Consider the following 72,089-nt stretch of genomic DNA (forward strand, 5'->3'; position numbering starts at 1 on the left):
ATATGTGTTATGCAGTTAACCAGCTTAGTCAAGTGATGGTTAGGCCTACCAAGCTGTATTGAAAGGCGAAAAATCATGTATTGAGATACCACAGAGGCACTACTCATTTTGGGTTATGGTACAAAATCGATGCAGATTGGATGACGGATCCATCTGGAAGGAAGAGCATATGAGGAGGGATATTTAGTATTGGGTCAGCTGCAGTTTCTTCGTACAGCAGGAAACAAAGATCAGTTGCACCCAGTTCGGTAGAGGCAAAGTACATGGCTACAAGTCAAGAAGCATGTGAGGCTATCTGGATGAGGAAGATCCTGGTTGGTTTTCTTGGTTAGTAGATGGATCCGACAGTAATTTATTGTGATAATCATAGTTGTATCAAACTCTTTAAAAATCCAGTTTTTCATGATCGGTCAACGCATATAGATATACGGTATCATCATCTCAGAGATTGTGTATTGAGGTGAATCATGTTGTTAGATTACGTTCCCACGAAGGATCAAGATGTTGATATCCTGACGAAGGCATTGCCAAGATGTAAGTTCAAGTTTCACAGGGACAGGATTGGAGTAGTGGATAATCCCTTTCTTGTTGAGAGGGAGTGTTGAGAAATGGAAACAAGAAAGTCCAGTTTAATTTCTCCTTGAATTAAATTGTGAATTAAAATAGAGTTATTTTTTCATAGCAATTTGAAAATAATTAGTTAAGTTTAATTAACTTCTTTAATTTAGGAAATTCGAATTGGAAGTCTTTTAGAAGACATGTATATGTTCTCCCTATCTTATCGAAGTTCAGGATGAGTTATGAATGATTTGTAATTAGTTAACTCAGTTTATTGAGTTAAGTCCAATTAAATTAGTTCCACGGTTTTAGGAACTAATAGTGAGTAAATAGTCAGTTGGGATACTAATGACCTAATTAGTGATACTCTAGTTAACTAAAGATTCCACCATAAAAAACACATCCATGTTGATTCTGAGAAAAACCCAGTTGAGACTAGAGTGTAGCGGCATTGTACTATTTGTTTTATATTTTTCTGAGTTGTGCTCATAGTGCATGCATTCAGGAACTCATCCTTGAGGAATTGCCTTATTTTTAGAGGCTTTATTTCCCTTTAAATACAAGCTATCCTTCATAGGAATTACACATTGGAATAGAGACTTGGAGAGCTTGTGAACAGGCTAAGCATTGGCCTTTAGCTTGCTTATGAGTTGGAGATTGAATTTGCTGAGTTTTGGGATTGTCCTAGAGAGAACAAGCATTGTAATTTCGTCTTGATTTTCCGGATTAATACAAAACAAATAGTGGGGTTTTGAGCTGTGGCTTTCCTAGGATATTTATTGTGTTATGTGCCTTTGATTATCTTTCTCTATTGATTATTGTTTGCTCAATTTTTATGGGATTCTATTGTAAAGAGTAGAAGTAGATTCTTGTCTCTTCTTTTAGTATATTACATGAGTTTGTGAACCTATGGGATTTTCTACATGCTCATGTTTTAAACTATTTTAGACAATTGCATATTGTACATTGTTTTGTATACGTTTTGGGGCACTCGACTTATGTCAGATTATATATTATGTGTCTTGTGCATCTTTAACTCTTAGTTAATGCTCTACTATTTATATGAACTAGACATACATGTGAAATATTTCCTATGTAAGATATGTTGCTTAGTTGTTTTATGGACATGGCTAGATGTGATCCTTGTCTTGGTAAGTTCTTAAGTGGGACAAGTTGAGCTTGGACATGAGTGTCCTAAGATGAGTTATAGGTAGTTCTTAGGTGAAAAAGGCACAATCTACTTTTAGTAGGTGCAATTGTCAAATTGTTGCGGTTGAAGCAAGATAATGTCACATGAACTGCAATAGCTAAGGACTTGATTGGGTTCCCAAGTCGTGAAAAAATGTAAGGCTAGTTGTGAGGGCATGAGTGCCAATGTGTACTAGGGAATGCTAACATGTGCTAGATAGTTCGAAGGCATGTCAAATATGCTAAGATGTGTCAAGTGTTAAGGCATGCCAAGATGTGCAAGGGTGTGACAATACATGCTAGGGACTAACAAGGAAACAAAAAGGTGAATAATAATAATAGTGAAATTACTAAATTTAACTATGAGAATAATAATAATAGAACACTCAGGTATATATATGATAATAATGATGACATAAATAATATTAATAATATTAATAATCTTATTAGTAATAATAATAATAATAATAATACTAATAATAATTATAATACCAATAATAATAATGATGGTGTTTCCAATTTTAAAAATAATATTAACCATCCTAATAATAAAGTAGTTAATTTATCCAGTTTTTCTTTTCCTCCTCCGGTCTTCAATCTTTTGGAGAGGGGATTGAATTTTTCCCTTGCTCCCAAAAAGATTCTGGTGGCTGATATTATGTGTGACATTGAATTTGGGATTAAAGGCTTACTAAATAATATTAAAGATATTATTTGACAAGACTGCACTGTTATTCTTAGAAAAGCAAAGCCCCCTAAGAATAACATCAGCAAAGATGAGTTCAAAGCCCTAAAATCCCTGAATAGGAACCAAGACATCGTTGTTTTAAAAGCTGACAAAGGTGGGGTTGTCGTTATCCTTGATAAGGAAGATTATCAGGAGAAGATGTTGGATCATCTGACCAATAGTGGAAGCTATAGAAAACTTGACAAGAATCCCTTGAAAAAGATATCTAAGATGGTCACTCTTGCTATTAAGTCCAGCAACATTGTTGGCTCCTTTATCCATAAGCTGATTGAGAGTAGCCCTATCACTCCTATTATCTATGGGCTTCCCAAAATTGATAAAGAAGGAGTCCCCCTTAGACCCATTTTCAACACCATTGGTGGGCCTACCTTCCTTTCAGCTAAATATTTAGCCATGAAGCTGAAGCCCATGGTGGGGTGGATGGAGTCCTTTGTTAAAGACTCCTCTTCTTTTCTTAGAGAGTTAAAGGATCTGAGATTTGAACCAGGTGACAATCTTGTCAGTGTTGATGTTGTTTCCCTGTACACTAGCATCCAAATTAAGGAAGCCCTAGATGTCATATTTCATCTTACTGATCTACCTCACCTCTACTTTTTTTTGTTTTCAAGGTGTGTTCTATGAAAAAACCTATGCGGTGGCCATGGGTTCCCCCCTGTCCCCTATCGTTGCTAACCTATTCATGGAAGATTTTTAATCCAAGGCTTTATCCTCAACTTTATTTAAACCTAAGCTTTGGAAAAGATTTGTTGATGACACCTGCACCATATCGCAGCACAAGCTTTATAAATTAGATCTCTTTTTCTAACATCTCAATAATCAATCTAATTCCATTAAATTTACGATGGAGCGTGAATTCGATGCTTGCGTTCCTTTTCTTGATGTCCTCAATTCTAGGAAAGTTGATGGATCTTTCTCCCATGAGGTGTATCAAAAAAAGACTCATACTAAGCAATATCTTCATGCCAATTCCCACCATTTCCCTTCTCAGAAGATTGGTCTTCTTAGCACGTTAGCCACTCGTACTCTAAGAATTTCTGATGACGACCACTTTTTTAAAGAAAAGTCCCATCTCCTTAAGGTTTTTGTCCAAAACGGTTATAGTAGGCAGCAGGGTATCAAAGCTTTCCTCAAAGCGAGTAAGGGTCCCTAGGTCAAGAAAGAACCAATTGATCGTAGTTCAGGGGTCCACCTCCCCTTCATCTAAGGGACGACAGACAAGATTGTGAGAATCCTAAAAAGGCATAATATTCCCTCGACCTTTAGACCCCTCAACACCATTAAAAGCTCCCTAAAATCTGTCAAAGACAAGGTGAACCCTATGGATATGAAAGGTGTTTATATCATTGTTGGGTCCCTATACTACTAGTGCAACCCCTTATTGTTATTATTACAAACCCATTATCATATTGTTATGCCCATGTAGTCCCCATATTCTTATTATTGTGCCCCATAGAAGCCCACTATTGTTATTATTGTGCCCTTAAATTATTATTGTTAAGTCGACTCTGATTATATTACAACCCCTTAGACTCCTACATATAGAAAGGAGGTCTTGACATTTGTATCATCCAATAATTGTTCATTTTTGTAATGTAAAGGAGGTTTTCCCCTCGAAGAGGTTGAATTCTAAGGCATTCATCTATCTTTTCTATCTTTTTGTGAGCTGGTTTCATAACATTTGGTATCAGAGCTTTGGATTCTAGGGTTTCGCTACTCCAAATAGGTCATCGTGGCATTTTCAATATAACTGTTTTTTTGCAATATTTCAGAAGCTTAAAAAATACCCATTTGATCTGAAATCACACTAAATCTCCCATCCAAATTTTAGAGCTTGCCTCATGGCGATATGATCTAAGGAAGTTGGGGTTTTTGCAAGCTCCAGAATTTCATCTAAAACAGGCCATCGTGGAAGTTTCGCTATAACATGTTTGCTACGAAGTTTCATAAGCTGGAAACAAACCTATTTTAGAAGAAAGCGGAGAGAACCTCAAGTCTGAATTTTATATCTTGTCTCACTATATTTTCATATATATGATCTGAGGAAGTTAGGGTGTTCTGAGACTCCCAAATTACATCTTAAACAAGTGACCTTGTGAAAATCGTCATAACTTTTGCTCTGGGCATCAGATTGAAATTTCGTAAGAAGTTACAGAAAGAGGACAGACTATAGTTTCCTATTTATATTTGTTAGATCCGAAGGTCAAATTAGTGACACGTGGCACTGCATACAAGTTCACTCTTTTGAAAAGGTATATAATCAGGTCATCTTGGGAGATTGTGCATAACTCTTTCTTGGAGAATCCAATTTCGATCACACTGGTGGCATTGGAAAGAGGACGTAGAGGGATACTGTAGGTTGTGATTTCAGAACTGGAGAATTCCAAATTACAGAGTTACAGTCGTTTTAATTTCGAGCTCCTAGAATCAAGAAAAGACAATATGAGGAAGTTTGATGGCAAGGATCCGGTAATTGGATACTACAGATGGAGCAATATTTTGATCTACATGAAGTGAAACTATTACAAAAGGTATGTATTGCATCTTCATATTTAGAATCGGATGAATTTTTATGGTATAAAGGGTTGTGTTCTCATAAAGCACTTGTCACTTGGCCAATTTTCACGGAAGAAATGATAGCACATTATGAGGATACAAAGAGTAACACCTTCTTTAGCCAATTGATCAATCTCAAAAAAAAGGGTTCAATGGCAGAGCACATTGAGGATTTCAAAAAATTGAATATAAGGGTAAATGATATTCCAGAGAAGAAAAGGATTGATGTCTTCATAGGGACTTTAAAGGATAGCATTCAACATGAGGTTCATCTTTGGGAACCTGATTCATTGGAGACGGCATTCAGGTTAGAAAGAAAAATTGAAAGTGAAATTATGGAAAAAAGGAATCCTACCACTCATGAATATTATTATGGAAGTGTTTTTTCTCCTAGCCTTCCACAACCTACAAGGTTTACACGACAAAAATTGGAAGAAAAAAGAGAAAAAGGGCTTTGTTACAATTGTGATAGAAAATACATTAAAGGCCATAAGTGTGCTGAGAAGAAATTATTTTACATAGATTATGAAGACGAGGAAGAAAAGGATCAAGAAACATCAAAAGAAGAGGATATACACTAGGAACCAACCCCAAAGAAAGAAGAAATGAATCCGACCATATCTTGTAAAACATTGGCAATAATTACCACTACTCAAACTCTCAAGATAGAAGGACATATCAAGAAGAAGAAGGTTCAAGATGTGAAAGATCACATCGAGAAAGAAGAAATGAATCTGAACATATATTTTAGTGCATTGGCCAGAATTAATACTCCTCAAACTATCGATATAGAAGGAAATATCAAGAAGAAAAATTTCAAGAAGTGAAAGATGACATCAAGCATCAAGAAATGAATCTGACCATATCTTATAATGCATTGGAAGAAATTACCACTCCTCAAACTATCAAGATAGAAGTGCATATCAAGAAGAAAAAGGTAATAATGTTGATTGATTCGGGCAGTACCCATAATTTTATTCATTGTAAGATAGCCAACGAATTGAATTGCTTCCTATATCTAGCACCAGAGTGTCAAGTGATGGTTTCAAGTGGAGGAACCATAAATTTCTCTGGAAAGTGCCATAATATCATGCTATCCATGGGAGAATATGTATTGAATATCCCAATGCTTTCCATTATAATGGGTGGTGTTGATGTTTTACTAGGAGTCCAATGGCTACAATCTTTGGGTACGATAGCTTTTAATTTTCAAGAACTTTTCTTGAAATTTTTTTGGGAAGGAAAGGAAGTTGAATTGAGGGGTATCAAAGGGAAACCGGGAAATATAATCAGCTCTAATAGCATGACAAATATTGTAAATGAAGAACAATGGGGTGTAATTACACAATTATGTTCACTAGAGGATCCCACATTTAAATCATGTATTTCTCTAGATCTCCAAAATGTTTTGGAAAATCATTCCAAGGTATTTGAGACTCCCAAAGGCCTCCCACCTATTTGTGATCATGATCATGATATTCATTTGATTCGAGGATGTTTTCCTCCAAACATCAGGCCTTATAGATATCAATATTCCCAAAAGAGTGGGAACTCATTCAAAAGTTGCAGAATATCCCAGTTCAAACAATATTGCAAGAACTTGACAAAGAATGAAAAGTCATATTGGAACCTGAAGTAGTTACAGAACAGAGAATCGACAGCTACGAAATAGATAAATTTCAGAGTATATCATCAAGTGGAAGAACTTACCTGTTGAAGATTCCACATGGGAGAAAAAGAATTTATACAGAAGCATCAAGAACTACTCAAGCGTTGAGGACAACACTTTTTGAAGGAGAGGAGCATGTTAGGTCCCTATACTACTAGTGTAACCCCTTATCGTTATTAGTACAACCCCATTATTATATTGTTATGCCCATGTAGTCCCCATATTGTTATTATTGTGCCCCATAGAGGCCCACTATTGTTATTGTTGTGCCCTTAGATTATTATTGTTATCTCGGCTCTGATTATATTATGACCCCTTAGACACCTATATATAGAAAGGAGGTCTTTTCATTTGTATCATCCAAGAATTGTTCATTTGTGTAATGTAAAGGAGGTTTCCCCCTCGAAGAGGCTTAATTCTAAGGCGTTCATCTATCTTTTCTATCTTTTTGTGAGTTGGTTTCATAACAATCATCCTATGTTCCTATGGAACCTCATACATTGGTGAAACTAGTCGTTCTATTAACCAGAGGATTAAGGAACATGCCGTTGATATCAAGCACGGGAAGACCAAATCTTTGTCTTTAGCCGAACATGCAGAGAAGACCAAGCATCATATATGCATTGAGGAGGCTAAGGTTATCGCTAAGATTCCTCATTTTCATCATCGTAAGTTTAGGGAAGCCATTGAAATTGAGAGGTCTTCCACTAATATTAATAGGGATGATAGTTGAAAAATTAGTAGCTACTGGATTCCCGCCCTCTCTTCTTAGTTTTTCTCCATCTGTGTCTAGACCCTTTGTCCTAATATTAGTTTTTTATATTAGTATTTTAATAATATTAATATAAATAATTAATATTATTATTAAGTATTATTAATAGTATTATTAATATTAATAATACTATTAATATTAATATTAATACTAAATATTAGTTTAATAATAATAAGATGAAGATTTGGTCATATTAATAATAGTATTAATATTAATATTAATACTAAATGTTAATATTAATATCAATAATACTAATAATACTAATAATAATACTTATTAATATTAGTATTAGTATTATGAATATTAGTATTATTAATATTAATATTAGTATTTAGTAATACAAAAATTTAATATCTATTATTAAAAAAAATAAAAAAATAGAGAGAGAGAGAGAGAGAGATTAATAAAATAATAATAATAGTCGCTTTATAAATTAAATAAATATTATTAATACAATCATTGAGATAATGAGATAATATATTAATAAGATAAATATAAATAGTTTCAAGTATAACCATTCTATTGATTTTAGTACCCAATGATTTGGAGTGAGCAAAGAACGAAGAGCGATCAGCTAGGGTTATAGAGAGTTGCAGAGTTCGTTTCTAATGGAGGGCGGCAGAGGAGGGAGATCTACTCCCTCCTACAAGGACGCCATAGCCAGTAGAGGTAAAACACCACTAGTGAATAGCAAAGGTTTTGCGGAGGAAAGGAAAAGGGAACAAGAGACACAAAACAAAAGGGACCTTGCAAACCAAAAGCAAAGATCACTCCTAGAGTAATATTAAATAATCCTCCTCTACAAGCGCACAGGAAACACATGGGGACTTACACTATCATCTATAAATTCATGGGATTATGGCCCACTAAAAAATATTTACAGATGTGGATCAAGTATCACAGGAAATCCAAAGGAAGCATTGACCTACATCTTAGGTCAAAGGGATTCTTCAAAGTGGTGTTCTCAAACATCGAAGATAAAGACAGAATATTCGAAGGAGGACCCTACTTTTATGCAGCAATTGGTCTCTATATGCGGCCTTGGTTGATGAACTTTGTTCCAGAGTGGGAGACTTTCACATCAGTACCAGTCTGGGTAAGGCTTTATTCTCTACCTCTTGATTATTGGCAAAATGAATCGCTAACTACCATTGGCAATAAACTAGATCGTTTTGTCAAAGTTTCTGAAGCCACAAGAAGAGGGAAATATACCTCCTTTGCAAGGATATGTGTGGAAATGGATCTATCAGGAGCTCTTCCAGATGAAGTTATCTTGGAAGTTTTTGATGAGGAGTGGGTGCAGACAGTGGACTATGAGCATATCCCATTCAGATGTCGTAGATGCCATGAACATGGACATTTGTTCAGAGACTGCCCTCTCAGTAAAGCAGACAACAAAAGTAAACCTAATACAATGAAGGACACAGAGAGCTTTCATAAAGTGGCAAGTAGAGGAAAAGGAGGAAAAAAAGGTCCAAAGCAACAACATAATGAGGGGCAGAAGGTCAGTCAGAACAAGTTTCAAGTGCTGGAAGAGAATGAAGAAATTATGAAAGGAAACCAATCTTAGGAGGAAGGTCCTAATGAAAAAGAGAAAGAAGAAGACAACAACCAAACACAAGATATTGTTTATCAGAAAGAGACGATGATGAGTGAAACAGAGCTGGAGATGGACCAACAAATGACCCAGAGCGAAATAGATTTGGAAGATCATGAACTACATGAAATTCTTGATAAGGAAAACTTAGATCTGGAAGGATTCTTGATGCATCGAACCACGGGAGGAATTGATTCATTACCTCAAGAAGAATGCAACAAAATACAACAGTTGTTTTTATGGAAAACTCAGGAAAGAGGGTTGGATAAAGGAAAAAACATTAACAAGCAGGATCACAAAGGTGTGAAAACTATGAAATCAACTCCAGGATTAGCTACTAGAAATCCAGGAAAGAAGTGGGGCTAGAAAAAGTAGAATGAGCTCTTGTTGGAGTGTGGAAAGCTAATGATAGATTCGGGTAAGATGAAAGACCTAACTAGTTACTCGTTATCAAATCTTTAATTATGAAGTTCATATCTTGGAATATCAGAGGTCTAGGTAGTAAAAGAAAACAAAGAATGCTTAGTAACAGAATGAAACTAGCAATGTTGGATATAATCTTCATCCAGGAAACGAAATGCTCCATTCAAAGATTAAAAAAAATCCATAGAAAATGGCTTAATAGATTTGAGTTTCTAGAAGTTAAAGTAGAGAACACAACGGGGGGCATTCTCACTCTTTGGAACCCCCAAAAATTTAGCATAATAGATGTGGAGGAATCAAGAAATTATTTATCAGTAATTGTTCAACCAATGGGGGTTTCAGATACCTTCCTGGTCACAAATGTTTATGGTCCTCAAAGAATAGATGATAAACTTAGATTTCTAGACTCCCTTGTGAATCTTAGGAGCAGACATGAAGGAATACCTTGGGTCATGGGAGGAGATTTTAACATGATTAAATCTCTTTTGGAAAAAAAAGGAGGTACTAGATTGCTAAGTAAAGACTCCTTAGTGTTCCAAACCTTCACAGATAATATGAAACTGGTTGACTCAGAAATGCACAATGGCCTTTTTACTTGGAACAACAAAAGAGGAGGTGAGGCACAGGTCGCCTCCAAGTTAGACAGATTTATGATCTCAGAGGAGCTTATGCTCATAGATAGAGAAATAATAGCTATAGTTCTCCCCTTTGGAGGCTCAGATCACTTGCCGATTCAATTAGAAATCAAGGGGATCGATTCTCCCAGGAATAGACCTTTCATATTTGAGAATATTTGGCTCTCCCACCCAGACTTCATCAGCAACATTGAGAAATGGTGGTCCGAAGATTTGCAGATTCAGGGCACAAATATGTTCCTCCTACATAAAAGACTAAAGCACATTAAACTTAGACTCAAAGAATGGAACAAGAAGGATTTTGGTAACATTTTTGTGGACAAAAAATCAGTGGAAACCAAATTACAGGAACTCAACCAGGCATTGATCACAGATGGTTTTGATAAATTCGAGAGTGAGCAAGTTGACAAACGCCATCAAGAATGGGAGAAATTATGCAAACAAGAAGAAATATTTTGGAGACAAAAGTCTAGAGTTCAATGGCTCAATGAAGGTGAATGTAATACTAGATTTTTCCATAGATCCACCATGGATAATAGAGCTCACAATAGAATCTCTTCAATATTGAATGAGGATGGGGAGCTTCAAATATCTAATAAGAATATCAAAGTTGTGTTGGTATATCATTTCAGAAGCATCACTAAGGAAAACAATTCAGACAGAGAGCAATTCATCAAGGAATTATAAGACATATCCCTAAGATGGTGTCTATAGAGGACAATTCTAACGTAAATAGACCAGCAGCCGAAGAGGAAGTCAATGAGGTTCTCAAAGATATGCAGAATGGCAAAGCTCCAAGACCGGATGGTTTCAATGTAGATTTTTTTAAGTTCTGCTGAAGTATTATCAAACAAGGTATTCTGAATGTTGTGGAGGATTCCAGAAGAAACAAGACTATTCTAAAAGCCCTCAACACCTCCTTCATTTCCCTGATCCCCAAACAGGATTTAGCGCTGACTATTGATAAGTATAGACCCATTGCTTTATGTAATGTGGTATACAAAATTATATCCAAGGTATTGGCTAGCAGACTCAAACCTCTACTTCCTTCTTTAATTTCAGAGGAACAATCTAGGTATGTGGAAGGTAGAGGAATCCTAAATAACATTATTCAAGCCCATGAAGTGGTTCACACACTAACGAGCAAGAGGCAGGCTAGACTAATCATGCAATTGGATATTGCCAAAGCGTATCACAAGGTGAATTGGATTTATATCAAGAAGGTCCTTACTACTTTTGGGTTCGATCACAACTAGGTCAAATGGGTTATGGCTCTGATAACTTCTTCCAGCTTTTTGATTTTGGTGAATGGCTCGCACTCAAAGATCTTTACTCCTTCTAGAGGCCTCATGAAGGGAGACCCACTCTCTCCCTTTCTCTTTATCCTTGTGATGGAAGGACTGGATAGGTCCATTAAACAGGCCAAGGTCTTGGGCAAGATTAAGGGCCTTCAATTAACAGAGAACGGTCAGGCACTGATTCACCAACAATTTGTGGATGACACCATGCTGCAAGGAATTCCCACAGTCAAAGAAGCTTTAGCTTACAAACAAATCCTGAATGAACAATGTAAAATTTGAAACGGAAACTGATATTGTTATCCGTTTCGTAGAGATAGCAAAAAAGTGACCTGATTTTGAAAATGGGTGATGTAGAACGCACATGTTTTTTTTAGAGCATAGTTTTTGGCACTTTAAATAACCGATACGATTACCCGTTTCGTAGAGGTAGTAAAAATGTGACCCGATTTTGAAAAGTGGTGATGCAGAATACAATACTTATTTTTAGGAGTATATTTTTGACAATTTAAATATTCTTATGTATCAAATATAAATATTTGTTTTTAAATTTTAGTGATTTTTATGCTGATTTTGAAACGTGTTGATGCAACCAGCTAACATTTTTTTTTAGAGGACTTATTTTTCACACTTTAAAATTTATTATGTCCATTTTTTTTTTAATTATGATTACTTAACGAATTTTTAAGTCGTTTTATTTTTATTTTTTTAAATGTTGATTACTTCAAGAAACTCATAAAAATATATATATAAAAAAAAGATCAAAAAAAAAATGTTAATAAAAAAAATTATCTTATAAACCATAAAAGAATTTGGAAAAAAAAAACAACATAATTTAATATATATATATATATATATATATATATATATATATATATAAGTCAAAATAGAAAAAATAAAAAAAACATTAACAAAAACAAGAAAAATAAATAAATAAAACAAACTAGATTAAAAAAAAAAATAGAAAATTAACAAAAATAAAAATAAAAAACTAGTAAAATTAACATTAAAAACATTTTAAAAAAACCAAAAAATATAGAAATTTTAAAAATATATCTCTTTTAAAATAAAAAAAATAAAATTAAAAAACATGTATTTAAAATTAAAAATTAAATTTTTAAAGAATCATATTCTTTTTTACTATAGATTTTTCGGCGTAAATCACATGGCATTTCATTTGTCGATGCGTTTCGAACCAACTAGTGTGGTTCATCGTCAGGACAAGTTGAATGAACAGATCTTGCTTTGCGTATTAAATAGATAAAGCAGAACCTCCAACGGGTAAATCCCATGACCAGGTAACGGCTAAACAAACAACGGTTAGATTTGCCCGATAAACGATTAGTTTGGACAGGAATAGGGGTAAAATTTATTTATTTATTTTTTTTAAATAAGTTAATTCTGCTAGTTATATTTTTAATAAAATCAAAGTAAATGGACCAATTTTATAAGTTTATAATTATAAATATATATTAAAATAAATTAATTAATTAATTTAAAATTAGTAGTAAGTTAACAAAGCTATTAAATATAAATATTAGAGTAATTGACAGTTAGTTGTAAACATTATTAAATAATTCAATAGCTAGTTAACTTTTTCTAAAATAAATAAATAATTAATTAATTATCAAATAAATTAATTATAAATTCATAGTTATTTATAAAATATGTTAAATATATAATTAATAGAGTAATATAAAGGTTGTAATGAATATTTTAATAAATAAAATTAATTCATAGTTTATTTAAGGCTTAAAAATAGTAAATAATGATAGATTAAATTCAAGATAGTATTTATAAAAGATATTAAACATATAATTAATAGAGTAATATAAAAAACAAAGTTGACTAAACTTATTTTTTTATTTAAAAAAAAAAAATTAAAAGTTTAAAATTTTTTTGAACATATTTTTTTTGTTTAAAAAAATATATATTAAAAAATTTAAAATAATTGTTAAGCAATTTTGTTTTCTTTATTATTTAAAAAAAATATATATATTAAAAAATGTTTATTTTTTTAAACAAGTTTTCTTTTTTTTTAAACAAAATTTTCTAAAGTTTTTTATTGAAAAAAAAAAAAAATTTGTTTTAAAACAAATTTTTTTAAATGATTTTATTTTAAACTATATATATATATATATATATATATATATATATATATATATATATATATATATATTTGCGCCCTCCCAGTCGTCCGCAGTGGCGGAGCCCCGGGCTGAGGCCTGCACAAAGGATCTCCGCCCGGGACCGCGCCACCGCGGGCGGCCGGGAGGGTGGAGGGGCGATTCTGGGAATTGCCCCTCCACCCTCCCGGCCACCCGCGGTGGTGCGGCCCCTCGCAAAGGCCTGCGCGTAGGACCTCCGCCCGAGGCCGGGCCACCGCGGGCGGCCAGGAGGGCGGAGGGGCGATTCGGGAATCACTCCTCCGCCCTCCCGGACGCCAGCGGTGGCCTGGCCCCGGGCGGAGGTCCTGCGGCGATTCCTGGAATTGCCCCTCCGCCCTACCGGCCGCCCACAGTGGCCCAACCCCGGGCGGAGGTCTTGCACGCAGGCCTTCGCCCATGGCCGCGGCACCGCGGGCAGCTGGGAGGGCACAATTTTTTTTTTTTTAAATAAAAAACTTTAAAAAAATTTGTTTAAAAAAAAAAACTTGTTTAAAAAAAAATAAACGTTTTGTAATAAGTATTTTTTTAAATAATTAAAAAAACAAAATTGTTTAACAATTATTTAAAAAAAAAATTATATATATATATATATATATATATAAACAAAAAAACAATTTGTTTAAAAAAAATTTTTTTTTTTTTTATTGTGTGTGTTTTAAATAAAAAAGGTAATTTTTTTTTTTTTGTTTTTTGAAAGGTAAGTTTAATTAATTTTGTTTTTTATTTTTTAAATAGAAAGATACATGTTTCTTTAAAAATTTTATTTATTTTTTAATTTTTTGGTTTTTTTTATTTGAAAAGACATGTATTTTTAAATTTTTTTGGTTTTTTTGTTTTAATTTCAGTTTATTTTTATTTTTTTAGTTTTTTTAAAATGTTTTTAATGCTAATTTTACTAGTTTTTTATTTTTACTTTTGTTATTTTTCTTCTCATTTTTTTTTAATCTAGTTTGCTTTTGATTTTTTTTATTAGTTTTTTTAATGTTTTTGTTTTTTTGTCTATTTTAATTTACTTAATTATATATATATGTTTAATTTTGTTTTTTTTCCTAATTCTCTTATGGTTTATATTAAAAAAAAAAAAAATAACATTTTTTTTTTAATTTTTTTTTGTCTTTTTTATATATATATTTTTTAAGTAATTAACATTTTAATCTTAATTTTAGTAGTTTTTAATTTTTTGTTAATTTTCTATTTTTTTATTAAATTTAGTTTGTTTTTAATTTTCTTTTCTTTTGGTTTAGTTTTTTTTTATAATGTTTTTTAAATTTTTCTATTTTTACTAAATTTTATAATTTTTTTTAATTTTTTTTTTCTTTTCCATATATATATATATATATATATATTCTTTTCTTTTGACAATTTTTTTTGTATGGTTTACAAGATTTTTTTTTCTTTTTTTCTTTTCCATTTTTTTTAAATATGTTTTTTTTACTATTTATTTATTTATAATTTTTATGTTTTTTTAGTTTTTTAATTTAGTTTTTTTTGACATTTTTTTATTGAGATATATATATATATATATATATATATATATATATATATATTTATAGTATATACTTTAATTTATGTTTTGTTAATTTTTAAACTTTTTTTGTTTTGTGTTTTTTCATTGTTTTATTTTTTTTATTTTTTATTTTATTTTATGTCTTTATTATTTGTTTGAAATTTTATTTTTTTTCAGGGTCATGATAAAATATTTTATGCTATTATTTCGAAATGTTGAAATATTACCCTTGAAAAAAAAATGGAAAAAAAAAAAGTCTTATCCCAACGTTAACACTTTTTGTTTTGAGGGTGTTTTTTGGACAATTTTTGCACAAAAAATTGGTTTTCACCGCCATTTTTAAAACATGTTCAAAATTTACCCTAGAAAAAAAAGGTGTTATTCCAGCATCAACACTTTTCGTTTTTAGCACTGTTTTTTATGTTTTTAAGGGGTTTTTTGGCTAGAGTTCCCGTTTTGAGTTTACAGTTCTCGTTTCAAAGTTTACATTGTTAATGACTTTGCCATGGATACAGGTATGGAAGTAAATATCTCTAAATAAAAAATATTCTTCTTAAATACTATCATTGCAATTCAGAGAAATATCTCCAGAATTGTGGGCTTTCCTAGGGATTTCCTCCCTTCAAAGTATTTGGGAATTCCCCTCATAGCCAGACCAATGCACAAAAGTATTTGGGAACCCGTGCTCAATAAGATGCAAGACAAAGTCAAAAAATGGACTATCAAATCCTTGAACCTAGCTGGCAGGTTGGTTCTGACAAAGGTTGTTCTTCAATCAATCCCTATTTTCATATTATCAACCCTCCCAGCTCCCAAAGGTGTCTTACAGCAATTCAGGAATATCAAGAGAGACTTCCTTTGGGGAAAAGAGGAAACAAGGAAGAAATGGGCCCTTGTTTCATGGGATAAAATCTGTAAACCCAAGAGCCACGACAGTCTAGTCTTAGATGATCAAGAGATTCTTAGTAAAGTTTTAGGAGCCAAGCTTTGGTGGCGATGGGTTAAAGATCCAGAAGCTCAATAGGCGAAGACCTGGAAAGAAAAATATGCAAGCTCCCAGGCAAACAAGTGATCTTATAAGAATGTCTGGAAACATATAGGGCTCTTACATCTAGAATAAAGCCTAGGAAAATAGAAGCCTAATACAACAAAACAGTTTCTGGGAAATCAGAGTAGGAAATCTACCTATCTTCTGGGAAGACAAATGGCAACAAGAACCAACGCTGTTAAGAGAGGACTTTATGAGACTCAAGCAGGAAAAAGACTCCCAAGGATTAAACAAAGTAAAGGATTTCTGGGATCTTCCTCATAACTCGGGAAAGTGGAGAATTTAGAGAAGCATAGACTGCAGAGATGACAGCCCCATAAAAATAAAAGCAAAGGCACTCATGAGCTTGTTAAAACAAAGGAAAATCTTGGTAACTAAGGGGTAGGATTAGTTAATATGGGGCCTCAATAAAGAAGGCAACTTAAATCTTAAGGAAGCAAAAAGAATTATCTTGGACCTAGATTCCTGGGTTTCAGATAAGTCCTGGAAACAACTTTGGAGTCATCAAAGGTGGATGAAGATCAAGCTTTTCATGTGGTTGGTACATCACAAGAAAATCTTGACTTGGGACAATATTAGGAAAAGGGGTGTTATGGGGCCTTCTAGATGTCAGCTATGTGAAGCTCAAGAGGAGACAATGGAGCATATTCTCAACAACTGCACTTACACCACCTGGTTGTGGGATTCTTTTGCCACCATTTTTCAACAGACAGACATAGATAAAGGAAGTATCATTAATACCCTAAACAAGTGGAGAAGAAACTTTGCGGAGAATGATCTCCTTAATTTGGCCTGGGCCTTTACGCCAAGATGAAAAAACTATTCCTCTTCACCTGTTGGATCTGATCTTGAAACAAATTAAGGAGACAGTCAGCACCATTGTTCGCAATTACCCCAAGAATCCCCTCACAAAGACTGAGTTGAGTACTCTCAGGCAACTAGGAATACAAGAGATCATTCCCCAAGGACTAAACAGGAAGGAAATAGTATTGGAAAGGGAAAAGGAGTTCTGGCATCCTCCACCGAAACGTTATCTGAAATGCAATATTGATGGTGCTTCAAAATGAAACCCCGAAATAGCTGGTTATGGAGGGGTGTTAAGAGATGAAGAAGGAAACATCATCTTCATCTTCCACTGCCATTTAGGTAAAGCCACCAACAATATGGCTGAATTAATGGCATTGGAACAATGTCTAGAGCTTCTGAAACTGGAACATGGCTCAAATGTCATTATAGAAGTAGACTCAGAGATCACCATAAACTCTATAAAGAGAATCAGTTGCGGAACAGCGCTGGAGAAAGTCTCAAAACACTGGAGACTAATCCAAGTTTACCAAAGAATTCAAAATCATCTCCAGAGTCTTCGAACTGTTAGTTTCAACCATGTTCGACGAAAAGCCAATAAACTAGCAGATATACTAGCCAACCAAGGAGTGACTAATTCAGAATGCAAGATTGAGATGAAGTGGCAGGAGACGCCTCAGAGCAGATTAAAAGATCTCTGCAATGAGCAAGCGGTAGAGGACAGAGAAACTTTTAGACACCGGGCCAGGGTGAAAGGCACAGAATGAAGTTATCTCAGCAAGTTAGATCACAGTATTCCTGTATGTACCTTGGAGAAGGGCAAGCAAAGATCAGTCACAAAACACCCCGGTGTAAGTTGACCAGTCTCCTCATTTTTTCAGACTGCAACACAGGGGTCAAATTTTAGTCGATCGTAGTCTCCGGTGCAAGTTCCGAAGTTAGCTTGCGTGGGAAGGGAGGTTGGATTTTTCCAGCGGCGGCAATTTACCTGCAATCCACTTGCGGAACGGAAAACCAGGCACAAAGCAGTTTCCAGGTGATCGCATGGCTCCTGAGCGGTAAGTGGTATTGGAGATTTGGAAGTGATTCCATTAGGCTTCCAACACGTGGCAGGGGGGTGGTAAGGAATACCACCCTCCATCGTGCACTAATGATCGGTCATCTTGGCAGTGCGATATTTCTCCGGGCCGTTGGATTTCACCGAACGAATCGACGATCAGAAATGACCGTGTTGTTTTGTGGGGCCATGTCTTTTATCCATGAGTCTTATCAAGGTGTTTTTTCCCTCATCCGTTGGTTGGCACGCGAAGTAAGGACGGTGGCGACTGTTGTAGCTTTTCGGGGCAGTGGCGTGGGGGAGTTAGCAGAGTTTTCCATTTGGTTGGAGAATCATATAGTCCAACTTAATGTATTATTTGAGAGGTTGGTATTGAATTTTGTAGGGGTGAGGGTCATGTCTATGGCAGAATACCCTTGGTATTTCCTGAGTCCATGAAGATGAAAGGTTTTTTGTATATGCTGTAACATTATTTTTGGTTTATTGAAATAGAAGGATCATCTCTTGCTTCAGCAAAAAAAAGTATAACCATTTTATTAATCTATTAATATTATTAAAACCCTAGTCAAATATAACCGTTGAGTTAATAAGTTAACAATCAATTTATATATATATATATATATAATAAAATAATTAAATTTATTTAAATAATATTAAATTTTTCCCTTTTCCTGCCCTAGTCAAATATAGCCATTTTCTTCTAGCTGTTAGGTTGACCTATCTCCCTATTTAACCTTCTTCCTAGATCTGTTTCTTCATCATGTCCTGAAGATGAACCACACTTCTTGGTTCGAAACGCATCGACCAAAATCTTCAATGTGACTTCTTCTAAAAAAATATTTTTTATATTTTAAGGAGAAACAAGTTACACTACAAGGAAATGAAGACATAAGAGGGTTAATAAGTCATCAATTTACCTTTTTGAAGAGGGGCATGCTAGGCACACCAACACTAGGTGTCAATAGGTGCCAAGTTCCAAGTTTTAGTGCATTCTAACTGATAAATATTCCTTTGTTACTTCTCATCAACTTTCCAATCATTGATCTGAAATAAATTTAATATTAAACCATGCCAAAGAATACCAAGGAATCTCAATGAATGTTAGACATGCTAATATTTGTCAAGCGCCATCACGTGCTAAGTGACAATGTGTGTTAGGGAGTGATAAACATTTTATGAAGTGGTAGGTCATGTTGAAGAGTGTTAAGGTGTGCCAAAGAGTGCTAATGCATGCTAAGGAATGTTATGGACTTCTAGGGAAATACAAGGGAGCACTAGATCAAAATGCATGGAAGTGAATGAATATTAGCGTGTTTCATGGAGTGTTAATGAGTGTTATCTAGAATTCCAAGGAGGAAGTGACAAGTTATGTTAAGCACTAGTAAGGAATGTTAGGGAATGTCAGGGCATGCCAAGAAGTGCCAAAGTGTGATATGGAGTTCCAGTGTGTGTTAACATGTGCCAAATAGTGCTAAGGCATGCCAAGACATGCCACATGCTAAGGCATGGCAAAACATGCCAGATGCTAAGGCATGATAGGATGTGCAGGGTGTCAGGGTATGCATGTGTCCAAGTGTTTCAAAGCAACAAAAGGAATAACCACACTAAAATGCAAGTAAATGAACACATAAGAGGGTTAATAAGCCATGAATTTATCCTTTTCAAAATGGGCATGCTAGGTATACTAATAATAGGTTCCAATACATGAGAAGTTCCAATGTGTGCCAAGTGATAATGTATGTTAATGCATGCCAAAGTGTTCCAGGGCATTATAGTGACTACAGGGCATGCTAACACATGCTAGAGAGTTTTATGTTATTTTAGGGCCTTCCAACATGTGCTTGGGTGTCCTAGTCATGGAAATGTGTTCTAGGTATAAAGAGGTTCCAAGGTATGCGAGATGCCAAGGAATGTTAGTGTGTTCCAAAGCATGTTAAGGTGTGTCAAGAGTGTAGAGGAATGTTAGGTATATCTCATTAACATAATTTACAAATATTTATTATGTATTAGATAATACAGTTCCTACACACACTAGTGGAACTTTATCTAAAGGGAATTTCTTAGATAATAAACCTAATAGAGATGAATAATGTATTGACTCATAGGAAAATTATATTCTAATTACTTGAGGGACATGATACACACTAATTAATTCCTAACAAATTGACTAACTCTAACCACTATGGCATTGTACGCATTATGAAAAAACTCCACAACAATGGTTTTGAATCGTTATCTTTTGACAAAAAATATAGCAACATGCACATAGCATCATCAAAAACTCATGGGAATGATGAATGATGACGAACATTTTTTGGTCGTTACTAAAAGTAACCAAAAAGAGCATTGTTGAGGGTTAATAAAATATCGTCACTAGAAGTGTCACCAAAGAGAGAATTAGTGACGGGCCTTTAACAAACCTCACCAAAAGTGTTCTAAAAATGGATTTGGTGACAAACCTGTAAGGACCATCACTATATTCACTTACAGTAATGTTTTTTTAAGGACCGTCACCATATGTGACATTGGTGATGGACCTTAAGGTTTATCACAGGCATGACCCTCACTAACGACTTTTTTTATAGTAGTGTTTGTTTCTACCTTAAAGCCCAAATGGGAATTATATTGCTATACAAGTCCTTAAGAGGGCACTACGCTAACTTGAAATGATAATATTTCAAAGGAAAACTAAAAATAAATCCCTTTATTATAGTTGTAGTGTTAATTTGAGGCCCGATGGGTTCTATAGTGCTAGATAGAGGTTGAGGGTGCTATATAAAGATGGGAAGTCTATACAGTGAGTTACAAGTCTAACTATTAGTATGTGGTGTTGAACTAAGGATTAGTGGGTTGATATAACACTCCACTAAGGCTCAATGGAGTGACATACCATCTTTAAAAAACTAGAAATTTTAGGAAAGCTCAAGTTGAAGCTTTTCCCTTGGTGTCAATTCACTAGGTTAAGGTGTTGTAGGGTCCCTCTATATTGATAAACTAAGGCTTATTTCTCCCCTATACTATAAAATTGGATAACACTTCTTAGTTAGGATTATCAATCTTCTTCCAGGGACTTCAAACGTCAAACTATTGTTCTCACCTAAGTAAGGACTAGCAAATATTGGCAAGGTGACCTTTGAATTGATTTGACTAGGTGGCCCCTTAATTTCCTCCAAGAATCACTAGGAGGAATTGAGAATAACATCTAAACACACACACACACACACATAGATATATATTTGTGTGTGTGTGTGTGTGTGTTTCTTTTTTTCTTCAAGAGAACATTCAAACTTATGATTTACATAAGAAATTAGTAAGCTATTATAATAAAGAATAAATCAATTTAAATATAATTGATATGAATTTATATTATTTAATGTGAATATTGAAATATTTTATTTATATTTTAAATTAAAAAAAAAAAAAAAAAAAAAAATTTAAATACTATGGTTCAACTGCATGTTAAATAGAAAAGAAACTACATGTCTCTTTTATTTTATTTTTTAATTGAAGTGTAGACAACATCTTTGAACACAACAACCCTATAGTAAAACCGAAAGTTGAACTCAACCTTTTATTTTTTTGACCAAATTATTTAACAACCAAATATAATTAACCCAAACCCTGTTAAAAGAGAATTTTACAAGAAATATTTTTATATTTATTACATGATTATGAAATGTTAGGAAAATATTTGGAATGGTCCGTAATATGTAACTAGTATACCTACCTCTAGAAATGAAAATAGTTTGTTATGCAACGAAATTGAATTGTCATACCTACCATTCATGTTGATTAAGTGAACAAGAGATTGCAATCATTTAAATACCAAGACCAAAATTAGACATATGCTACATGGATGAATTGAATAATCACCCTCTAAGGTATCGAGAAGTTTTGAAATGAGCTATTAAGTTGCAAATAGAAATTTCATATTACATGGATATTATTGGCCAAAATTAAAGAGGGAACCAATCTTGTCAAATTATAATCTCTCCTCTTAACCAAAGTACTTGGATAGTTATTTTTGATTCAAAGTTATTTTTAGAGAGATGTTTTTAGACATTATTAGTACATATTTTTTTATAAAATCCTTGATATATCTATAAGTAGTTAATCTTAGACAAATTTAGAAAATTCATAACATATGTAAAATCTATTTAGTGATGATAAGGGCATGCAATTCCTGATGTGTTTCTAGTTGGTTTCATTCGTATGTTTTTCCATATATTTAACATGGTATCAAAATAGGTGTAAGATTCTTCAAATATTGGTTGGAGAGTAGATCATGAATATTCTGAACGAAGATATCTAAGTTTATAGGTGTGAAGTCTCCATGAAAGAGTTGATTTTTTTATGTGTGTGAGAGTACAGCCACTACCACTATGCTATAATAAAACTACAACTTTCACAACCTTGAGCCACCATTGATTTGTCTACAGTTGCACTAAGTGTGAGGTGTTGTTCACATTGGAATATAATTGGAACCTTGAAGGATTCATGCTGGGTCAGGACCACCGTGGTTGCCCTCATCATGAGCTGAACTCAGGCACATTGTTCTCAAATGAGCCATATGGATGGAAAATTTTAAGGTTGAATCTCATTGCAAAGGACCTCTGAAGAAATTTACTAATGATTGGATTTATTTTTTAAAGTAGGTCTTATGAAACCTTTATTGAATAAGAAAAAAAATTACTAGTCATTCTTTTACTTTGCTTAATATATTTGGTTTTTTAAAATGGATTAATGAATTATAAAAAATGGCATGATTACAAGGATATTAAAGAGATAAAAAAAAATATATTAGCATTATGATATTTTTGTGGCTTCTACAAGTAATTTAAAGTAGACACATGGACTAGTTATTAATGGAAAGAACTACGAGTTCTTGTTTATGAGAATGAAAACCTTCTTATAAGTGGAGAAAAGTTTAGAAGAAATGGGAATGGCTTCACATAGATATATCCAAAAAACCCATATGCCATGTATACTACCCAGAAAAGTCCACTTGGAAAATTGAGGAAGAAGGAGAAAAAGTGAAAGTTTTTTATTGTGAGTCCAACAGATAACTCAATTTTTCCCAAGATAATGGGAGCATCTAGAGAAAAGTGATCCTAATATATATTGTAATTAGTTTATTAGAGTAATGACAAAGTGAAGCCTGTGAAGTTTGAAACCCTTTGGAAAGAGTTTGAAACATAGTGGGTGGAGGAGGTAGAGAACATTCACTAGTTTGTGACTAGAGTGATGGGATTTATAAATCAACTCAAGACTCATGGAGAGATGATTGAAGATCATAAAGTTGTAGAAAATAATCTCAGGATTCTACCTAAAATGTTTGAAATTCTTGTAATTTCCATATAGGTTTGCAAGGATATGTCCAAAGTGACATTAGAGAAATTTATGGGTTGTCTTTTGTCCCGTGAATCAAGAATTATCATGGAAGGTGAGTCCTTAGAACATGTATTCAAAAATTAGACATCCATTAATGGAAGAAAAGGAAGAGTTCAAAGGGGTTTTGTAGCGGCTACAACAACCCTCCAAAATTTTGCCTACTCTTCGTTTTGGAGCCTCCCTCCTAAAATCCCAACAACTTATCTCGCACTGACCTAGGTACTTGCACTTTCATTGAGCTTTATATTTTGCTTTATAACTTGTGTTTTCTTACTCACTTCAATGTCTAACCACAAGCTAACCTCCTCACTTGGTTACAATATGGTTCTAACACTGCCTTGTTGATTTGCACAATCCTAGAGGGCAACCAACCTTGCTCTCAGGGAATGCACAGTTCAAGCCCACAGTGAGCTTCGACTCCATAATTACATAGACCTAGCTAGCACCCTCTCTTCAGCTACAAACTATACAAAGCATGAGATGCATCCAAAGCCACTCAACCAAGGAATTGCGTATAAGCATTCCCTTAGCAACGGCTCGATGCATGTGCCGGTGAGTTGCCCAGTTCTCCCTGGAACTGTGCAATTTCTCTGTGCATGCATGGTAGTCTTTCTATGTACACTTGAGTTATTTTTGGAAATTCCTACCATTGGTTGCTTTTTCCTAGATTTTTGGACTTCACTTCATAAACCCTAAATCAATCAAATATATCTAATGGACGTCGTCGGAGCTCATTTTCACATTCAATCTTGGAGTTTTGGCATTCCTGAGGAGTTCTAGGAACCTTCGGAAAATTTAGGACAACTTTTCTGGGTAAGTCTTGCTTTTCTAGTCTTTTACTATTTTTTCCATCACTTTTAGTTCCTTGGCTTATGAGAGTGTTGTTTTTCCCATTTTGTTAAATACCTACCAATTTTTTATTTGCTTTAGCTTATATAAGTGTTGTTTTGATTTTTGCATTGCCTTTCCTAAGCTTCGTATGCATAACCCAATTTTGTCACTAAAAGTTGTCGTTTCAATGACTCTGTCCCTAAGCTTCATTGTTCTTTTGTTTAATTGATTCCTAAATTTGTTCTGATTGCATGCATCATCATTCACTCGAATTTGCACTAAACATCAGTCACATTTTTATATCTTCTCATCTTCATGTTTCCCTTTGGGCAAATCTAGGCTTCCTTAGCCTGGATCTAGCTCTTCTCGGCATGCACTACGCATTTCTCAATCTCAAGGCTCACCCTTGGCTCTAGAAATTGCATAGAGGCTACCAGTGACTAGCTCCAACTATGCACTTCGCAATTCCTGGAGCCAGTCCCGGAGACATGACCACTAGGATTACGCAATGCGTAGTCCGAGCCAGCACAAGCCAGACTAAACTCCGCATTGCGCAGTTCTAGTCAGCATCACCTCCCCACTAGCAGATGGGACTATGAAACGCGTAGATCTAGTTGACAATCCCTCACCTCTGAAACCCAGAAGTGTGCAATATTGCCCACAAGTTTTCCAGTTTGTTGCTTGGTCTGTCTTGAAGTTATTTCGGTCTCAAGCTAACATTTTCATGCCATGAGTGTCCTCTCTGTCTCCAGGTACAAAATGTTTTGAGAAACTCTTCAGCAGTACAGGTAATATGGCTTCCAAGAGAGCTACATCAAAGGATATTATTAAGAGCAGCATGGGGATGTAGTTGAATGGGTGCCAATGAACTTGTTAGTCTATGCAAAAACAAAATTGTTCATAGAGAAGGACATGAAGATAATATGGTTGAAAATCAAGGATATCTTTGCGGGAAACTTCAAGGAAGATCTAGAAGATCGGCAAGTCTATGTAAAGATCCACAAGTCAGGCTTTTATAAGGTTACGTGAAGGTATCTCGCTTTCCCATGTCTACACATCATTCACTGGATTATCTCAAATACTGATCCTGTGACTATGACATTGAGAAGTTCCATTGGAACATAGCTTTCTACCTTCCGAACGGAAAACTATCATCAGATGTATCACTTACCACAGCTAATGAACCGCATCGATGCAATTTTTTATACCCCCAATAGTAATGTGAACACTACAGACATCATGAAATGTTGAGTGAAAGAGTCACCGAAGCTCAAGTCGACACCCAATCATGTCTACAAGACTAAGTCAAGCAGAAAGGCCTACCAACTCTTGATCATATTTGCATGTTTCTTGTATGGTCAAGAGAGCACGGAGACCTTTCTGCAAAATTGGGTAGTTGTGTTGAACGAGTTGGTGAATGAAGGAAGGAGATTCAACTTGTCATATATGTTGGCTCTTCAACCAACATATATGTGCATGTGACTAATTTCCAAAATCAACCCAAGGATGAGCAATCGATATTCTATATGTCCGCATACCTACTTGATGCAATTTGTGCCCAACATCAGTTTCCTCACATGGGTTATACATGGACACCATCAGAGAATGTTGTGAACATTTATTGCAAGTTGCTTTCTAAGTGCAGCTACCGAGGATTCATGGAAATAATATCTAACAATTTCATCAACTGGGTTTACAAGTTGATATTTGAGAAGGATCCACCCTGCATGTCCCAAGAAGTGATGCAGGCATTACTTAACATGTGAGATTGGTATGCCTCACCCGGTGGAACCTTCATCAGGATGTTTGGTAGAGAGAAGCCTCTGCATGTGCTACCAAGGTTTCCCATGGATATAAGTTGATCGTGCAAAAGGTTTCATATCACATCTCTGCAGGGTTATCAGCAGGACTGCATATGAGGAAGAAGGCACCATGTCCTTCTCTTCCTTTGCAGATTGTATCTTACAAGATCCGGAGCTTGAAAGATGTGGATGTCAAGGCCAAAGACTTATAAAAGTTTGAGTTCATCACCAAGGACTACAATCTGTATGATCCCCACTGCATATGTAACAACCACTATGAGAAGGTGTATTATCCATGGATCCGTGGGAAATTCATTGGGCAGAGGAAGATCCTTGGAGGAACTATTACAACTCCTCTAGGCTCAATGAACCATCCATCATGGATATAGAATTGAAATTTTCTCTATAGATAGTACCACCACCATATGCAACAACAAAAGAAACAATGAGTAGTAAACTTGTGCAGGACAAAGGCAAGAGGAAGGTTGTTAAGAACCCAGAGGCTGAGAAAATGTACAAGTTTAGAGAATATCATCTTGTTGAGAAAGTAGCTTTGGTAATGGATGCAAAGAGGCAACAATGCATCAAGAGAGTAGAATGGAGGAAGAGAGAGAAGCAAAGGTTGGAGGATGGAGAAAGGATGTTGGGGGAAATAGAGAAGAAGCTAAAAGAACAACAGGAGCTAACAAGGAGAGATAGGGAAGAGAAGTAGAAATAAGAATAGGAAGAAGGGCAAGGCGCGATGATAGAAAAAAATGAGCCTATACAAGTTAAGGAGTCCGAACATCCAGCAGATGAAGAAGAGGGTGAACAGGTGAAGGTTTGGGAACTTTCTCAGTAGATTGAGAAAATGGTTTAAGAAATGAACATGGCGTTGGAATAGGAGCCACGTGAGCAAGATATCAACCTCATGCTGAGAACATCTGAGGTCGCCCCATGGTCTCCACAACCTCCAGAATCAAAACTAGTCCCAAGTGAGAAAGGAGAGGTTGTTCCCCTTGATGATGATCTAGTGACAAATGTGTATAATCTGTCATTTGATGAGTCACAAAAAAGGATTATACATGTGCAGAGAAATCATTTCCCAAATGATCACGTGTCACTTGCACATATGGAGGAAAGGGTGAATATATAAAATGTTATAAAACATCTAGTTGCCATGGCTGATGCCTCTAGGGCTTAGGCAAAAGCCATGAGATCAAGTGTCAAGTTCTTGATAGTGGAAAATGATTGGATGGCGAAGGACTTGCGAGAGTCTAGGTAGAGGGCAGAACAATCCACAAGATCTACTATGGTAGAGATGAGAAAAGTGATACTTGTTGAACTATCGACTCTAGAGACCAGCATGTGAAACTTTATGATGGATTTGTCACCTTACACAAGGAAATTGTCCATCTATATGGCTTTTAGCATCGGTGCATGAATATTTCCCAAACTCTCAAAGACATACATGCTTTTATTGCACACATACAGGAACGCACAATGAGATACAAAGGAGCCCCACTTTACTTGGACAAGATAATGAAGTCATAGGCAGAGCTAGAGAAAGCACGAATCCAGATGTTGATCCAAAACTATGAGAAAATCCCTCTGCTTATCACTAGAATTGAGGCTTCCTATGCATGGGTGTTCAAGAGTCTGGATGTCATGGTGAGGACACATAGGATCCCTTCAATTGGTTCCCTCACTGAAGCCATTAAGAAGAACCAAGTCTGGCTAGAGGTTGATAGGTATATGGAGTAGTTGATGCGAGAGCCACCAATGATGACTTGCACCTAAGCGTAAAAAACATGCATAGGTACATTGGTGGTCCATCCACACTCAGGACAATGTTACGCATGCTTCAAGATGAGTTGGACAAAGGTTCCAGGACCATATACTCATAATTCATGGAGGCAAGAGTCCGTTTCCAGAAAGACATCACCAAACAGTATGGGGACACCATAACGCAATACCAAGCTTGGTATCAATTCTTCCCTGAAGACGATCAAGAGGATGTTTCCAAGTTGATATTTTCCTAAGGTTTTGAGTCATAGTGTTTGTCTTGTTAGGCTGACCCAAGCCTATTTTGTCCCACATGGGTATATGTGGAAACTGTATATTATTTTTAAATATATTGTATGTGAAATTCCAAGTGTCATTAGTGGAATATGAACATACACTATGTAATGTAAAGAGTTATTTGTAAAGGAGTTGAAGGGTCATGAGGGTATTCAAAGAGTCAAATGGGAATTTCAAGGATCACCCTACCCTTTGTTATATATAGAACCTCATAACTCATAGTAATGGCTTTTGGGAGCCAAGCTTTGGGCTAGGCTTTGGCTTAGAAGGCTTGGAGAGTATTGCGACAAGCCTTGGCTTCTCCACAATGTAGAGCAAGTATACTTCTTTGGAGGAGCAGGAGGTGTTCGCTGTAATGTTCCACTATTGGGGCTAGTGGTTGTCAATGGTGTATGTACAGATGGAACTTTCACTTAATAATATAACTGAGCCAACACGTTTTCATGCATATGTTGTTATTTTGGTTGGACTATTCTGGTTTCTTTAGCAATGTATGTTATTTAACTTACGTATTTTCTTATGAACTATTTTGTATGAAATTATAAGAATCTAGTTGAAGGCGTGTTGTTGGATTAACCTGTCACTTTGGTTTGTGGACTATTCTGCTTTCCAGCTTGTGATTTCATTCCACTCGTGTGTTCCTTTCAAGCTGCGTACTATTATAGGCTTCTAAGGGAAACACTTCATTTTACCCTCCGTGTGTTAGAACCCCCATGCATCTCACTTGACTTGTTACAAGGACACACACTTTATTCCGACCAAATTAATAATACATATTTCTTCACGTTGCCACGGTCAAGGAACTACATCACCACCCACTGTTGGGACTCCTGCTCCAAATAGCCTAAGGTCTATTTGGGACTTCTTAGCGGGCAGATCCCCTTGAATGTTGGTCTGTCCAACACTGTCAACATTTTGGGCACTAGAAGGAGGGATAGGTGAGAAATTGAGCACTCAAAGTTTGTTTTAAATCTCTACACATCATTCATGACTTACTGTTGGCTTAAGTTCTGCTGACCCAGGTTCAAATTTTATTACACACCAACAAAACCCTCAATCACTAGCCCTTTCAACAACAACCTACAAGTAAGTCACGGTGTCACCCAAAGTGACTATTGGAGGTTGCAAAACTAGGTTTCTGCAGCCTAAGGGATCTTGCGATGTGGAACTTTTTATTTTCTTTTTCTTTAATACTTATAAACCACTTCACATACATCAACTACTTCACACTTATATATTATTTCCCAGAATTATTAATCACTTAAACATAGCATAAACATCCATAAACTTCATAGTATTGAAATAAAGTACATATAAGAAGAAAATCAACACATGAAACATAGATTTTATAGTGGTTCATTCCAATATGGGGCTACGTCCACGAGAATTGTTGCTTATACTATAGAATTGGTACAACAAACAGTTCTTTCATGCACACACAACTACAGGTTATCTGTGCACTAAGTTGCAGACAATCTGCGCACTAAGTTGTAGATGGTTTGCGCACTAAGATACAAACCTAGGCCTCCGCACAATCAGCTGCAGAGCCTCACCCCTTTCTCCCAAGTACAGATCACAAAAATATCACCATAAACATAGATCTGGATCAATTCAATGTATTTCTTCTTTATTATTCATCCCTATATACATTATTACATTAGGGATTACATCGCTATATTACCATGGACTTGATACCATGCTTTCCAAAATACAAGGGACTATGGTCCAAAACCATTCCACTTTTACAATATTATATTGTTTAAAAAAAGGTGAGGGGCTTTGCCACAAATCCCCTATACTACATGGTGAGTTTGCTATGCGGTATTCATTGTGCTTTGCTACTCTGTTGCATGGTCCACTTTGCACTCCGTGGCATCCGTTTTACTGCGTGCTCGACAAAATCTGGCTGCCCAAAATCTAGACAAGTTGGTTTGTGCCCAACAGGCCCCCAACACTCACATGTGACTCATCTCGAGTCACTCAACTACTTTGCCTCTAATTTTTTCTGCAATGTTGTTGTATGCCTTGTTAAATTCTTGCATAATCTCTACCAGTTGTTTTTCCTCGCTACGCACTTCTTCTAATAGTGCTTTAGTGACATGCTTTGCAACCCTCTTTATCAATTTTTTCTCCAATGTCGAATCTACTGAAGCTTTTCATCAACTTCCTGTGATAGCTAAAGGGCCTCATCTTGGCAAGGCTAAGTCCTTTGTATCAATCTCTACTCCTTCTTCTTCATCTCTTCGATTTTATTTTGCAAATCCTTAGACTCACTAATTTTTCTCAGCCTCTATGAGATTGGCAAAGTCTTATCAGTTGCTTGAATTTCTTACATGTTGCATCTCCTCCTATAGTTTTTGAAAATTTGGATCTTCCTATAGCAAAGTCCAAATTTGCATGCTCACATCTAGCAATTTTCCACAGTCTGCCAAATGTTGCAGAGATGCTTCGCATCCCACTCTTTAAGTTAGTCTCCCTTTATTCATGTACTTCCGGTGGCATAGTTAGCTAAAACTTTAACTACAACTCATTGATCTTTACCCCATACTCAAATGGCACATCTGCAATTTTCTTCTTGGATTCCTTGACTATAAGGCCAAGCTTTGCGACGTTATCTTCTGTGGGTTCCTCCTTACAGGCATCCATGTTCAACACTTCCCTACAAGTTTCTTCGACCACTTCTTTCAACCTCTTCTGATGTAGCTATTCCTTCTCTTTTTACTTGATGGCCTGGTCCAGTTGTTTCTTTAGTGCAACACGCTCTTGCTCTACATGAATGTTTGACTGTGTTGTGTGTTTTTATCTCTTTTTTAGCTCATTTGTTATGCCCTGGTGTAAGTGATGCAATATCAGAATGGGCAGGGCTTCCATGTTCAAATTGACATGATGCAAACCTTTTATCTACTGCTTTACTTCGGCAGAGTCGAACTCCATAGCTCCAACCGGTATATACATTATCATCATCCCGAATGTTGTCTCTATAATCATTTATGGGTTAAGTGCTTCGCCTATCTGCATTTTTGGTCTGGATTCTTGTGCCAAGATCTTCAGCTCTGCAATACTCTACTACACACCTGTGATAAGCTTTCCATAGAAATCTTCCACCCTATTCCAAGATTCCATTATTATCTCCTGAATCTTGTCTCCAATTTGGTTCAGGTCACCTTTACTTAGAACCATCGGTGTGATTTGTTTTGATTTATCCACCTTATGATTCTTTCTTCTCTTAATGGAAGCTTTGCCTTCATTCTTTCTCTTCTCCACAACAATTTTCTTTTTTTTTTTTTGTCTTTTCTTGCTCCTTAGTCGTATCCATAACTCCTTGAGGATCCTCCTCATGGTCTTATTCATGGAGCTCTTCTTCATAGTTTTCTTCCTCCTCTTCATCTTCCTCTACTTCCTTCTCCATGTATTTTCCACTGCCTTCACCATGGTGTGAAGTGTCTGACTCTTCTTCTTTTGTTGCGTTGTCTCTTGCTTCCTTTAGCGGAGTCATCCATTCTGCAAGCCATGTATGTATTACTTCTACCAGATCATCTTCTTTGACCATATATGGAAATTCATGTCATTCCTTCTTCGTATCTTTGTGCACCTATATGTACAATTTATGGAAATCCACCTTAAACGTCACCACAAGGTTGTACTGTTTGTGAAAACTTAGCGAAAGGCGCGGATGTTGGTTTACTAACATGTGTAGATCCATTTGACATAACACAAAAAATATGCTATCCTTTCGCGCTCGTTATGGTTGAGTGGTATGCCACAACGAAGCATACCTCACGGCCTCACATACATCTTCTTCTATTGGAGGAAATTGTGTATCCTTTAGCTCCTTCCATGCCAACATAGAAATGATCAATATTAATGAGGCATAGTGGAAATATATACCTTTTTCCTTGATCTCACGATAGTCGTCCAAGAATTCCTTGCATAAATATCCAACCCAGTTATACTGGACTACATTTTCGCACTTCACAGCTAAAGACAACAATGACACAAGAACTTCAGTTGTGTGGCACTTCCTCATGGTCTTTCCCACCTAAATATGCACAACGAAGTAGACGACTTGATCATTGTGTTAGGGTCAATAGGTTTACACTTGTAAAATGTATTTGAAATACTTAATGGTTAGTTTGAATAAATTGAACTTAATGGCATTTTCGTTGTCTTAAGTTTGAATGTCACTATCCAAAATATTGCCATGGGTGTGGTCATCAAGAGGTTAGGTCAAATTCATGAAGTTGTCGTGAGTTATTGGGAAACATTGTTAAAATCTTGAGTAATTGAGTCATGGGTTATGTGTCAATAGTGGGTTTTTCATGAGGTTTAAATGAATCAGAGACAGTTGAAAATTCCATTGCTCAAAGAAAGATAGTTGTTGAAAACATCACTTTTTCTTTTCCCCTCCTAGTTTATTCATTTTTTCCCAAACATTATAACCTACATCCTACATTTTCCCATTTCCCATTATTCATGTATTAAATCCCCTACCCTATCCCCCTATGCATTTAATCATTCCTCACTCATAAACATATAATTATCACAACTCCCTTTCCATTTTCCCCCTCAAAAGCTATGATTGCATATTAGATATGGCACTACACATATAATCCTCCCACTACTCCAAATCCTATGCTAAACCAAGCCTTCTAATGATTTTAATACCCAAAACATCATATTTTTCAAAGAAGGCGCCTTGTGACATCACACTACAGGAAAAAATAGTAACAAATTCAAAAGGTGGAGAGACCGCCATTTTTCTTCACACAGTTGCTTGCATTGTTGATTTCTAGTGTAATTTGATTGAATGAAGTTTCATTTGCAGACTATTTAGGCAAGGAAATTGAAAGGAGTTAGGTACACAAAGGTTTAATTTGCAGAATTTGATTGCTACGCAAAGGTTCTATGCATTCGGGTGGTGCACACAGAGCGCTACACAATTGTCGCGCAACTTTCTCCCAAAGTCATCTAGCATCAAAAAAACTTGTTTTTGGCTTTTCAGAGGTAGGGTCATGCCACTCATCTTTTAGAACCCTTTTACTGCATGTTTCAAATCTGGAAAAGTTGTGATTAGTTGTTAATGTAAAATTGTTGCGTATACTTTGTTGCCATGCAGACTTTGTTTTCCTTTTAAGAAAAATATGAGTCAGGGGTTATAAGTAAATGATAATTGATGTTGAGCATTGAGCTGGTCTAGGGTTGAAGTTTGTGGAGTCGTGAAACTAACCAATCACCTTTGACGTTGTCAACATAACATGTCTTCACTCTGCAGTGTGTTTTTCATATAGACTTATGTTTATTGCTATCCAAAGGTGTGTCTGTCATTGTTGCTACAGCCCACATGGTCTCCCAAAAAGTCTATAAGTGTACTCTATGTACAAAAGTGACCAATGGCTCCTACTGCAAATCAAAGGGGGGGGGTAATTGTTCATATATAACCTAAAAAATTGGCGCTCGTAAACTCTAGTCCAACGATTAGGGTTTCTTTTGATAATGTTAGGCGCGTACATTTATATGACAAGATTCAAATAATGGTTCATCATGTACAGTTAAACAACCTTTTTTCTTTGAGTTTCAAGGATTGAAAGGTCAGGTTGGGAGATTTGGAAATGGTCATTATAGAGAAACTCATTTCTGATGCCACAAGCATTCCTTCAGATGGAGAAAAGTGGTTCAAAGGGGATGATATTAATGCTTCATTCTTCAAGTAATTTTTTAAACCACAATTTAGAAATAATTTTGACACACCCTTCCCAAGCACATACCTCCAAGGTCATCATAGCCAACTGCTTAAAGTCATACAAAGGTATTTTACTTGTGAGGGTAGGTTCAGTTGAGTTTATCAGTATCACCTCAAACTCCTAGTGCATTTTACAACTAAGAAGACCATGAACCTACCTTATTATTTTCTTAAGAGTTTGGGAAGGATGGCAGAGAAATTCCAGCTTAAGAGAGACAATCACATGTCAAGCTTGTTTCATTTTTCCTTGATAAAAATCCTGGTTATGTTTGAACTTGAGAAAATAAAAGTTTCTTGGTCTAGTTTTTTGTCAAATCTTAGTTTATTGCCTCAAGTAGATTCCTCACCAATGGAGTTGTGTGAAGAAAAAGAAGAACCACATGATGAACCAGTGACCGAGACAGTGGAAAAGGTAAGTGAAGATGAGCAGCTAAGTGAGAAAACAAGAAAGAAATCTAACAAAGGGTTAAGCAAGAAGCAAAGTGAAAAAGGAAAGAAGAACTAGGTCAAAGGTGAAGAAGAATATTGAGGAGTCAATTCCTCAGACAGTTGATGTTACCCCAGAGAACAAGCAAGAAGAGAATGTGAAACAAACTAAAATAGCTCAGGGAGAGGAAGAGAATCCAAATATAACTAAAATGAAAGACGAATTTTCTATGTCACAATTATAAATAGCATTTTTGAAAAGACAAAATCAAGAGCTTAGAGAGGCAGCTATACAACATGCTCAGCAAAACCCAAAACCTATTGTACAGGCTAAGGGTAAGTAGGTGCTTGAGGAGTCATTTATAAAACCAAGTGATGAGAATAAACAAGAAAAGGAAGATAATAAGTGTTATCAACCCGTCTGGTGGGGTTTGGGCTGTGTCAACCTTTCAACCTGGTGTAACTATTTCAAACCATCTTTTAATTAGAAGTTAGCCCTTCCAGTCTGAGAGGGCTCTCTCAATATTTTTTGAGAATGCAGACGGCTAACTCTGGTTTTCTATTTGACTTTTCAGGTGAAAGAGTGTGAAGGAAGCCACCATTTGGCATGGAGTCATTCAAAGAAAAAAAATAAACAACATTGTTTCACGGAAACTGAGGCATCTTTGGTTTACTAAGGTGGATAAGGACATTCACAATAATCACCGAATATTGAAGGAATTTGGAGCTATTTGAAAGATTTCCAAGTAATCAACAAACTGTGAAAACTAATAACAACAAAGAAAAACAATGTAAACATTGAAATGGGAATTGTAAACTCAAAACAGGAACTCTGGCCAAAAAACCCAAAAAAAACATGAAAAACAGTGCTCAAAACGAAAAGTGTGTATAATGGAACGATGGTTCTTTTTTTTAGGGTCAATTTTCAACATGTTTTAAAAATGGCAGTGAAAACCAATTTTTTGTGCAAAAATTGTGCCAAAAAAACCCTGAAAACAACAAGTGTTGATACTGGAACGATGGTTTTTTTTTTAGGGTCAATTTTCAACATTTTAAAAAAATGGCAGTAAAACCAAATTTTTATGTGCAAAAAACAATTGTTTTTTGAGGGAAAAAATACACTAATTTGTTTGGTAGAAGAACATTTTTCTTTCCTAAGTATAATTTCAACATGTTTTAGTAATGATGATAAATATAAAATAATGAGATCTGAAACACATTAAAATTCTTTTAGTTTTTGTCCATGTTGTTAAACATATAATAAAATGACACTAAAGATCACTAAAATTCTAATTTTTTTCAACCATAACATTAAAGATACAAAAAAAAAAGAAAAAAAAAAAAAATCAACCATAAAAATAAAAGAAACATGACATTATGAACAAATTACATGACTAAATTAATCAAAATGTCATTATTTATAAATTGAGTGAAACATACATTATATCTCTAAGTTATTGTTGCATTGTAGATATTCTAGACAATAAAATTCATCATAATTAAAACATGTAATCCAAGAAACATAAAAATGACTCATAACTTTTGATTTAACACCATATGGAAATCAAAATTTTTAATTCAAGATACGACGCAAACATCAATCATATAAACTATCTTAGACAATTATTCAAAACCACTCATATTTTCTTGCACACCATCAGAATTCACATCTTCAAATGAATGACTTGATGCAGATGAAGATGTTCCATATTCTTCTCTTTCATCAACTACTGCCCCATCTGAGTCCACTTGCATTCCAACCATTTAAGGTTTCAAAATTCTTCTGGATCTACGACTGGTTTCAGCAGACTCCCATCTCAACATTGTTCCTTCTGGTAACAACCTTTTCATAATCTCTATCGTATTGAAGCGAAGAGTTCCTCTCTTTGTTAAATTGAATTCATAAACAAGTATTTCAATATCCTCCAATTTTAAGAGGTCTGTGCGGAAAAAATTTATATTTGTACCCTTTATTTTTCTCTTTCCGCCAATTTTTTTATCAACTACCATCTCTAGCTTATACACACCATTGAATGGGTGTGTATTTGTGACATACCAATGTACTTCAAAACCTGTAACATATTCATTTTTTGTAATGACCTTTATAACCTTAGCAACTCAGAATGAATAGCCATTGGGATTTCCAACTGCTAGCACTGTGATCATGCAACCCTCCTTAATATTTTGTATTAAACCCCTGTAAAGGTCTTCCATGGCTTCACATTGTGCATGAGATCTTCTGGAACCAATATACATCTCTCGTTCCTCTTCCTGTGAAGAATTAATAATACCTTGAGATCGTTATTGTTCAACGATGTTTCTTCCTCATGTTCATTTGGCACATTCTGTGGCCAAATAAATGGATTTTTCAAATGTATATCTTCATTTGTTGTTCTTGAAATGATATCATTTTGATTATTGAAAAAAGACTCCCACCAAACTGAATCAACAATATCAAAGTACTCATATGTATATCTAATACATTTTTTAATTTCTTCTAGGAAATCAGAATAATTTATATCTCTATTATTTCTGCATGCATTAAGAACCTCAGCAACTGATTGTAATAACAATATATTTGATGCAAATATTAGATGATCTGGAATGAACTTCAAAAATTCCAAACATGATGATGGTGCCCATTCCGCTATAGTTGAATACGTTTTGCCCCATATTAGTGTTTTCCCATCAATCTTTTTGTTACGAAATTGATGTTGGAAGCTAATGTAATTAATTTGTTCAATGCATTTCTCCTCACTAAGTGATCCCAGAATAAACCTTCGAATGTCAACAGTTTCTTCCAACACATCAAAAGTAGGCTATGGCATGTATGATTTTTTAATACATTCAATTAATGATGGAAAGCTCCCAACTTCCTTCCTCCTCAATGTAACTGAAAAATGACTGAACATCTGATTAATATGGTCATGAGTGTGCCCAACAAGAAGGAAACCAACCTTTACCTTCTAAAAAATTCTGAATTCAACAAGCATGTTTAGATATCCAAAAAGAATCTAATTTTTGTTTTCATGGCAAGTGTTGTCCAACTGTAGATACAAAACTTCAGGAAGATTACGAGACCAATGAGAAAGCACATCATGAATTATGGTTATTGTCATATTTTCATCATTATGAATATTTGGAGTTGTGAAGTACACCTTTGGCAACATTTTCCCATTGAAGACCATACAACCGACCAAGTGATACTGAATAAAATTTTCCTCCTATAAATTTTTGGGTGTGCGAACAAGGTGTGGTAAAAGTGTTTTATTTTGGTCCATAACATCAATTATCAAACCCAAATATTTATTCGGATTATCATAACACTTCTTTTGATGCTTGCAAAACTTTTTCCTTTCACTTGTTTATTGTTCGCGATGCTCCTGAAGTTCTTTGACAATGGAATCTACACAACATAAAAGAAAGTCATTAAGAAATATGTTTTCATAGTTGACGACTATACAATTTTAAAAGTTAAAGTTATGACTGCATACTACTTTCTGACCCTTCACATGTATCCCTTTTTTATTTAAGAGAAGCACATGTATTGCAAATCCCCATCCTTGTCTTCTGAGGAATACGAACATTGTTGAATTCTTTCTTCCATGCCTTCACAAAATATTGATATGTAATAAATCGACCATGTCGCTCAGCACCTTTTGCATATTATTTGTATAAGTTGTAGATTTATCGTCTTGAGAAATTATCTGGAATATGTATTGTCTCTCTATTTGGCATACACTCTCCATACTTTGAAAATAAATCTTTCATCCATGACATTGCAGTATTTGATAATGGCCCAAACCGTTGTTTATGATGTACTTCTGAATAAAATGTGGAATCCTTTTCCAAATTTTCTTGGATTCTTGACAAACAAAAATTACCCATTGAATGAAACATTTTGAAAGCCTATCTACAGATAAATAAACACCCAATCTGATAATCATAACTTGATAATGTAGATTGCATGCACCCCACTAAATATGAATTTTGCATGCTTTTATTCATTGACAAATATCTCTTCCTTTTCTCTAATGCAAACTTGAAATCCATATGTTTCAAGAAATCATTTTGACAACATTCACTTGGAATGAGAGCGCTGATAGAACTTCTTCTCGTCATATATTCTGCTCTACCCCTTGTATAACTAGAACATCTTGGATTGATATGAAAAGGTTTGCTCCTACTCCTCAATACAATATTTCCTGGAAACATCTCCATCATTGGATCATCATTTGTATAAGCATTTTCATCATCATTCTAAGGAATGTTATCCTCACTATGATCATATGTTCTTTTGAAATACTGACTTGGAGGATATTCTTCATCTTCCCCTTCTTCAGTGCTACTCTCATAGTCCTTAGAATTAGGACTAGATGGAAAATTTGACTTGATGTTTATTGGCTATTATTCATCATGTCCATTCTCAATGCCTCTCTCATAGTCCATAGGATTAGGACAACATCGAAAATATGACTCTTTACTTACTGAAAATTCTTCATCCTGCCCTTCGTCACTGCTGCTCTGATAGTCCTTAGGATTAGGACTAAGTGCTTCATCCTGTCATCCGTAACTATTGTTCTCATAGTCCTTAAGATTAGGACTAATTTTAAACTGCGACTCTTTATTTATTTGGAAATATTCATCATGCTCTTCATCACTACATCACTCATAGTCTATAAGTGGACATCGTGACACTCTATTCATTTGAAATGATTCATCATTTTCTTCATGATTGTTGCTCTCATAGTCCGTAGGATTAGGACTAAGTGGACACTGTGACACTCTCTTCATTTGAAATTCTTCATCATTTTCTTCATCACTACTTCTCTCATAGTCCATAGGATTAGGACTAAGTGGACACTGTGACACTCTATTCATTTGAAATTCTTAATCATGCTCTTCATCACTGCTGCTCTCATAGTCCTTAGGATTAGGAATAAGTGGACACTGTAACACTCCATTCTTTTGAAATTCTTCATTGTGCTCTTCGTCACTGTTGCTCTCATAGTCCATAGGATTAGGGTTAAGTGGACACCGTGACACTCCATTCTTTTGAAATTCTTCATCATGCTCTTCATCACTGCTACTCTCATAGTCCATAGGATTAGGATTAAGTGGGCATCATCACTCTATTCATTTGAAATTATTCATCATTCTTTTCATCACTGCTGCTCTCATATTCCATACGAATAGGACTAAGTGGAAACCATGACTCTTTATTTATTTGAAAATCGTCATCATGCTCTTCATCACTGCTACTCTCATAGTCCACAAGATTAGGACTAAGTGGAAATCGTGACTCTTTATTTATTTGAAATTCTTCATCTTGTCTTTCATCATTGCTGCTCTCATAGTCCTTAGGATTAGGACTAAGTGGAAGATTTGACTCTCTATTCATAGTGGAAGAATTTCAGTCATATTCATCAATATGAATAGAGTTGTTACGTGACGAAGATGTTGATGCTTCACAAAGTGAAACTTCACTATCGGAAGAATCCATGCCTTTAAAATAGAAGAGGTTGAATGATACAAATTCACTCTCTCCTAATGATAATATATAGATTAAGGAATGAAAATTTCCCTCCAAAGTTTCCCTCCAAAAATTTTCGCCAAAAATTTGTTTCATGTATTTCCATCCATAATTTTTTTCTACAATTTATTAAAAAAATTTAACTAAAAGTTTCTTATGAGATAAATCTTTTAAATTAAATATGTAAATTAAAATTTTATACTAAATTTAAAAAACTTACTTAAACTATATAGTATTTACTAAACAACTGAATGTTTTTTTAAATTTTTATTATATCTTCTAAAACAAATTAATCCCACATTCACCATGTTGTAAAACAATTCTGTAATGTTTGGTATATCGTAGTTTATTATATCACCATAACAAGAATTATATGTTAAAGTATTTATAAAAACAAATTAATCCCACATTCACCATGTGGTAAAACAATCTCGTAATATTCGTTTTATCATAGTTCCTTATATCACCATAACAAAATTTACATGTTAATTTTTTTATAAAAACAAATTAGTCCCGCATTAACTGTGCGGTAAAACAATTTTGTAATTTCCGCTATAACATAAATCTCATTATCACTATTCCTCACATCACATCAAGGTATTTCGAGGTTCGTTAAAAGGCTTGGAGCGAATTTGTGGAGCAGATACATTGCTATCAACAACATATTCAATGGAATATTATCACATCTGAAAGGTTAATTTTTCTTTTGTAGTGTGGAAGTTTTAAATTCAATACATTTAATGAAATTTTAAATTTTTTTTTTAGAAATTAAAAATTTAAATGATTCAAATTTACCCACTACGTCCACAATGGGTGTGGTGTTCTGACTCATTCTCCCCTGCAACCCAACGGGCCCGTGGGGTAGGGGTGGGAGGGTGGCCGCCCAGCTCCCACACCCCACCCATGCGGCCCAACGGTCCACCACCTAAGCTGGCCTTTGGGCCGTCGGGGTGATGTGGGGTGGGGTGGAGGGCCGGTAGCTAGCCCTAGTGGCGGGCCAATTTTCCGGGGTTGGGCAGCATGGAGCTTTATTTTTTTAATTCCTTATTGAAAAAAAAAAAATGTTATGTGTTACAAAATTAATTATTATTTATCATTTTATTTATTAATTTAAGCTATTATTTTTTTGTAATTTACTAATTTATATATGTGTATTTTTTTGCAGGAAAATGGCATCAAAGAAGATTTATGTGAATCTTTCTAAACCAATGACTGCTAAAATTAAAGGTGTTTCCTCAAAAAGAACTATTGAATGAATCAAACCCGAGCTGATAACTACAAATCTTTCAAGTGCCTCAAACGATAAGAATACACTTTCATACTAGAAGAAATCAAAAGAAATGATACTTCCAGAAAATATATGGTATGTGAAAGAAAGAGAAGGCAAAGATGTGCAAATATATCTATATGTTGATATCCCAAACAATAGTGGAATTTATGAGGTGATTGGAAAGGCCATAGACATGTGTTTGGTACCGGACACTGAAGTTGTTTATATACTTAAAAAACTGCCCAAGTCACATGATAGGATTAAATATCAGTTATTGTATGACATGAGAGAGGTATCTACAAAGTTGTGTAAACAAATCGTAAATGAGATTACGAAAGATATCGTAAGTATTGTTATATTTTTTTGTGTTTTGTGTTATTTTAACTGTCTCATTATTTTTTTATAACTTAGCTTTTATTGACATATGATATTTTGTTTGACAGAATTTTGTTGAAAGTCTTTCAATTATGTTGGGAGGCATTCATTTTATAGAGCAAGATGTTATGAATATTGTCAACAATTTCTACTCAGGGTGAGAAGAAGATATGGCAAACAAGCAAAAAGTAGTAATTCATGATGCTACAAAACTACATCCAAAGGATAAGAAAAAAATGCCTCTAGTGGATAAATATAGGAAAGGTAGACAGGTTACTTTTGAAGATGAGGAAGTTGAAACTGACAATGAAGAATATGTTGCCATTACTGAGGATGACATTGGAACTAATGTTAGAAATGAGAAGAGCCATAAAATAACAAAGGTAACAATGCTCGGGAATATCTTTGTTCTAGTTAATGATGAGAATGTTAGGCAAAATAAAAGTAAAGTTGAACATTCTCAAGTAGTCATTACCAACAGTGAAGATCATACTAAAACTTCGAAAGAAAGCAGGAAAATCATTACACCAGGAGCTGATTTAGAAGATGGCATTATTAAAACAAAACAAAATGCCATTCGATAGAACTTGACAAAGAGAAACTTAATTGAGGGTGGTCATACATTTCAGCTTAATGTGAGACAAATCTATAAGGAAAGTGAAGGACAATGTAAATATTAAATCAGAAAGCGACACCACCTGCATGTTCACAACTTGAAGACATTGATGAGGTACAATCATATGCTCATGTGGTTAATTATGTGCTTCTTGTTGATCCAGTTCAAGTTCCAAACAAAGAAGCATTTGATAAGTCAAATTGTTTTGAATATAATTATTATGTGCTTGGGGGGGAACCATTCTGTAGAAGCTCAAAGACAATTGATGGAGGAATATTCCAATAACCCACATTTTGAAACAATGAAATGTATCATTTATGTTGGTTTATCAGATATAGAAGCAAAGTTAGTGGCATGGGATTATAATTCAGACAATGAGTATATGATGTCTATGACTTTCATCAAAAGGGTTAGATTTATTCATAGTGAATTTGAAGAAAAATGTGGTGTAGATAAGATAAATGTTACTATATATTTCCGAAAGGAATATTGTATGGAAATATGCTATCAAATTGAGGAGAAAATCAATTTAAAAGGTGGCAGAGAGATTACTAACATGTTCAGAGGTATTGATAACATTTTCCAGTTGGCATTTAGAACTAGAGAGATATGAGAATTGATTAATGATATTTTTAGCATGTGGGAAAACATTGGCATTAAAAAATAGAAGGCCAAAAGGTCAAAATCATTGATATATAGCAACAGTAAATCAGGTCTTAAAATGAAGCAGCTTCCAGAAGATATGACTATCACGCATTGGAGAGCACTGCAAGGTGTGGAAGATGAAAAAAATTCAAAGCAATATTATCTCGTGTGAGGTTAGGGGAATTATCATTACAGGAAATATCTGATGAATTTCAAAAGTAAGTTTGTTGAATTATTTATACTTATTTCAAGATTATAATTTTCTTTTAAATATAACATATTGTTTTTGGTATTATTTGTTATACATATCATTATATTAACTTTTTTAATTTATCTATTCAGTCACAAAGTTTACATGAAAATACAAGAACAAATGGTTAAACTGTTGAATGAAGATAGTTGGAATGATGTTGTAAGCAACTACCCAGATTCAAGTTCTATATCAACACTAAAAACAATTATCTTGCATTTAAAAATGTATGTTGATTTATACATTCATTTTTATTCATCTGTATACTATTTTTATTTTATAACTTATATATTCGTTTGTTTTACTAAAGATGAGGAAGGATGAAAATGGAGCACAAGATAGTTTCAGAACCTTTATTGAAAAATTAAGATCGAAATATTGAAGAAGAAACATCTTAGGAATGTTGAACTTGATCCAACTCTTACTCATTTCATTTGGAATGGGCTTGACACTATTCAATATCAAGTAATAAAATGCGACTATGAATACACTGCTAAACTCATACCTAAAAGGGATTATGCCCTAGTTATTGCAGATATTCCCCATGGTTTCAATATCCCAAACATTAACTATGATAGTGACCCTTATACTTATCAAGCTCTTAGTAAAGTGCTTATAGGATTTGTAGAAGTCACATAATCACCATTATGGAGATTTGTGACATTTCATTCAAACACAATTGGCAATGTTATTTTCAAGCTTCAAGGGGAAAACAAACTCAAGGATGCAGCTTACATGGTAAGACATTGAAAATGTATGTTTGTTTAATGCTAAAAAATTCATGTATGTACAAGTTAATTGAACTTTTACTATTTCGTGTTACAAAAAAAAGTCAAATCTTCTTAACCATGAATATCAACCATTTATAAATGATTGTGATTCCATCCATATTGATAGTTAGGAAAAAGATGATAGCTATATGTCTACTCTTTTTAATCGGGTAAATGGAAAGAGTCATAGCCAAGTACTCGCTTATGATACTGTTGTGAAAAATCTAACATATGAAGACAAAGAAACAAAAGGAGAGATAGTTAAAATTTATCAAAAACCATAGTTATTAATTAACTATATTATAGGCATATGTTCAAATGAAGGAGATTGGGTTCTGGATTTATTTTCTGGATCAAGTAAGTTTTATTATATGGAATTGAATTTCAATATATTCTTTCTTAATTTATATGTCACTATACTAATTTACTTCATTATTTCTTTTGTTCTTGATAATTAGGTACAACACTATCATGTTGCCTACAAAAAGGAAGAAATTGCATTACCATTGAAAAGATTCAATATAGTGCAATTTTATTCAGCAAAGAATTAATTCTCTTCAATTTCTTCGAGATGCAATGTAAAAAATTGGGTTGAAGAAAGGGGATTTTAGTGAATCATGTGTGGCAAAAAAGGCAAAGGAACCTCAACCACCATTACATGGAATGAATGGAAAGGCATGCATTGGGATATTCACAAATATCAAAGATCCATTAGAAGAGGAAAATGAGAAAAATGACGCAGAAAATATTGTGGAAGAAGACAATAATGAAACTTTAGAGGATGAAAAGTTTGGATTACGTGATATTGTTGATTAAATTTAAGTTATGCTTGGAAATCAAGCTTATTTTTGGTAACTATTAATTAGTTATACGTGTAATGTTTTGACTTTGACATTTTATGAAAAGAATAAGCATTCAATTAATGTTGTTATGTGTTCAATATTTGTATTATGTGATTTTTACATTAATTTTTATTTTAGTCATTATTTTTTGAAAAAACAGTAATTATTATTATTTTTTGACCTGAAATTCATAAAAGAAACTATTATTTAACCACTTTTTGTTAAATGTTTCCTATAAAAATTATGATTTTGACATGTCATTTCTAGCAAAAAATGATCAAAATGTGTAATTGTTTAGTTATATTTATGTTGAAAATGGTTATTTTTATGTCAATTGTTAAAAATTATTGTTTTTTACAGACAATTATATGATGTGCATTGATAAATTAATTAATCATATATAAATATGTAGAATACCGAAACTTTAAAATATCGACCTTATTCTTCAAATATGGAAAACAATAAAAACCTCACTACCAAAAAAAAATATATATATATATGAAGAAGAAGACCACTTAAAAAATTGTTAAATTTAGCAAATAATTATTCACATTTCATACATTAGAAAATTTGAAGTCAAAAAATAGGTCTTTTAAAAAAAGGGCCTGATGCAGAATCAACACTTTTTAAAATCAACATGCAAATCACTAACATTCTAAAAAGTAATGTATATAAAAAAAAATAAAGTGCCAAAAACTATGCTAAAAAAATATGTGTATTCTGCATCGCCACTTTTCAAAATTCGGGTCACTTTTTTGCTACCTTTACAAAAAGGGTAATCGTATCAGTTCCTGTTTCAAAGTTTACATTATTGGAACAAGACCAGATGGGACTGAAACTGGAATGAATCTCAGGTTAAAACAAAATTGCTGCAAACTGTATTTTCTATTAATTGAAAACAATACAACAGTGGTTCTCACATCATTGATCCCCTGTGCAGAGTAAAAAATCTACATATTTATAGGGAAGAGATCCCTTTACATAATTTTCCACCTAAGCTAGATTCAATCGACAACTATGAGATCTAATCCTATTTGATTAATAAAAATTTGAGCCTTCATAGGAATTTCTGTGACAACAGAGTTTGAATAGAAATGGAAGTTGTATGGATAGTTACAATAATTTAAAGTGTAACACTGTATTAGTGGAAACTCGAACATCAAGCAGAAAATGCCTTGCTATCTTATTTTCCTTTGTTGCATCTATTGTTATTTTAGTTTAATAATTTTTCCCTTTTACATTAATTTATCCATTTATAGACTATTGGAAAATTTGGGGAAATAATCATAATATATTCGTAGCAAAGTGGTCGATTCTTTTGGAAATATCATTGTGATCTGCATTTACGGAGGAAAGTAGGAGGGCCAGTTCTCTCATAATCGTTCATGCAGGATGGACCATGTGGCAGCTAGGAATTGAGGGAAAAGAATACAATCGGGATAGTGATTTATAATCGGGATAATGATTTATAACAGTTGCGTGAATGGAGGCCGGGACAATGGAATGGTAAGCGGGAGCGGGATCAGGCGGGAACAACAAAAAGCACTTTCGAAGGGGGGTAGTAGTGGTATACTATAGTGAGAAGGGGGGTGATAAATGTCGCAGTGGTGACACGTAGGGGTGGGATCGGCGGAGAGGAAATCGTTTTTCGTACCCCCCCCCCCCCCCCCCCCTCGTCAATAAAGGGAAAGATGGTTTCGGGGGGGGGGGGGGGGGGCAAAAAGACCTGGGAGCCATCAATCTGGGTGGAATCAATCTGGGTCATCCAAAGATGGGGGGTGTTTAATTAATACACGGCCTTTGAAAAGGGAAGGACCTGACAACCCTATTAATCCCTTGTATAAAATATCACATCCATCGGCTTTGATCACATCGCAAATGGAGAGGGGCATGTGTATTACATGGGGGGGAGGGGGACTATAGGATAGACGGACCCGAAAAGTTTAAAATATAGTGTAAAATAATTTCCGATCCGTTGCAATTGTAATGGCAGGTTTATTACAATCGGTGGAGAGTTTTTATTGGTGGGGACTTATCAGCGGTCAGGACATGCGATATCACAATCGGCGGGGGGAGGGTTATGCGATATCACAATCAGTGAGGATAAAGTGGGGTATTGTCAGAAGAAATACTTTGTCTTTTGCAATATCGCAATCGCAAGTGGATGAGGGATACGACATATATGGTTTTTCATAAGGGAAAATGCCCATTGTGATATAAACTAAAACTACCAGCCTTTAAAAAGTCTTGTGGCATATTTTATGAAGGCTTTCAAAGAAGAATGGATCACGTCTAGAGCTTGGAAATGGATTAATGCAGCTAGAGTTTGAAAGTAGGAAATTCAGCTAGAGTAGGAATACGTTAAATGGGATGAGAATATGGGAATATGGGAATTTCACCAAAACAAATAGAATGAACCTATTCTTCCTCCTTAATCTCCAAATATAAATCACAACAACATCTTTAAAAAAAACAACAGATAGATGAAAAGATCATTGGTGGAAAACCTTAACTTATAGAACTAAAATTTATTTTATTAAGTTATCATGAATAACATTGGCTCCAATGGGGATGTTGCACCCCTGTGGTGCAGAAAAGAACAAGCAGACCAATTTTCTAACCATTGGGTTGATCCCAATCTGAAGACTACAGTAAACTCACTTCACTAAACTGAAAAGAAAACTCAAACATGTAATCTAAGCTTGAATGAAATGCTTGCCTAGAAAGCTTATTTATGTCCTACTCTAACATCTGAAAATCCAGCTACTTAATTCAAGCAATATAAAATCTCCAATATAACCAGACAAAGAGTTGATCCAACACCTGGGCTTCTTGACTATGCTTGAACAAAATTAGTAGTGGATCATATATGGGCAACTCAGAATAAAAACTAAATCCATCACTTGAGCTTATAAATAAAAGAAACTTCACCTTCATTGATTACTGGAATAGACTTGCGGTAGAACTCATCTTGAAAATCTTCAAGCTATTGATCTGCATGCAGTGGAGTCACCATGAAACTTCGATCTTCAGTATTCTTTAAGAGTGGATTCGCCAAGTTAATATCACTGTAATGTCCCCTAATAATAATAAAAATAATATAACATAATATAAAATATAAGAAAATAAATGATAAATAGTAAAGAAAGGATAATAATAGTAAATAAATAAAAAAATAATGAAAAAAATATAATAATAATAAATAAATAACAATACTAGAGTTCTAAATAAATATGAATAAAAATAAACTATAAAAATAGTAAAAATAAATAAAGTTAACAAAAAGTACAATAAAATAAGAAAGAGTTAAATTAAGAGAACTATAAAAATAGTAAAAATAAGTAAAGTTATCAAAAAGTAAAAAAGAATAAAATAAGAAAGAATTATATTAAGAAAATTACTAAATTAAGTTAAACTTAAAATAAAGAAATAAAAGTTACATGTAGACACATGGAGTGTGTGCATGCGGTTCCTCTTCCAATGTTTGCTCTATTTGATAGATGGTGAAGAAGATGAGAGATCATTCCATGATTCCATCATCCATTCTCTTAAGAGAAAAGTGTTGTGAGACAAAGGATTCCCTAGCAGTGGTACGTTGATTGAGGGCTCGGGGGTGGCCAGTTGTAGAAATATTTTGTACAATTGAGCCTATAGTTGGGTGGAGAGTCGTCCTCAAAACTTTGTTGCGGTTAGCAGGATTCAAATAGTGTTCAACTCTGAAATCACAAGTAAGGAATATCATCGCCACAGGTAAGTTGTCTCTGCTCATATTCCCAAAATTTGATATTAAATCGTTAATAAATTGTGTGTTGATTATAAATCACATAATTAATCTAATTAGTTGCATGTTTTGATTTCAGGATTGTTACATATGGTATCAGAGCAAGTTTCAACTCTGTGTGACCTCTAGATAAAAACACATAAATCTATTCATAATTTTGTTTGTGGTGAAATCAAGATCAACCCAATTTCGACTTTTGACAATTGCCTATCCATGAAAATAATATTACTAGTTATATTGTTTGTTAATCTTATTTTAATAACCTAAACAAAACAAAGCAAAAAAATGTTTGAAAAAAATACAAGTTCATCATAAATACTCTAAAATATTATGTTTTATTTTTTTTAAAGTAATGATTCTAATCCATACTCCCATATTCATCTAAATATTTGTGAGAATATTGAGCTTTATTTAATAAATAAATAAAATAATATCAAATTAATGATTTAAAAATTCCAACTCTTAGATTGATAAGACTAATTACACATACTGAAATTTGCAATTAACTATCTCGATGTCTTGCATTGTTCTCTACAAAAGTCTTCTCTTTCTATTTGAAAAACCTTAACCTTCCCATAATTTTATTTTATTTATATGTGTAACTAAAAATGACTAACAATGAGTATAATTAAATCCCATAATTATTTTTGTGTTAACTTCCCTCCTTTTCTTTTTCGAACTAATAGTTAAAATTAGATAACTCCTCTCTACTGTGGCAACACCCAAGTTTCGACGCATAAACCAAGTTCTTTAACTATTATGGCGAAATTTAAAATGATTTTGCATTAGTATTGCTTGTATTTTTATCGGAATGTTAAGTAATCACTTAATTGTAAGTGGAAAATCTTAATTAATTTTTTTTTAAGTGATTTTTTACGAACAAGTTTCTTAATTATCGTAAAAGTTTCTATGATCTTAATTATCATAAAAGTTTCTATGAATTAGTACGATGTGTTATAAGGACAAAGCGATGTGTTTTATATATCATAAACTTTTAAACTTGCAAATAATTACCATTAAGCTTTTGTCTTTCCTGTGGCTGTAAATGCTATGTATTTTTACGTGAATCGTTTTTTTTTTTAATCTGTATTTTGCCCAACGTCACCCTGGACGTTAAATATCTTTAGAATTAGGATCTTAAAATGTGGACAAGTGAGTGCGAGAGGGCATTTAATGAGCTAAAAATACGGTTTACACGGTTCCAACCTTAACGAGCCACACTATTCTAAAATTTCCATAGGTATTTTGTGGATGCCTGCTCCAATTGGTGCGAACAAAAAAAAACATATTCTTGGCTTTGATGTATAAATAGTTCGATATCAGCATCTCGGACCGAACTGCTCCTCCTTTTTCAAAAATGCAATCTCTCGCTCCACAGCTTCCCCACCAGGGATTCCAATCTCCAATGCAAAGTCCATTTTTGGTAATGTGAGGCCATACATAGTCTTGCTCAGGTGTTGTATTTTGGGCTCCTGCCCCCTCCTCGCCACCTCCTCCATTGGAAGCTCATTCCATTTAAGAAAAACGGTAGTTGTATCTTCACTTTTTCCTATAAAAAATAAAAAATAAATAAAACCACATATTTTTTTCTTGTTAACGTGGTTTAATAAATTTTAGGTTCATCTAAAAATAACCAAAGATCCGGTTATGTAATGCACACACTTGTCTTGCCTAGTTGTCCAGAACATTGGCATTTACGTTTATCATATTTGGGATGATAATTGTCTTCCCACAGTTTACCAATTTTTTTATTATTATTCACTTTTAGATATTTAATTGGAAATGCATTAGGTTTTTATTAAAAATTAAAATATTAAATTTGAATTAATAATCGTTTAAAGTGAAAAAGGTTTAGCAATTTGTATGCAGTTAGATTTCAAATTCTTTAATCATATGAGAGTAAAAGTTATTAATTAATATAATATGGAAAATGCAATATATCATATTATTGTAATATGAAATATTATTTATTGTTATATAAACATAAATAATGGTGAAGGTATATTTTTTTTTTTTAAGATATGATGTATAGTTATATTTTAATAAGAGAAGATGATGTTTGTGATGCATTTTGTAAATTTATAAATATATTAATAGAAATAAGTAGATTCAATTTAATATTTTGAAAAGATTCTCACTTGCATTTGTTATGGATATATTAAATTATAATGATAATAGAAAATACCTATTTTGGTAGGGGTGTTTATTTAATATTTTATATTGCAATGGTGAATATGAGAATATAACATGTATTAATTGTTAGGACAACTAACATTAGTAATCAAATATCGATTATGATGGTTTTTGGATAGAATTATAGTTAACAAGTCCATTTGCATAATTGCTCTAAGGTAGTTTTAGACACATAACATAATAACAAGAAAAAGTCATTGCGTGTTCACATGTTTTAAAGTTTAAAAATGTCCTACTTATGAATATAGAAAATTATATAGTTATCTCATGGAGTTGGATTAACCAAAAATGCCTATTGGAAGAAGAACATGAGTTGCATCTTTCAATGTTCTATAATAGTATGGTCGTTTAGGCAAGGTGATATGTTGGATATAAAACATGATATAGTATCTTGATGGATTAATGATGATTATGGGAAATATTGTTAGTTTGATGATTGATCTTGCTTCGAGGACATAACCTCTTGAAGAGGGGGAGAATGGATGGTTTCAATGCTTAAGAGAAAATTCCAAAAATAGAAATAATGATTTCAAAACATATGATAAGTGTAGGAAAGAAGCAAGTTATGTCATAGAAAAGAAGCATATGAATTCATATTTGGGAATAACCATGAAAGATATTGAAGCAACTTATAATTAGTATAACTAGTGAGATATCGCCCTTGATACATTCATTATATCAAATATGAAGATAATGATGTTATGTTGAGGGCATGTATTTGTGTGAAAGGACTCAAGATGTAAGAAGCATATGAATTCATATTTGGGAATAACCATGAAAGATATTGAAGCAACTTATAATTAGTATAACTAGTGAGATATCACCCTTGATACATTCATTATATCAAATATGAAGATAATGATGTTATGTTGAGGGCATGTATTTGTGTGAAAGGACTCAAGATGTATCTCAAGTGTTTATTGAGGTTTGATGAAAAAGACCAAACTATGGACATTAAAAAGATACTATATAATATGAAATAACATACTAAAGTGATAATATGCTAAACTAGTCAACATTCAATGGGACCAATATAGCCCTTAGGCCAGCTACCTATGAGAACAAAGATGTTATTCATCATGATTTTCCTTATCTTTCTAATTTATGGTGAACCAAATAGGATTGCATAACTTAGCTTAGATAGATACTTTTGTGAAGCGTCTAAATTACGTCATATTGCTTAAGTTTCATTGATGCATCTAAATCATACACTATGCTTTTAGTTATGGTTTTAGTCAATTGTTATGTCAAAATAGGGTTGTTAAGTATAATGTTGGGATGAGGTTCATGATATGAGGAGATGAATATAAATGAGTAATGGATAAACACTTAAAAATGAGTGGATGAAGTTTCATGATTGAATGTAAATAATCAACAAGAGGAACCAGCCTACCCTAGAGCAGAATGGGAAGGAATAATCGTGAGGTGTCACTTGGTGGAAAATAGTCATGAAGTTACATAAGTATTTTATATAAGAGCATGATAAGGATCACTATGAAGTCTAAATGAGAATGATGCCTACTAAGAAGAAAATATTGCAAATCAATGGATGAAGTTAGTTGATCATGATATTGATAAAAGTCAAAGTATGGTGATGTTAGAGATGGGAAGTAGTATCAACATTCCCAATTTTCAAACAACTTTGTGAAAATAAGAGAGAAGAGAAAGAAACCACCTTCACTAGGGGTAATAATTCAATGTTAATATGATAATAAGTACACTAAATTCAAAAGAGTGATGAACTTCGAACTATGAAGTTAGTAGATATAGAATTTTAAGAATTTGAAACTACTATAGGAAGAATTTTTTATTCTCTAGTATGAGAAAGCGAAGGACTGACAAGCTTCCTCAATGATTTTGATAAATGGATTAGATAGCGTGAATGATGAATAACAATGAATATTGAAGGTCATATGAATATTCCCTTTAATTTTAAGGTTAAAGATAAGGAATGGTGAACTAAAAACACTCACAATTAGCTAAAGAAAGAAAAAGGAAATTGTTTACAGGTTATGTTATCAATATAACGATGAGGAAATAAACCATATGAAGTAACGATATTAAGTAGTATTGAGATGGGAATTGGATGAAATAAGGAAATATTTTGAGGACAAACAAGGATAATTACCCAACATGAATAAATCACTAAGGACTGATTGACCATATGTGCAGGTGAAATAAGCATGATAGAAAATTAAACCATGATGACATAGTGTACAACATACTTGGAACGAGTAATATAAGGGTGTAAATTGATGTTAAACCAAAGGATATTAAATTTGATATTAACAATTTAAGGAGTGATTGTACCACTATTAATACCTTAATGGTGAATTTCACTAAATTCCATTGGGGAAGGAAGAATACATGACTAGAGATTAACACTCGAGATGACGAGGACCATTTGAATTGTAACGATGTGTAATCGTTAGTTCCTAGTTGAATGAATAGGGAATGATTATTGAAAAGCAATTGGTATCTTAATGAAAACATGACATAATAGTAATTATGAAGATTAGTATTTTCTATGACTCAAATCAAGCTCAAACCCTTAGATCTAGCAGGTACTCATTTTGCAAAAGGTATGGTATAAAAATGAATGATATAATGACTATTAATAGTATTCATGAGATAACCTAGATCCTAGATGGATGTTGAATAATCTTACTTTATAGTTGGTATTCATTGTTTATACAAGCAAATGAAATTGTTTTTTTCTAATGAATCATGATAAGGATGCTTATAATGTATTATTGGTTTATATCTGATAAGTATTGAGATGATTATCATATTAATGATGTCTCATGATGTGATGGTATGTAGTAAATAGAGGTTAATGATGCATATGTGGTGTATATTTATTTATTTTGTTATGATAATGATGTTGTATGCTCATGATGGATATGATATGCATAATGTGGCATAAGACTTATGATGTTATGATATGAGGTATATTGACATGTGATTCATTTATTATGTGATGTCATGATATGTCTTTCATGAAAATATGTTGATGTTATAACTTATGATGGTATTTCATGAGGTGAAGCATGAGATAGTTTCATGCAAATTTATGACATGCATGAGCATGCAGTTTGTTATTATTCATAATGTTGTGATTAACAATGATGTATGTTCTCATGATGACATGCAAGACTTGGCATGTGGATTATTTTCTATGATACTATGATGGTATAGCTAATGCATTGGTTGCATGTTGAGGTGTGATGACTGAGATGACTCCACAAATGGGCCAAGAGGACTGGTTTATTTGATGATCTCATTGGAGCCCATACTCACAAGGGAGAATAAGTAACACCATATGAGCTGGGGACATACTCAATCAACACTACATATGTTCCTTTGTCTTGTATAGCTCTTGAGGGGCTATGGGACCATCTTGAGGAGGCCAAGTGCTTGATATTGTAGGCTAGGTGCCTAGTATTGGATTGGGATGTCGAAGTCTGGTGGGGGTGTAAGGACTTCGATGCCTGGGGTTGTGCACCTTAGTAGCTGTGGAGGGAGTGGGCCAACCTTAAGAGATGCCCTGAGTCATTGAGTACCGTACCGGATGCCTGCCTTGGGGTAGATGAGATCTGAGTCGGGTGCAAGCCTTGGGGCCAGCCTTGGACTAAGATACAGACTGGGGAGGCTTATGCCTGGTTCCAAAAGTGGGAAAAAGGACAAAGAGTCCTTGATATTTTCGGGGTGTTGTGAAAACATTCAATGCCTGCTGGTTATACTAGTTCAACAGAGGGTGTAGGGCCAACATGAAGTAATAAATAACTAAATAAATAAAATGTTAAATAATTCAACTTAACTTCGGGACAAAGTTCTTTAAAGAGGGGGAGTATGTAATGTCCCCTAATAATAATAAAAATAATATAACATAATATAAAATATAAGAAAATAAATTATAAATAGTAAAGAAAAGATAATAATAGTAAATAAATAATAAATAATGAAGAAAATATAATAATAATAAATAAATAAAATAGTAAATAACAATACTAGAGTTCTAAATAAATAAAAATAAAAATAAATTATAAAAATAGTAAAAATAAGTAAGTTATCAAAAAGTAAAAAGGAATAAAATAAGAAAGAATTATATTAAGAGAATTACTAAATTAAGTTAAACTTAAAATAAAGAAATAAAAGTTGAATGTTGACTCATGGAGTGTGTGCATGCAGTTCCCCTTCCAATGTTTGCTGTATTTAATAGACGGTGAGGAAGATGAGACATCATTCCATGATTCCATCATCCATTCTCTTGGGAGAAAAGTGTTGTGAGACAAAGGATTCCATGGCAGTAGTACGTTGATTGAGAGCTCAAGGGTGGCCAGTGGTAGAAAGATTTTGTGCAACTAAGCCTACAGTTGGGTGGAGAGTCGTCCCCAAAAAATTTTTGTGGTTAGCAGGATTCAAATAGTGTTCAACTCTGAAATCACAAGTAAGGAATATCGTCGCCAAAGGTAAGTTGTCTCTGCTCATATTCCCGAAATTCGATGTTAAATCGTTGATAAATTGTGTGTTGATTATAAATCACATAATTAATCTAATTAGTTGCATGTTTTGATTTCGGGGTTGTTACAATCACAACCTTCAGAACTTCTGATTTCCTTTTACCCTTAGGAATCAAAAAGAAGAGACTCAAAGAGAATCCCGGAGAAAATAGTTTTTTGGCTCCCGGTAGACGCACCAAAATGTTATCACCTTAGATGATGGGGGTCGGGTTGTGCCAACCTTTCAACCTGGTGTAACTATTTCAAACAAGATTTTAATTAGAAGTTAGCCCTTCCAATCTGAGAGGGCTCTCTCAATATTTTTTAAGAATTCAGATGGCTAACTCTGGTTTTCTATTTGATTTTTCAGGTGAAAGAGTGTGAAGGCAGCCACCATTACGCATGGAGTCAGTCAAAAAAAAAAAAAACAATAAACAACAATGGTTTATGGAAACTGAGGCATCTTTGGTTTACTAAGGTGGATAAGGACATTCGCAGTCATCACAAAAAATTGAAGGAAGTTGGAGTTGTTTGACATATTTCCAAGTAATCAACAAACTATGAAAACTAATAACAACAAAGGAACACGACAGGATGGGACTGAAACCATAATGAATCTGAGGTTAAAAAGAATTGTTGCAAACTGTATTTTCTATTAATTGAAAACAATACAATAGTGGTTATCACATCATCAATCCCCTGTGCAGAGTCGAAAATCTACATATTTATGCGGAAGAGAACCCTTTGCATAATCTGTCACCTAGGCTAGATTCAATTGACAACTATGATATCTAACCCTATCTGATTAATAAAACTTCGAGCCTTCATAAGAATTTATGTTACAATAGAGTTTGGATACAAATGGGAGTCGTATGGACTATTACAATAATTTAAAGTGTGGCATTGTATTGGTGGAAACTTGAACATCTGGCTCTTCGAATCTACTGTGTTATTTGTTGTTGAAACGTGCTAGAAAAGCCTTGCTACCTTCTTTTCCTTTGCTTCTTCTGTTGTTATTTTAGTTTAATCATTTTCCCCTTTTGCATTAATTTATCCATTTATAGAATATTGGGAAATTTGAGGAAATAATCATAATATATCTATAACAAAGGTTTCGATTCTTTTGGAAATCTCATTGTGATCTGCATTTACGAAGAAAAGTAGGAGGGCCACTTCTCTCAGAACCATGCATGCAGGATGGGTCACATGGTAGCTGGGGATTGGGGGAAAATAATACAATTAGGACAGTGAGTTATAACAGGTGCGTGAATGGAGGTCGGGAGAATGGAATGGTAAGCGGGAGTGGGATCAGGCGAGAATAGTGAAAAACCTCTTTCGGAGGGGGGTAAGAGTGGTATATGGTATTGAGAGGGGGAATGAAAAATGCCACAATGGTGACACGTAGGGGTGGGACCGACGGGGAGGAAACTACTTTTCAGACCCCCCGCCGATAAAGCATAACATGATAGGGGGCCGAAAAAGCCTAGGATCTACCGATCTGGGTGGAATCAATATGGGTCGTCCAAATATGGGGGGTGTTTAATTAATATGCAGCCTTTGAAAAGGGACAGAACCGACAGCCCTTTAAATCCCTTGTATAAAATATTGCATCCACTCGCTTTGATTGCATCGCAAACGAAGAGGGGCTTATGTATTACATGGAGGGGGTATAGGACAGACAGACCTAAAAAAGTTAAAATATAGCATAAAATCCTTTCGGATCCGTCGCAATGGCAATGGAGATGTTATCACAATCGGCAAAGAGTTTTTATTGGCGGGGACTTATTGGCGGCCAGGACATGTGATATGCGATATCGGAGGAAGACATGTGATATCACAATCGGCAGGGGGAGGGTTATGCGATATCGCAATCGGCGACAAGAAGTGCGATATCGATGGAAGAAATACTTTGTGTTTTGTGATATCGCAATCGCATGTGGATGAGGGATATGAGAGATATTGTTTTGCATAAGGGAAAAGGCCGATTGCAATATAAACTATGGGTCACAACCTTTAAAAATGATTGCGATATATTTTATGAAGGTTTTCAAGGAGAATGGGTCATGGCTAGAGTTTGGAAATGGATTAATGTGGCTAGAGTTTGAAAGTAGGAAATGTGGCTAGAGTAGGAATGGGAAATACAACTAGAGTAGGAATGGGTGAAATGGTATTAGAATATGGGAATATGGGAATTTCGCCAAAACAAATAGAATGGACTTGTTCTTCCTCCTTAATCTCCAAATATAAAGCACAACAACCTCTTTCATAAAAATAGTAGATAGATGAAAATATGAGTGGTGGAAACCTTAACTAATAAAACTAAAATTTATTTTAGTGAGTTATCATGGATAACACTAAGCTTATGTCAAGACCTAGAATCAGGTTAAAAGCCAAACAAGGTATTAAGAAAGCAGTTGAAGGTATATTTGAAGTTGATGATGTCTCAAAAAACAAACAAGAACAAGATGTTAAGGAAGAAATAGATGCCCGTATGAAAGAGGTATATGATGAGGTTAATAGGTTGAAGGATGCCCTCACAAAAGTGCAGTTGAAGATGATTGTTCTAAAGAAGCAAGATAAAGAGTTTCAAGATATTGTTGCATAGGAAAATCAAGTAAAAGAAGAACCAAAGACACCTCTCAAGCCTACTGCATTGGATAAAGGAAAACAAGTGATTGATGTAGAGAAAGAGGAGGAACCCAAGTTAAATCCTAGAAGACCCTTTACCAGAGCATCAAAAATCAAGCAAGGATGGGTGCAACAAATGAAAAAAATAGCTCAATCTCCTAATAAATCAGATTTTGATCAATGGAGAGAATATCACAGGTACCTAGAAGAGCTTGAGGAATGCCAGATGTAGGTGTTGAAAATTTCATAGGACAATGAAGACTTCAAGATGGCTATTAATCAATTGATTCTGGATGTTGACAAAGAAGTGCTACAAGCTAGTAAAGCACTTTATAGAGCAAAATATTTTGTTAAGTGGACTATTCCAGTGAGAAAGCAAGTCAAACAGTATTACATAAGAAATTTGGTTATGAAGTGAAGGGTGAGGATAATGAAGAAAAAGTTATCAAAGGCATGGAGATTGATTAAAAAATACAAGGAAGCTTCTGGAGTACCTCCACCTGGCAATGTGCCTAGGCCAAGGACTAAATCTCAACCGTATTCAAAGCCTTCTCAACTAGTATCTGTTGAAGAAAAATATCCTTCACTTAAAGGCACTGGATTCAAAGCATCCACCAACAAACTTTCATCCAAAAAAAGAAAGAGGAGGTAACATGTTGCTTTTTAGGTTTTGAAATTTTGATGATGGTTGAAGATTGCTCGTGTTGCACAATAGAAATTCTTTTTTCCTTGCAGAAGCCATAAATATCATTTTTTTGGCATTCTAAGGTGATATTGGGTATTTTGAAAGTGTTGGTATGCAACCATTTTGTTTTATAAAGTTTTGATGGCAGGAAAGAGGCACAATAATGAATTTGAAAGCCATATTACACCAATGTTGTGCAGCTATTGCGCACATGCTACGTACAAGTCTACATGTGTTTTTCTGATTCCATTGGTTAGGAGGAGCGTGGTTCAACATGTTTCTTATTCAGAGGATGAATCATCATTGAGTCATCAGGAAGGTGTTCAAATGTGTGGAAAAGCATGCAAACAGGGCATGCTACCTAGCAGCTATGCAATGCTGATCTGAATTCTTTATTGTTGTTTTTTTTATATATATTAGAAAGTATGGTTCGATTTTTTAGAGGGCTATTAGGACTTTGGATAAATTTTATGATAAGATAATATAACAAGATTTTGTCAAGTTTTTTTTTTTTTTTTTTTTTTTTTTTTTCTATTAAACAAAAAGATTGCAAAGTATGTTAAAGTTTCCTCTTTTTTGTTTAATGCAATCCACTTCATGGATAAGAGATGCAGTGTATTTAGACATGTTATTCTAAATGTTGTATGCCTATTTAACGCTAAAGTTTTGAATAAAGAAAGGGTTGGATAGTATTGCAAACTGGTTTTCAGAAACTTGTGTATTGTGGTCTAGTTTTTCATGAATAAAGGTGTCTTGTACTCAGTGTTACAGTGGATATTCACAGAGATACTTGTGGTATTGTGCTTCAGATTTGTTCCCTTATTTTGATAGCTATATTATTATATTTCTTTTACACTCTTTTGGTTTATGGGTATATTGATTTATGTTAGATTTTAAGCTTATGTGGTTGTTCCTTGGAGTAGCATGATCCGGATTATCCATAGTATCATGTTCATTATGTCGACATTTCAAACCCCAAAGGGGGTCCATCATCAGGACTAATTTTTAGAATATGATTGATAGTTCCTTGAGAGAAGAATCTTATGACCAGAGTATAAATAAACCTAAATCTTGATAAATTTTATAAAGAAGTCGACCCTCATATATACATATGAATATTATAATAATTTTAGTTTAATTAATTAATTTTTATTTTTATTTTTATTTTAATTGTTTTACTTAATTGATTTTAATATGTAGATTATTAATCCTTTTTATTCCCTTGATTATAGGTTAGTTTTATTGTCCTTTCTATTAATTTTCTTATTTTTATTTTTATTTTTATTTTATTTAACCTAAGAATCTAAAAAATATCTTTTAATTAATATAATTAATTCATAAATTATTTTAATTAATCAATTAATCAATTATGATTCTATCTATTGTTTTTATTATTATTTTTATTTTAGTTAACTAATCCTAAGTAACAAATAATGAAACATTCTTGTTTAATTAATTCAATTAATTAGTTAATTAATTTTATTTTATTTTATTTGATTAATTAATTTAATTCATAATTTTTTTTATTTCATTATTATCATTTTCCAAATTTTTCATTGTTAATTTTATTTAACCCTAATTGTTTAATTGATAAATAAGTAAATTTTCAATTTTTAATTTATTTTATTTTATCAAATGTTAATTTTTATTCAACTTTCAGTTTTAATTTTTATTTTTGTTTAAAATTAATTTAATTAATTCAAATTAATTTAATTTAATCGTTGTATTGAGGCTTCTGTGATCCGTATTAAGTTAATGAGAGATTTTTCGGCGTAAATCACAAGATGTTCCATTTGTCGACGCGTTTCGAACCAACTAGTGTGGTTCATCGTCAGGACAAGTTGAATGCGCAGATCAAGCTTTTCATGTTAAATAGATAGAGCAGATACTCCAACAGCTGAATTCTTAGACCAAGTAACGGCTACATAAATAATGGCTAGACTTGGTATGACCATTATATAATTAAAAATATAACCTCGGTAAGTTAGATTCTTATTAAAATAAGAGTAAATGGATACTTTTTAACCAATTAAAAGTATGAATATATGCTTTTAAAAATAAATTATAACCGAAAATAGTTGGGGTTAATAGTTAGTTATAAAAAAATTTATTATTAATTATATAAATATGCATAAATATACATATGTAATATTACTCACTTATAAGTCAAAGGGATTATCCCACAAACTAGTAGTATTAATAATCTATTAAATTAATTTAAATTTTAAATAATAGTTATTTAAATAAGTTAGAGTAACTAGAGTAATATAATTATAATTATCATATTAGAAATATGTAAATAAAATTATAAAATAAATCAATTTAAATTAAAGGTAAGTTATCCAAGTTGTTAAATTTCAATATTAGAAAAGTTAGTTAAAAGTAATAAATGCTAGGGCTTAATTATAATTATGATAATAGAAATAAATAAATAAATTATAAAATGAATCAATTAAAATAAAAATAAGTTATCCAAGTTGCTAATTTCAATAATAGAAAAGTTAGCATATATTCATAATTTTAATTGGTTAAAAAGTATCCATTTACTCTTATTTTAATAAGAATCTAACTTACCCAGGTTATATTTTTAATTATATAATGGCCATACCAAGTCTAGCCATTATCTATGTAGCCATTACTTGGTCTAAGAATTCAGCCGTTGGAGTATCTGCTCTATCTATTTAACATGAAAAGCCTGATTTGCTCATTCAACTTGTCCTAACAATGAACCACACTAGTTGGTTCGAAACGCGTCGACAAATGAAATATATTGTGATTTGTGCCGAAAAATCGCTCATTAAATTAATTTAATTAATTAAAACAAATTTTTTTTAATTAATTAATTTTAATTAATTTAACTATTTTAATTGATTAATGTAATTTAATTAGTTGTGTTAGAATTTATTCTCGCATTGCTTTAATTAAGATGTGTCAACTATTTCAGTTGCAAATGGAATATATTATACCCTTATCTTCTATCTTCTCTTCTTAATAATTAGTCTCAAATATGCAACACCAGAGCCTAATTTGTTTATGTTATGTGTGAATGAGTATTATTTATGTTCATCTCCCACTATACTATAATTTATTTCCTTTATTTGAAGTATGTGCCATACAAGCCTATGTGTGTGTTATTGGTTGTTAAATGCATAAACAACATTAGCCAGTAGTTTTTTAATCATATATTTTTACTTCCCAGTAATCTTTGTTTACTTTCAAAAAGTATTTTTTCACAAAATCCTTTCATATCTGGTCTCTATCTCATATGTGCTTTCAAAGTCTCGATTTTTAGGTTTTTCTGAGTGAGGGAAACCCCTCTAGCTAGAAAAGACCAGTTTCTAGCCAAAAGCGGTATGTGGTTACCTCTGTGGTCCTTTTCCTTCAACCTAAAAGGATTCATAGAGTGCTAGCACATTTATCAAGTTTATGGCATAGTGCCTATTGCCTTTGACCAACCCATACTTCTTCTTCATATTATCTACCACATTGTGGTCCTGATCCTTTCCCATAAACTCTTTCACGAGGTTCTACCCTTGATAAGGTAATCTAGTGATCCTCCATATCAACATTTGGTCTATGGGGATCTTATTCCCCATCCACAGGTGTCCATCATGTATCAATACCAATAATTGGCACACACACGTTGTGTTTGTTGAGCTTTTGTCGAAGTGTGGCACATTTAACATGTTGAGAAGTCCTGACTCTGCCAATCCATTTTCCCATCGTTGTGGTTCTAATCTTGTCACTATGCTATCTAGGTAGTGAACCTACTACAAGCATCAGTCTGGTGTGAATTATGGGTACTTAATCTAGTCATTAACATCATTGTCTATAAATTTTAGTTGCATAATTATTCTTAAAATCTCCCCTTCAAATGGAACATCTTATGTCACTAATGGTGTGAATGTCCCATACTTTATGTCCTTGGAATCCTTTACTAGTTTGGAATTTGGCTTCCTTGATGGGATGTATGAGGGCAGAGGTGATATGAACGTTGCACCACCTTCCCCCGTCTCTATTTCCTCCACTTCTTCTTCAATATCGACCTACTGAGGTTTCACAAGTTTGGCAGACTTCATGTCCTGCTTTTTCTTAGTTCTTTCTCCTTGGTTTGCTTCTTTCTTGGTCATCTCTGTGGCTTCTGTGGCTGCGGTGTTGCTACTATGGGTGTTTCAACTATTTCCACAGACATATTTGTGGCTTCCATGACTTGAAACAATCCCTGCTCATGCAAATTCGGCACAATCTCCTCCCAAGATCACTCAGTCGACATACACAACAAAGTGTCCTGCAACTTCTTTGCACTATTAATCACTTGAGCCCTCAACTCAACAAAGTTCTTAATCCAAGTGGAATTCAGCTATTTATAACAATTTTAGCCTTCTAACCTCATCATTAGATTTAATTTTAACCTAATTTTGTTCAAATTTCGTCATTAAATGCGTATCTCTCCTTAAATTCTACCAACCTGGCGTCTTAAATGTAACTTTGTGTGTGTCTTTTCCCTGTTAATGGTCCTATTTCTACTCTTCTGGTAAATTATGACAAGTCCCCTATTGTAGCACACCTTTGTCTTATGTCGCAACCTTGTGAGAACTTCGACATATTCCTGACTGTAGGGAAGTACGTTCTTAGTCGAAGCTCTTTCTGTAGTGTAGTTTATAGTCCAATGTCCACTTTCAACTGCATGTGACACTAAGAATTTCCTTCTTTCTTCTTTAGGGTGAAGTTGTAGGGGCAGGGTTGTCCCTGTACAACTTCAACCTACTACCATTTACGTTTCCCTAAATTAATTCTCCATTTAAATTTGCTAACTGCATTGTGCCTCCATCAGTAATATTCTTAATAACACATAGGCCTAACCAATGTGTTTTGAATTTCCCTGGAAATTTCACAAACTTACTGTTGTAGAGGAGAACAAGTTCCCTTATCTGAAACCTTTTTTTCTTAATGTGCCTGTCATGCCAAGCCTTTTCTCTTGCCTTTTGTACTTGTTGATGAAATCCTACTATAAAATTATCTTCTTCCAGAGAAAGTAACTGATACATCCTCTCTTCCCTTACATTGGGGTTTTCCATATTTGTAAAAGTTGCAATTCTTATTCTAGGGATAATGTATTTCATGGGCATCACAACTTCTTTCCCATAAACCAACCTAAAGGGTGTCTCACATGTCAACTTTTTTCATATAGTCCTATAAGCCCATAATACAACAGGGATCCTAAGATCCCAATCACTCATGTTTGCATTGCATACCTTGTTTAGTGAATTCTCCGAAATTTTATTGAATGCTTCCATAGTTCCATTTGCTTGAGGATGATAGGGAGTGCACTTTTGGTGGTAAACCTAAAATTCTTCGGTTAATGCCTCAATCGCCTTATTCAAAAAATGTGATCCTTGATTGCTCATCAATATATTTGGACACCCAAGTTTGGACAATATGTATTCAAAGATGAACGTCGTAACATTTTTTGCACTGCATTCCTTCACTGGTCGTGCTTCAGCCCATCTTGTCAAATAATCAATCGCAGTGATTATATACCTCGCACTAGTCCTTTTCCCCGGTGGATTGATAGGTCCAACAAAATCAATAGCCCGTTTATCAAAAGCCTATAATGTTGCTTGTGACACTAGTGGAATTTCATCTCTTCTTGAAGGTTTTCCTATTCTTTGGCAAATATCAAAAGCTCGACAATACTACTTTGCATATTTGTGTATTGTAGGCCACCAAAACTCTTCTCTTAAAATTTTCAGTGTAGTGACTTTTCCCGCATAATGTTCCCCAACTGCTCCACTATGAGCTTCTAGTAAAATTATCTATCTTTCATGCTCAGGAACATACCTACGCAATATTTCATTTGGGCCCTTCTTATAAAAATGTCCAACTATTAGTGAATTTTTTTTCCCTTAACCACCAATTATTTCTTCTAATGCATAATGTATTTTGAAGGGGTCATCCCTATGGTTAAGGATTGAATAATATCAGCAAAGTGATCATCTACAATCTTGATTGCAAACAACTTCCCATCAAGAAGATTATCCTCTATATTCATTGGCTCTTCTCCTATTTCCAACCTTGATAAATGATCGGGTTCGGCATTTAGTCTTCCTGGCTTAACAACAACTTGAAATCCATACTCCTAAAATAATAATAGCCATCTGCAAATCTTTCCTCCTAAAATGGGTTTATTGACCAAGCACTTTAGTGCAGAGTGATCTATGAACATCTTGAAATGTGATCCCAAAAAATAATTTCTAAACTTCTGTAAAGCATATACCATAGCCAATCTTTCCGTTTATGTAGTTGTATGGTTCTTATCTGATTTATACAGCTTCCTGCTTGCAAAAGCTATAGGGTGATCAATTTCTCCTACACCAGGTTGTGGCAAAACCACTCCTAAATCTATGCATGAAGCATCCACATGAATATGAAATTCCTTATTCCAATCTGGGAATACCAGTATAGGAATAGTTACCATCTTTTCTTTTAGTGTGTTGAGCCTATTTTGGCATTCTTCATTCCATAAGAATGTTACATCTTTCTTCAACATTTTTTTTATAAGCGTAGTGATCTGTGCAATCCTTCGATAAATTTTTGGTAATATAATGTATGTCCTTATGTGCTACAAAGTTGTCCTAAAGTATTTGGTGGAGGTAAATTCACAATAATAGCAATATTCATAGGATCCACCATCAATCCTTGTTTACAAACAATATTTCCTAGTAATATACCAAAAGGTACACAAAATATGCACTTTTTGATATTTAGAGAAATCTAGTACTGCCTGCATGTGTCAAACATCAGTCTTAAGTTCACAACATGTTTCTTAAATAACCCAAATAATGTCCAATCATTGAAGTATACTTCTAAAAACTTGTTAATATATTCTTTGAAAGTTGCAACCACCACTCTTTAAAATATGGCAGGGCCATTCTTCAGTCCAAAAGGCATCACTATATACTGATATGAACCCCATTTTGTAGCGAAGGTGGTCTTATGTTGATCATCTGGTGAAATTATAATGGGATGGTATCCTAAAAATCCATTCTTAAATGAATAGGCTTCCTGACCTCCTACATTGTCCAATACTTCATCAGTGAAAGGAGTAGGGAATGGTTCATGTTGACATGCATCATTTAACTTCCTTAAATCAACACAAATCTTGATTTCTCCTTGTGTTTTATTTTCTTGTACCACCATAGGACTTACCCACTCTAATTCTTCCAGATGTTCAATGATTCAGCTGATATCATTTTGTTAAGTTATTTGCTTACTTTTTCTTTGTACTTTGGATTCAGTCTATAAGGCCTTTACTTAACTTGGTTCGCATCAGGCTTTAGAGGAATCTTCATAACTCCTAAATCTCCTACTATGCCCTTCATATCTGAAAACTTAGTCGGAAATAACTCCCAGTATTCATGCAGAAGATCTGTTATTTTTCTTACTATTTCTACATCCCAATAATCTCATATCATTGCAAACTTTGGCTCTCTTCTGGTCCTATATTCACCTTTCTTGTCTTCAATGGCTTTGTTATATCAGGAATTTCTAACTCAGGTCCATTCACTTCGTGGTAGCCTTCAGATTCTGCTATGTCAATATTGTGAGGGTCTTCATCTTCTTTTGCAGTGATGTTGTAGCATTCTAGTACATTCTGTAGTTGCGCAGCCCAATCAGGCTGCCAAGTGAGTGGAATTTCATTCTAAAAAATCTTTTTTTTAAACTATCTCAAGGACTGAATCTATACATGGGCAATCATATTCAAAGCTAAATGTCAATATAAACCCATCAACCTATTGACACTGCGAATTTTTGTGTGCCAACAAAGGGGAACCAACCCGATCACAAACCCCGATTAGATGTGCTTTCGTTTGGAATGGCTAGTTCCGACAGGTTTTAAAGGATATCGTAAACTATTATAGGTGTTGAAAGATTGCTCCCCAGAGGAAGGCTTCCATTAAATTAACAAAATAAACAACTAACCTATATGTATCAAATCCTATCTATACTAATTCTACATACTCATGCTAGTCCTAACTATTATAATATATCCTACATGAGTGTAATAAAAGAAATTAAACATAATATATGGATTCCAAGTCCAAATGAATCAATTAATGAATTCACCGATGAACAAGACTGTATTTAAGCTTGATTGCAATCTAATTATTCATACAAGAATACACATTCCTATTCCTACAAATGAAAATTGCAACTGATGTTTAATATAGTTTCGAATTGGAGACCGCTCATGAGTTAACCATGATAAAAAATTATATTTGAATAACCAAGACTAATCATAAGATATCTATTATCACCATGCACAAAAACAAAACATATATATCCTCATGCCAGTCACAATACCCTGATTCCAAACATGAAAGAAAAAGGGAAATGAATCTGGAAAAGGGCTTCTTCTTGATCGAAGCAATCTTCTTTATTAGCATAATAAAATAAACCCCTCTTCTGCCAAAAAAAAGTCTTCCTCCCCTTTCAATATACAAATCAAAATATAAAGACGTAGAACGGTCAGTGAAACCGCTGACACGTCGAGGCCACATTTGTTGGAGTGTTCTATTTCCTGGGGGGAATGAATGGATGCCGATGGAAAGGAAAATGACTATGTGTCATCTCCTCATGATGAAACTTGGGACAACATCATTTTCGGAATGCACAGGGAACACATGGAAACACGACCATGAATGCCTAAAGCCAGATCTTAAATAGAGTACACCTACATATATATATTCTTCGGATCCGCTTATGCATCTTTTACCCGAAGCCATTCTTGATGCTTACGCATTTGCTCTTCGACCTCGCTTACCTTCTCTTGGTCCTCGCCTGTAGAAATAATCAACATTAGCTATGCTTATAAAAATATGATAGAAATTCCTAAGAACACAAATCTTACTCTCAATAAAACTTTTGTAAAATTGAAAGCAACAAGTGTGAAAGAATTGGCCCCTGGTTTAGCCATGGTTGTGATGCGATCAAGTCGCAATCACACATCACAGCGGATAGTCATATGCAACATCACTCGTGGCCCGCTGATTACAATTTGCGATTGGCCAGACCCAAAAATATATGTGTTGCGTTTAATAATCTCAGCGGGTCCGCCATATTGCATCGCGCTTTATGTATAAACGTCAGGTTTTGCTGATTGCGCTTTGTGATTGGGGAGCGGTCCCAAGATCATATGTGTTATGCTTAATAGTCTCATCAGTTCCACTTTATCACATCGCGCCTTATGTATAAGCTTTGAATTCTGCTAATTGTGATTTTCGATGGACTTCGAACCCGAAATCATATGTGTTGCACTTAATAATCTCGGCGGGTCTGCCATATCGCGGAATGCCTTATGTATGGGCCTTGGGTTCCGCCGATTGCGATTTGTGATGGAGGAGCAGACAAGCGATTGTGATAAGTGATGTAACGGCGGACCCGAAAGGATATGGGCATGGTTAATTGCATTTGAAGTCTGGAAGGTCCTCGCTTATCAGATGAAAAAGAGGAAGGTGCAGTGTCACCACGGAAATTGAGAGATTGCAATAGCGATAAAGGCAGGCATCAAGAAATGTATAAAGACCGAAAACACGTGGAAAGGGTAAGTTAAATATGCTTGCAAAGTATTTCTATTACACAAGTGTTATAATAGAAATAAAGGTGCCATAGAAGGTTTTGTGGGTTGAGTCCACATACAACCATAGTAAAGAGTGGGGGTTGGTTATATGTGTAGGCATAGAGCACCATGAAGTTTTATGAGAATTGAAAAAGTCCTGATGAAAGATATGAATGAAGGGCTAGACTAGGTTATAAATGAATCATGCTGCAAAGATTTATTCAGGGGGGTCTTAACCATTAAGATTTGAAGATTTGACTCGGCAGAGAGTTAAAATCCCTAGGATAAAAACAGATCATTCAGAGAGTTATCATTCAGAGAAATGAAAGATCAAACTTCTAGGGGACCCATTCAAATTTGCCACCAGAGAAGGTTTTAATAGGGTGGTGGTTCTGGCCACAACAAATGGCGAACCACTGGGCAAACTAGTTATCTCTGTTACCAAATAAAATTTTATCCTTAGAACATCAGGGTGTTAAGATAAACTTGAAATGTAAACTGTATAGACAAATAGGCATGGGTTCCACTTCAGCATTAATTTCTTTAGGCGGGATAAAGACAAATAGCTTTTACTTACTGATATGGTTTTGACAGGCATTCTCCAATGGTCGTATTATGGGATTCATTGACCCTCCTTTACCTATTTTCTACTTTCAAAATCCTTTCAGGGCCATCACTAGTTTGTCAATACTTGTTTAGGTGTGTACCTCAACTCTTTATTATGCATCAAGCTTGATGAATATATGTAGATATGCTTATCTGCACTTTATGTAAGAAATTTTAGTGCTATACTTTCGTATGATCGAATGGGGCGCAGTCATGGATCATGCCATATTTTTAAACTGCTTAAGCAAGGTTGGGCTTGCTGTGTCAACCGGTACTCTAAGCCCAGCAACAATCCCTACTCCAACCGGCTTCCCAAACAACCTATCCTTCCACATTGGCACAAGGACTTGACATTTCATTTTCTTTTAAATAAGTCCTTCCAATTTCAGGCACAAGGACTAGAGCACAATTGGATTTGCCACAGGATAAATGACAGTGAGCTTAGCCCATGAAAGGAGGTTGGATTGTAGATGACAGATATTGGAAATTTTAGTGTGGTGGATGGAACCAATGGAGAATAACTGCAAACCTCATAGGCAAGTATAGGCTAGGTCTAGGTGGGATTTTGAAAATGCAGCATTCCGCCATGCCAATCCAATCCGTAGTTACACATTTTTCATTTTATAAAGATGTCCCTACATGCTTTGGGTATCTAGATCATCAACAGAGCCTTCCTAGTTCCCAGCATGTGCTAATGAGTGGCTTCGACTAGAATTTCACCGCTGATTTCGCAAGTTCTCATAGGCTCATCGAAGGATCACTTGATTTGCAAGGTAATAATGAATTTAGGATCTGTACAATCATTAGCGGGTTAATGAGGGAATCAAAAAGCTGAAAGTAGTGAATGAGGGCAATCGGAAGAGGGTTATAAAAGGTGAAAATGAGACTTGAAAGACCAAAATCAATTGAATGAAAAGGACTGAAATTCAAAACAGCAGGAAGATAAACTTTGTGTAAAACAAGAACAGACGGGATGAAAATATAACTAAGCTAATAGCAAAAAATAAAATGAATCCTAACCTACTCAGGAGGTAACCACCATGTGGTGGCTACTGGAAGTACCTCTTAAGATGTTGGCCATTAACAGGGATTTTTTCGGTTTCTCCCTGTAAATTTTTCAATATGTAGGTTCCTTGACCAATTTTTTCCTCAACTTGGAACGGGCCCAGACATAAGTGTTGGAATTTTGTGTGCTTACCTTTTGGCTCACTCAACTTGTCCCATTTCAAGACAAGCTCTCTGACTTGGTAATATTTATCTCCTGCCAGATGGTGATCAAACCATCTCTTCACGATCATCTGGTGATTCCTGAACTTGTTTTTGGCATTATCTCTCAATTCCTCCAACCTCACCAATTGGTTGATCCTTTTTTAAAATAAGTCTGAAGGGGTCTTGGTGAGATCCAGTATTGCAACAATGATGTTGCAACTCCTGGGACTACCTACTTTAATTTTATCAACCCAGTAGTCCGTAAAAAACTTGGAAGTGACGGTGCTATATGCACAAGTACTAGCTCTTACTACACGCTGTCACTTGATCAACTGGCACAAATCCACTAGGAGCTCAATCCAACTTCTATGAGTTCTCAGAAGAAGTTTTTAACTATGATGGAAGGAAGCTAACTCAAAATAGGCCAATCTACTTGCAGAAAGAAGATGAAAGCTCAAAGGAAACGCAAACCCTAGCAAACCCTAGTTTTACCGACTAACCCTACATGTGCTAGAAAAGAGATGTAAACTACTGAAATGGATGCCATTGACTATTGAAAAGGTAAAATGCATGTGTTTAAGCTACTTCTGAAGAAAAATATGGAAAAATCATCCTTTTGTATTTTTGATCAATTTTATGCAGAATTATTATGCTTGTGTTTTAACTATTTGTGACTGTGCAGAGGTTTATTGGTGAAAGGAAATGGAGTGGGAGTTTGCAGGAGGTTGGGAAGGTGTGGAGAGGACCTAAGGAGTCCATAGCACCCTTCTGGAGATTTCCACCACGATCAGACTTTGAAAAATCACTCACATGAACTTCTATAGGAGGTTGCAAGGGATCTACAGGAAATTCTACACGAAGTTCTATAGGAACAGGCCGAAAGTGGTTTTTAGAGGGTTGATGGTGAAAAAACGGTGGGAAAGTGGAAATTAAGGATGGATTGGGATGTTAAATGGTCTAGGATCTAGTAAATGAAACTCAAGACTGATGAAGATGGTTGGATTTGTTCAAAGATGAAGAAAGCAATGTTGCACAAAAATGTAAAAATTAGGGCAAGTTGGGAAAGTGTGGTGAATGAGGGATAGAAATCTTGAGCAGGGGACTAGAACAGGTTGTATGATGGAGGAAGGATAGGCTGGAGTGTCTTACAAGTGTTCTGCACATTACTTTCCAAAATTGATCCAAGCAAAGACTAAAAAACAGAGATTTATCTATTTTGACCTAATCTGGCCTAAAAACCAGAAACGTGATGAACAGAAGTTTATAGATAGGAAATCATGCAAGAAAGCTATGGAAACTAAGAAAGAACAGATCTAAGCATGAAAAAACAACTGATATCAACTTTTCCAACTCAAAATCTAACACTAGCGATTGCATTGGAAGGCAAAAACAGTGTTTTTGTGGCAGCAAGTGTGCCTTGGCCTCAATTCATGGTCCCAAGGAGGGAGAAAGGAGATCAAGGACTACTTGGTAGCCTTTTTGTGGATCTTTTCTGTTATCAAACTATCAAATCAACCTGAAGCATGAAAAACTAACTTAATCATTAAAAACAACCTAAGTAATGAAGCAAGATTTTAACCTAAATTACACAAATTATTCTATGAATGCAAGAAAAACACATAAAATTACACGAAGGAGGTATTGGCATTTGGGTTGGGCCCAACCCCAAGAGCTATAGCCTCCTAAGAAAGATCTGAGCTGGTGCAAAGCTGGATTCATCTTCACTAATCAAAAAATAATAGTTACATCCCAAAAATTGTTTACAAGAAGAAGCTCGAAAATGTGCTAATACAGGGCTGCACTAAAGTGCGAAAATAGACTAACAAATGACTAAAATATAACTAAAATCTGACTAACAAAACTGAGGCCCTAAGCCTTCTTATTTATACAAATGGAGACTCCCAACAGTCCTCCTAAAATTAAGGAACTTGGCTTCCTAGAACTGAAGATAACAACAGTCCTACTTGACTTGCTTGGTTGCTCCTTGGAAAGTGGACCTTTGTGCTCCGAGTTCTATTGGAGAATTCAAGGTAAGGGCTCATAAATGAAGGGAACACCCTCCTACAAATCCTCTCCCTTGTTCTTCCATGAATTTGGCTACCAAATGTTCATTAAACCTTTGATTTTGTCTCAAAATTGACCAAAAATCTACATAAAGCACACATTAGACTTTTTGGCATAATGACTAACCCAATTCACTCTATTAGAATAAATATGATTAAAAACATGCAATAAACTAATGAGAATGGTGGATTAAGTTGAATTAGGAGGCTAAATGAGCCCATATAA

Source organism: Pinus tabuliformis, chromosome 5_1 (assembly GCF_031772625.1).
Source record: "Pinus tabuliformis cultivar Carrire ecotype Pingquan chromosome 5_1, CPIR1, whole genome shotgun sequence".
Classification (NCBI taxonomy): Eukaryota; Viridiplantae; Streptophyta; class Pinopsida; order Pinales; family Pinaceae; genus Pinus; species Pinus tabuliformis.